The sequence below is a fragment of the Pseudophryne corroboree genome, chromosome 3 (genome assembly GCF_028390025.1).
Source record: "Pseudophryne corroboree isolate aPseCor3 chromosome 3, aPseCor3.hap2, whole genome shotgun sequence".
NCBI lineage: Eukaryota > Metazoa > Chordata > Amphibia > Anura > Myobatrachidae > Pseudophryne > Pseudophryne corroboree.
This window is the reverse complement of record NC_086446.1, coordinates 51,976,650-52,048,738: the sequence shown is the minus strand read 5'-3', so window position 1 is coordinate 52,048,738 and position 72,089 is coordinate 51,976,650. Positions and strand designations below refer to the sequence as shown.

Genomic DNA, 72,089 nt, shown 5'->3' with positions numbered 1-72,089 from the left:
TGTTCTTTGTATAATCCACGTCTTTGGCAAAACAAAAAAACGGAAACCCGACCACGCACTGAAAGGGGTCCCATGTTTTCACATGGGACCCCTTTCCCCGACTGCCAGGACCCCCCCTGACAACTGTCAAAGAGGGTCCCTTCTGCCAATCAGGGAGTGCCACGTCGTGGCACCCTCCTGATTGGCTGTGTGCTCCTGTAGTGTCTGTGAGGCAGCACACGGCAGAGATACAATGTAGCGCCTCTGCGCTCCATTGTATCCAATGGTGGGAACTTTGCGGTCAGCGGTTGACCGAAAGTAACCTCGTTGTATCTCTGCCGTGTGCTGCCTCACAGACACTACAGGAGCACACAGCCAATCAGGAGGGTGCCACGATGTGGCGCTCCCTTATTGGCTGAAGGGACCCTCTTTGACAGCAGTCAGGGGGGGTCCTGGCAGTCGGGGAAAGGGGTCCCATGTGAAAACATGGGACCCCTTTCAGTGCGTGGTCGGGTTTCCGTTTTTTTGTTTTGCCAAGTACGTGGATTATACAAAAAACAGAAGGTACTTGTCGTTCTCCAATTACCAGCTTGCGGGGGAGGCTTGCTGGGATTTGTAGTACTGCTACTTAAAACAATATTCATTTTTTTTTTCAAAAGGCTATCAGCCCCCCCATCCGCCACCCTTGGATGGGGAGGACAGCCTCGGGCTTCACCCCTGGCCCTTGGGTGGCTGGAGGGGGGGACCCCTTGATTTAAGGGGTTCCCACTCCTCCAGGGTACCCCGGCCAGGGGTGACTAGTTGGGTATGTAATGCCAGGGCCGCCGGGACCAGTATAAAAGTGTCCCCCGGCTGTGGCATTATGTACCTGACTAGTGGAGCCCGGTGCTGGTTTCAGAAATACGGGGGACCCCTACGCTTTTTGTCCCTCGTATTTTTGGAACCAGGACCAGGCGCAGAGCCCGGTGCTGGTTTATGAAATATGAGGGAACCCCTGTCATTTTTCCCCCCATATTTTGTCAACCAGGACCGGCTCAAAGAGCCCGAGGCTGGTTTAGCTTAGGGGGGGGGACCTCACGCATTTTTTTTTTTAGATTTGTAACAATGTTATTTTTTTTACGAAAGGTGCACAATGAAGCCCTGCACGGATCTCACAGATCCGGCCGAGATTCATTGTGTTAATGTCGGAAGTGTTTTACTATTCACTCCCGTAAAACACTGCCAAAAAATACGTATGACATCGACATCGGAAAACACGAAAATGCAGAATACGACAGCTTAGTATATTAGTCGTAATAAATTCAAAAAGTTGCAAATTTACACTTTCGATGTCATTCATGTTGGAACTTTAACCTCATTCTGAAAAATATGAATTTTAGTAAATATACCCCATTGTTCCTCATTTAATCCTGCTGGCGAGATAGACTTCAAACAATAAATCCAATAACATTCTCATTGAAATAGCAATTTGTTCCGATCTCCACCACGCCTCAGAGGTGGAACACAATCTACAGGCATACATCAAAAATCCCTTATAGAGTGTTTACAGAATGCAAAATGCCTAGCAACAGGAGGAGTGTTCATGTCAGTTTTGACTAAGGCTTTCTTAATAGATGAACGATGTAAGGCGATTCTTTCTCTGAGAGTGCTAATCGTCTTTCCCACATTAAACAAAGAGCATGGGCACTGTATTAAATAAATGACAAAGCGGCTGTCACAGGTTAGATGATGGCGGATATTGTATCTCTTATTTGTCTTGGGATCAAAAAAGGAGTCACCCAATAATAAAAACTGGCAGTTGACACACCCGTGGCATTTAAACACTCCATTTTTAGGTTGTAGCCAATTTCTGGCTCTGATTGGGCCTATGTCAGATTTAGCCACTATATATTTTACATTATTACTTCTCTTGAAGCAAAAAAGCGGTGTCTCCTTGCACAGATCCCCGATTATCTCATCTGTCTGTAATATGTGCCAGTGACATACAGTAACATCATCTTCTTTATATGTCTTGAGGCCACATAGTAAGTTGAAACAAAAACCAGCCGGTTGTCTTTCTTACTGTCCACCTTCGGACATAACAACTCCTCACGTTTGCGTTTCATGCAATCCAAGATTGCGTCATCAATCTCACGCTTATCATATCCTCTGCAGACAAATCTATTGCCCATTTCATCAAGTGCTCCTTGCAATTCGGTGGCGTCAGAAGTTATTCGGACAACTCTTAGCAATTGTGACAGAGGTAGTCCTCTCTTCAATGGTTTTGGGTGGAAGCTATCAGCCATTAATAAAGTGTTTTTGTCTGTCTCTTTTCTGTAAATTTTTGTATAAAGGATGTTCCCCTTATTCATAACACAAACATCAAGATAATTGATAATGGTTTCCCTATATGCAAGTGTAAATCTGCTCTTGGTATCGAGACAATTGAGAGCATCAACAAACTCAGTCAGAAGTCCCACCCCTCCAGTCCACACTAAAAATAAATCATCTATATAACGTACATAAAAATTAATAAATTCAGAAAGAATACAGGACAAAATATGTTGTGTTTCATACATATACATATACATACATAAATGTGCATATGCTGGGGCCATATTTGACCCCATAGTGGTTCCCCTAAGCTATAGAAAAAAAAGAATTTTTAAAAAGAAAATAATTTTTACGCAAAACAATATCAATAAGGAATAACAAAAATTCTACATTTGGACCCTTATAGTGTGGACTGTTGGTGATTAGACCCCTGACCGATTCAATACCTTCAACATGATCTATATTGGTATAGAGACTCGTTATATCAAGAGTCACAAGTAGACTACAATCTGGTAACGTACCCAATCCGACAATCTTATTCAAAAAATCAGTGGTATCGCGTAAATAACACTTAGTGTTCTGTACTACAGTTTGTAGCCAGAAATCAACATATTGGGACAATGGCTGGCAGAAAAACCCACAAGAAGAAATTATGGGCCTGCCGGGAGGCTTGACTAAAGTTTTGTGAACCTTCGGTAGCACATATATGATTGGTATCCTAGGGTGTGCTTGCATAAGAAATTCTGCTGTAGGTTCATCTATCCAATTATTCTTTAAACCTAAATCAATGACTGCATCAATTTCTTTTTTATACTTAGAGGTCGGATCATAGGTTAACATTTTATAACACTCAACATCAGATAATTGCCTAGAAATCACTGAGCTATAATCAGACTTATTAAGAAGTACAATTCCTCCCCCCTTATCAGAGGGACGGATAATGATTTCTGCATTGTTTTTCAATGTGTTAAGTGCAACATTCTCATCCTTACTTATATTGTGAAATGAGATCCTCTGATTGCCAATAAATGACATGGTATCCCATTTCCCAGGTTTAATAAATGTTTCAATCGAAGCATTAAGTCCTGGTGGTTCAAAAGTGCTTTTAGGTTTAAATCCCATTGGCTTGGACTCTTCAGTCAACACTGACATTTGGTTTTGTCTTGCAAAAAATTCCTTACGTTTGAGGGAACAATGAAATCGATACAGTTCTACCTCAAAATTAAATGTTTAAATGGTTTCACAAATGAAAGACCCTTAGATAAAAACAGGATTTTAATACATACCGGTAAATCCTTTTCTCATAGTCCATAGAGGATGCTGGGGTCCACTTCAGTACTATGGGGTATAGACGGTTCCGCAGGAGCCATGGGCACTTTAAGACTTTTCAAGGGTGTGAACTGGCTCCTCCCTCTATGCCCCTCCTCCAGACCTCAGTATAGGAACTGTGCCCAGGGGGACGGACATTTCGAGGAAAGGATTTACTTTAAATTTAACGGTGAGATTCATACCAGCTCACACCTCAACAATGCCGCACAACATGGCAATTAACATAACACATGCCAACGGGCATGAACGATTTGCAGCAACACGCTGAGAAAATAACCATAACACAACACTTGTGTAACTACAAACTAACAACTGCAGGTAAAGTACGCACTGGGTCGGGTGCCCAGCATCCTCTACAGACTAGGAGAAAAGGATTTACCGGTAGTTATTAAAATCCTGTTTTCTCATACGTCCTAGAGGATGCTGGGGTCCACTTCAGTACCATGGGGTTATACTAAAGCTCCAGTATGGGCGGGAGAGTGCGGATGACCCTGCAGCACCGATTGACCAAACTTGAGGTCCTCATCGGCCAAGGTGTCAAACTTGTAAAACTTTGCAAACATGTTTGCCCCTGACCAAGTAGCTGTTCTGCAAAGTTGTAATGCCGAGACCCCCCGGGCAGCTGCCCAGGATGAGCCCACCTTTCTACTAGAATGGGCATTTACCGACTTTGGTATCGGCAATCCTGCCGTGGAATGAGCGTGCTGAATCGTCCCTCTGATCCAGCACGCAATGGTCTGCTTAGAAGCAAGACACCCAATCTTGTTGGGAGCATACAGGACAAACAGAGCCTTTGTTTTCCGTATCTGAGCTGTTCTTGCGACATTACTTTTCAAAGCTCTAACCACATCAAGAAACTTTGAAGCAGCGAAGGTGTCAGTAGCCACGGGCACCACAATAGGTTGGTTTATATGGAAAGACGAAACCACCTTTGGAATAAATTGTTGGCTAGTTCTCAACGCTGCCCTATCTTCATGGAAGATCAGGTAAGGGTTCTTGTGAGACCATGCCCCCAATTCAGACACCCTCCTTGCGGATGCCAAGGCCAAGAGCATCACCACTTTCCAAGTGAGAAACTTCAATTCTATCTCCTGCAGAGGTTCAAACCAATCTGAATGAAGGAACTGCAACACCACATTAAGGTCCCAAGGTGCCACTGGAGGCACAAATGGAGGTTGGATGTGCAGCACCCCTTTCACGAACGTCTGAACTTCTGGAAGGGAGGCCAATTGTTTTTGAAAGCAATCTGACAAGGCCTAAATCTGGACCTTGATTGAACCGAATCTTAGTCCCGCATCCACAACAGCCTGCAGAAATTGGAGAAAACGTCCTAACTGAAACTCTTCCGTAGGAGCCTTCTTGGATTCACACCAAGACACATATTTTCTCCAAATACGGTGGTAATGTTTAGACGTTACTCCCAGTGCCAGATAAAGGTCAACGTGGGCCTGGAGCTGACAATTGTGAAAGGCCTATTGTGTGCTGCCGCAAGGGGTGTGACCAGAGCCATGGGGGTGTGACTAGTGATTTGGGAGGTTTGAACAGTGTTGTGAATGTGTGGTCTGCAGATGGGATATATTATTAGTGCAATGTGAGAGTATTTGAACAAAAGGAAAAACGCAGGGGTATAACTAGAACTTTGTCGGCCCCATAGTAAAATTTTGAAGATACTTCTAGGATTATACAGTATCTGCAGAGTTTATATTCTAAGGTTTCTCAATCTCCCCTCTGGATGACCCCCAGCAGTACCGGGGCAGTTTAAGATTGGAAGGGGGCACAGTAGGAGAGTAGACTCTGGTACTATGCCATGTGCAGGTCACTGGAAACATGGTGCCTGTGCCATGTTCCTGACGATTTCTCTACTGAGCATGTGCAAATCTTTCTCAAAAATGGCTACCATGTCATCTTCCTGGTGCCGGACAGTCCCGGACTGTGGTGAGGGTAGTATAATGCATGGGTACAGGGTGTGGGCCACTCTAGATTCAGGGGCGCATGTGCAGTGCACTAAGCTGCACCGAACCCATTATAGGTACGCCCTTGCAGCAGCACTGTAGGATGTAAAATGATGCAGCCTGTGTCTCATGACCTCAGACAAGACAGAAAGCGCTGGGCAGCATGACCAGAGTATGTGTGCCTCTATGACTTCCTCCATGAGTACTACACAGCGGCTGCCTGTGATAACATGGGGCACAGAGGAGCAGGATGCGCTATGCGGGACTGACACTGGTGGGGAGAGAAAGGGAAGGTGGAACAATCTTATGCAAGGATCCAATGCAACATAGTGTTCACTTTAGCAGTTTATGGAACAGCTGGTACACTAGTATATAAACTGTGACATTACTCAAGTCTACACAAATACTGCTATGAGCCACTAAATATTTTTAAAAGCAATTTAATCAAGACAATAGAATCCCTTTCTCTTCACCATAACTAAATGATTTGGAATTACAATCATTAGGAAAACAAAGTCAATAGTACTAGTCAAATGGAAATTCAATAATAGGCGGCATACTATGATATACCAAAAATAATAAAAAATAACTGGGAAACATTAAAAGTAACGCATAAAACATTCATATAAAATAGCCAAAATGGTATGCCATTATTAACAGACATTGGCGGTCATTCCGAGTTGATCGCTAACTGCATTCGTTCGCTGTGCAGCGATGAGGTAAAAAAACAGCACTTCTGCGCATGCGGCGCAATGCACACGCGCAACGTACTTTTACACAGGCCGATGTAGTTTTACACAGGGTCTAGCAAAGTTTTTCAGTCGCACTGCTGACCGCAAAGTGATTGACATGAAGAGGGCATTTCTGGGTGTATACTGACCGTTTTTAGAGAGTGATCGTAAAAACGCAGGCATGGCTGGGCGAACGCAGGGCGTGTTTGTGACGTCAAAGCAGAAACTGAACAGTAAAGTGATCGCAAGCGCTGAGTAGGTTTAGAGCTACTCAGAAACTGCACAAAAAAAATTGTAGCCGCTCTGCGATCCTTTCATTCGCACTTCTGCTAAGCTAAAATACACTCCCAGTGGGCGGCGGCATAGCGTTTGCACGGCTGCTAAAAACTGCTAGCGAGCGATCAACTCGGAATGACCACCACCACTGATAGATTTAAAAAGATAATGTTTTTTTTGTTGTTGTGATTTTGCCTTAACTTACTAATGGTGTAACAGCATTAATAATCACATGGCGTTCGTGTGTGTGTGTGTGTGTGTGTGTGTGTGTGTGTGTGTGTGTGTGTGTGTGTGTGACTATGGAGATATGCAAGCAAATATTGAATTCATCACATAGCTCTGCTGATCTTCCAGAAGCACAGATACAAATACAGTGCCACGTGCAGAGGTGGATTGGGAACTAAACCTGTCCCTGAAATTATTTTGGGAAGTGGCCTCATGTGAACAGCACCAAGAGAGAGTAATGGCCAGAGGCAATGGGTGATGCCAGGGAGAGGCAGAGGGTGACAGGGAGAAGGTGACAGGGAGAGTCAGTGGGTAACGGGGAGAGGGTGACAGGCAGTGGGTGACAGGGAAAGGCAGTGAGTGGCGTAAGGGAGAGGCTGTGGATGACAGAGAGAGAGCGTGATGAGGAGAGGCAGTGTAGACAGGGAAAGGGTGACAGGGAGAGGGTAACAGGCAGTGGGTGATGCAACGGAGAAGCAATGGGTGACAGGGAGAGGGTGAGGTAGAGGGTGATGGGGAGAAGCAGAGGGTGGTTGGGAGGGTATGGGGAGACACTGAGCTGGCTAGGTGGGAGACATTGGGATGTAAGTGAGTTGGTGGGAACAATGGGTTAGATGGGAAGGAGGAACAGTGAGTTAGGGGTGGGAGGGGGGAACACTAGGCAGGAGAAGGGGGTACACCAGGCTTATTAGGGGACACACTGTGATTGGACTGACTAGGGGGTTCTAGCAGTTAGATGGGGATAGTGGGCTGATTGGAGAGGAAGAGGGGAGACACTGGGCTGGCAGGGTGTAAGACACTGGGATGGAGGGGTCAGTAATGGTGGGGGGCACTGGCCTGGAGAAGAGGACACTGGGATGGGAGCACTGACCTGTGGTTGTGCTGGTGATCCTTTCCTGGTCTACAGACTTGTTGCAGCACCACACTCTCACACAGCAGTTTCCTGAGCAGACCCTCAGCTCTGGCTGATGCTGCTGCTGGGATCAGGCATTGTCGTCTTCATGGCTGCTGAGAGCGATGTCTACCTCACCCTGGCAATGCTGTGCAGCCTGTTCGGTGGGAGGAGAAGAGAATTGTTGTAACCAGCCCCGGCGTCCGTTTCATGCAGCCACCATCTATGAGAGGCTGAGCAATGAGGACAGGAGGTGGGGCCTCTCTGCAGCTCTGACTCTGTGATGAGGTCGGCGCCGGCTCCCGATAAGCGCTGTCTGTATTCCCATTTGTGACCCCCCACAACTGTACAGTGTGTGTGTTGGAGGGGTCACAGTGCTACAGTGCAGACACATGTGAGTGACAGGATGGGTGCTGGGCAGCACGGAGGAGCGCTGCATTGGGCTACTAGCATGGGGGGGTGGGAGGTAGACAGATCAGCCCTAGACTTATGGAAGGGACTAGTCTCTACCATAGACTTATCCAAGCAGTACAAATAATAAAGTGGGGAAGGAGGAACCAGTTATCCGGCAGTCGGGGTAGGGAGCTGCTAGAAGGAGGGGTGCTTTCAGTCACACTGTGTGGAGGCTCTGTCCGGGTACTCCTCACTGACAATGGCCTAGCGCAGGGAACTTTTGGCAACAGCAACGACAGTTGTTATATCCCTGTGCAGACCCAGTATAGTATACTCAGCGTATGAACACTAAGTGGGCGGCAGTGATGGGAGGAGTGGGAGTGTTTCAGTGGGCAGGAAATTTGTAATATGGACACTGCCAGGCTGCTTTTAAAGGGAAAAAAATTCTGTCTACAGAAGCGCAGCAGAGGCAGTGGGCCTATTTTGATGGAGGGACTGGAGCTGCAGCTCCATCCGCCCCATTGTTAATCCGGCCCTGGTTACTCCTTTCCTGGCCTGAATAAGAGTGGGAATTACTTCACTGGGAATACCCTTTCGGGTTACTAACCGGCGCTCAACAGCCATGCCGTCAAACGTAGCCGCGGTAAGTCTTGATACATGCACGGCCCCTGCTGCAGCAGGTCCTCGCGAGGGGGAAGAGGCTGAGGATCTTCTATGAGCAGCTCCTGAAGATCTGGATACAAAGCCCTCCTTGGCCAGTCTGGTGCAATCTTGGAAGCTTTTTCCCTGTGTGACTGCTCCCCAGCCTCGGAGACTTGCATCTGTGGTTACTAGGACCCAGTCCTGAATCCCGAACCTGCGTCCCTCTAACAGGTGAGAACTGTGCAGCCATCACAGGAGCAAAATCCTGGTTTTGGAGGACAGGATTATCTTCTGGTGCATGTGTAGGTAGAATCCGGACCACTTGTCCAACAGGTCCCACTGGAAAACTCTGGCATGGAATCGCCCAAACTGTATGGCCTCGTAGACCGCTACCATCTTTCCCAACAACCGAATGCATTGATGTATCGACACTCTTGTTGGTTTCAAAATTTGTTTGATCATTCTCTGGATTTCCAGAGTCTTTTCTACTGGAAGAAATACCCTCTGTACTTCTGTGTCCAGTATCATCCCCAGAAAGGACAATCTTGTTGTCGGTTCCAACTGCGACTTTGGAAAATTCATGATCCAACCGCGTTGTTGGAGTATGGACAGGGAGAGTGCAATGTTCTGCACCAACCGTTCCCTGGATCTCGCTTTTATCAGGAGATCGTCCAGGTAAAGGATTATATTGACTCCTTGCTGTCGAAGGAGGACCATCATCTCTGCTATAACCTTGGTGAATACCATCGGTGCCGTGGAGAGTCCGAACGGCAACGTCTGGAACTGGTAATGGCAATCATGTACTGCGAATCTCAGATAAGCTTGATGAGGAGGATAAATGGGGACATGTAAGTAGGCATCTTTTATGTCCACCGACGCCATGAAGTCCCCTTCCTCCAGACTGGAAATCACTGCCCTCAGAGATTCCTTCTTGAACTTGAACCTTTTCAGGTAGAGATCGAGAGATTTCAGGTTTAAAATTGGTCTGACCGAGCCGTCCGGCTTCGGAACTACGAAGAGGCTTGAATAAAAACCTTCTCTCTGTTGTGACAAGGGCACCAGGACAATGACCTGATCCTGACATCATTTTTGAATTGCAGCCTTTACTACTTCTCTGTCCGGGAGAGACGTTGGCAAGGTCGATTTGAAAAAATCGGCATGGGGGGACGTCTTGAAACTCCAGTTTGTATCCATGGGACACTATTTGCAAGACCCATGGGCAGTAGCGGATCTTGCCACGGGTAAGCAGGACTTTTGCCTGGGGCGCCACCTTCCGGAGGGCGCCGCACCATGGCAAGATACGCTGCTGCTGTGCCCCCTGCTGACGCTGCCCTCTGTGAAGGGAAACTAGATGCTACGCGTCTAGTTTCCCTTCGTGGGCTGCCCGCTGTGAAGCAAAACTAGACGCTACGCGTCTAGTTTCCCTTCGTGAAGAGGACCTTATCTGTAATGATGTGCGGTGCGCGTTGACGTCATCGCGCACCACACAGCAAAGGTCCTCTCCCCGAAGGGAACTAGACGCGTAGCATCTAGTTTTCCTTTGTGGAGAGGACCGTTGCTGTGCGGTGCGCGATGACGTCATCGCGCACCGTACATCATTTCAGCGGCGCTACTACTGTACAGGGAGTGTAACTGACCACGCCCCTATATGAAGCCACACCCCCTATGGCCGCCCGGGGCGCAAAAAGCCCCTGAACCTGCCCTGCCCATGGGTCCAGGCCAGATTGAACCCATATCTGACTGAAAAGTTTCAGACATGCTCCCATCCGAGTGGACTCCTACAAGGGAGCCCCAGCGTAATGCTGCAGACTTGGCAGAAGCCGGGGTTGATTTCTGCTCCTGTGATCCTGGGGATGCTGTGGACTTTTTTCCTCTTCCCCTCCCTCTTCCTGCAAAGAAAGTGGAACCTTTACCCTTTTTGTATCTGTTGGGTCGAAAGGACTGCATCTGAGAGTGATGTGTCTTTTTTGCTGGCGCAGGAGCACGAGGCAAGAATGTTGACTTACCAGCGGTAGCCGTAGAGACTAACGCATACAGCCCATCTCCAAACAAGGCCTCACCTTTATACGGGAGACCCACCATATTTATTTTGCAATCTGCGTCAGCATTCCATTGGTGAATCCACAATGCCCTCCGAGCTGAGACTGCCATGTGCAATTTATACCCCGTAAATAAGTAATCCAATACAGATGCGCATGATTTTTTTGCACCCAAGGCACTTTAAAGTCCGTGGTCACATTGGTCACTATGACAACATATAACAGGAAGTTCTCTTAAGAGTGGAGGAATCTAAAGTGCACACTATGTGGAACTAGAGATCTGGGCCGAAGGAGGTGGAAGATCGTGGGACGCATTTCTGGTGAGAGCGGAACTGACGTCACATATAGAGACGCTGTGGAGTGGCGCATAGGAAGATACGTAGGAGTATGCGTTACGCCACAGGCGGAAGTGGGGCGGTCGCCATTTTGGACCAGATGGAAGTGACCCAGCGGCCATATTGGGATGGGCATTGATCGGGCCTAGAACTGGGACTATGGATTGTTCAGAAGATCATATCCAATGGAGACTTATTATTATAGTTACACAGAGGGAGGGTTGGAATTGTCAATCATGCACATCTGTATTGGATTACTTATTTACGGGGTATAAATTGCACATGCTCCAGGTTACCCCATACACCTTGACAAAGATCCTTGAAGGATTGAAACGCGTTGGTGTGGGCACCTGTGTCAACAAGAGGGACTTTCCCTGGCAAGGAGAGGACTCTGGGATTGCTGAAACGGGGCCCCGTTTTCATGCACTTACCATCATATTCCTGGACATCTCTCCAACCCGGGTATGCCGTCTAAAGTTCTCTTTTTAAGAAAATTTTAATAAAGTGTTTTACATTATCCAAAACCGGTATATTCTCTCACTTTACATTGAGGATTTACCCTGGAAGCTGAGTGTGAATTTTAAAAGGAAATAAAGACCCACCTGCTTTGCATTTTATACAAGGCTCAGACTGAGAGTTTTTTGGTGAAGGGGTATCCCCTGCCTCTTATTTTCTCTTTGCAATGGAGTTATGAGGATGAAGTGTTTACCACGCCTTACACAAATTACCTTTTTGTGAGTTCTTTGTTGAAGGGGGCATCCCCTGAGATTTATGGTGACGGTGTTCCATCAATGAATGATTATCTATGCCCCTCCTTTTCCTCACAATTGTGAGTGGTTTGATTTAGGGGGTTAAGACCCCGATATAAATTTACATATCACTATTGGTGTGGTAATTTGTTAACCATCTTTGAATGTGCATTTATACCTAAACAATACTACACAAGGATTTCTGCATTCTCTCTTCCTTTTTGTTATAAACATCGTTCTTGAAGGAAAATGGAGTTGTGAAGAGGAGTGTTAAACCAGGGGAGTAAATCTCACTTTTATTAATCACCATTTGTTTTATTGGAGCGCACATATGAACTGGAGATAAGATAGTGTTTATATTGGTTGCTGGGATACTGGTTCCGTTGTGTCACTTCCTGTCTCTAGGAGGCGCAGATTGTGAGACCACTGTCGGGACGTTTTTATGTTGCTCCCGGACCCGGTGTTTCCGGACAGGGGATTCTTGACAGGTGAGATGAATCAGGTAATTACTGTGGGTATATAGTTGGCAAGTGCTTGTTTGGAAGGTTAATCCTGGACAAAGGCGCAATGGAGGCGCTGATCAGCTGTTGGATTCACTGCTGCTATGTAGCATGAGGTTGCTTTTGCGACCACTCTGGCATTTTAGGATGAGTATGAGCTTGAATCTATGATCCTCTGCTTTTCTAAGCTGTTTTGTACGAAAAAAAATTTGCACTCCATTGCACTGCCTCTGTGATGTTTTACTATAAACACATTTTTTGCATCAAATTGGAGGTGCTGGCTCTTTTGATATCTATCTATCTGCTTGTGTCTATGTTGCCTTCGTGCAACGGACCTGGACGTGACAAAACGAGAGGGCAGTACTAGGAGACAACTTCCGCCCTTACAGCTCCTAAATGTTTTCTTCATTCTCCGTTTGTTTGGGGTATTTTTTTTTCTTCTATGCAGCATTGGACCCTCGGGGGCTTGCTCCGCTCGCCACGCATCGGGCTCGGTGTCTCGCTCCGCTCGCCACACTTTTCTATTCCAAATAGATTGTGACATGGAATGTGAACTACCGAAGTAGGGATGGCGCTGACAGGTGTTGTGAATCCTCGAGCTGCTAAATAAGAAGGGCTAGTTACACCCTTGGTAAGGAACAATAGATAGAAAGTAATTCAGCGCTAATTACTAGTTAGATAAATAATTGAGAAATTTATTGATTATAAACATATGTAATAAGTTTCATATGTATCAGCATACATTTAACTGTTGCAACAGATAATAATAAAAATCGGTGGTACCACAGAACAAAAAAATTTAAAAAATTATTGGTTAAAAGTTCCAAAAAATAGGGCCTAGATCAACACTGCTTATTTGTTGAAGAATTCTTAAATTGCTGGGTATGTAGCAAGATGCCTTATCCTAGGGAAATGAATATACGGTGTTACCAGTTCGCTGTAGTGAGTCCTCCAATCGGTTAGCACTCCGTATTGATGGGGATTCTCTCACTTATTTGGTTGTCCCGTACTGGAATTAATGTGGGAAGTGGACCCTGGCAGGTCCTGGTGCAGTATCTTCCCTGAAGTTATTCCATATGGATCACCGTTCCCGGAGATGGATTGCCGGCAATTCTTGCAGTTTGAAGGTCCCAGACTTATCACCAACGCGTTTCACTGCTGGCGCAGCTTTCTCAAGGTGTACATGCAGTGTAACTAGAACCCTTATATAGCAGTGTTGATCATAATCGGCCACAGATGTGCAATTTACCAATCAATTAATAATTTCATCAAAATTAAAAACTAATCTAGTTAAATTAATGGATCGTTTGCCAGAGGACAGTCCTATTAAACAATAGCAAAAACGAAGTGTTTAAATACCTTAAAAAACACTTTTTGTTAAATTCAGGTTGGTCACATGATCGCTCATCCCGGAAGTAGGAAGTGGTCACAGCATGGATTCAAGCGTGTGTGTCAAGCCTCTGTTTCGCTACAGTGTAATAGAGGTTGTAAATCTGGTCTGGAACGGACACGTGACCGGACTCCCGATCACGTGACCCGTCAGTTGGTCTCATCGCTAAGCAACAGTATGCTGTATTGCGCTCTATTTTAGCATCGGACCCGTGACCGCAGTTCCGATCACGTGACCCACTAGTTTACTTTATCGCTTAGCAACAATACAAAACTTTATTTTACTCTATTTTGAGACCAAACAGAGAAAAACGGGGATATTGATATAGGTTAGTCCAATCACATGGCTTTCGTCGTGATTAGGCAATTAGCATGCATCCTGTTGCCCAGCAACGCCGGAAACCCGAGAAAATAGATCTTTTTTAAGGAGAAGTTATATAACAATTGATTAGCACAGAAAATGTCACTATAAAAGTGTCATCCGGCACATCCTTCTGACCATATCATTATCGTGACAGACACCTAATATCTTCCTCCCCTCCGGGATGGCACCATATATTTAATTTAAAAAAAATAAAAAAAATTTTTATTTTAAATATGCATGGAAATAAACAAACTGTAACATCATTACCTCCATAATAACATCATTTTTCTTCCAATTAAACAAATAATCGTAATGGAATTGAAAACAATTGTCTTGAATAAATCTTTAATATACTGTGGGTCATCTTCGTGACAGATCAGCTTCCCCACTTCTGATTGACACCTCCCTTTAGAGGAGTGCATTCAGCTCTAGGGCCTCATTAAGACCACTGGGATATAATGAATCGAGCTGGAATGTCCAGAAAATTTCTTGTTTACATAAACGGGTGTATCTGTCACCTCCTCTTTCGGTTTTCTTAATGTGTTCTAGACCTGTAATTGTCAGGGATGATGGATCTTTATTGTGGAATTTGAGGAAATGTCTTGGGACACTATGGTTGGTTACCCCATTCACAATATTTCTGCGATGCTCCATGAATCTGATTTTTATACTTCTTGTGGTCCTACCCACATAGTTCAATTTACAACTACATTGTAAGCGGGAGATGACCCAAGTGGTATTGCAATTAATAAAGCTAGTTATTTTAATGATTTTCTGATCCACAGGGGAAACTATTTCTTTAGTTTTATTGCACGTATGAAGGCAGGTTGTGCAACGGTTAGCCCCACATTTGTAGAAACCATTAGTTGGTGGAGGTAACCATGAGGTATCTTTGATATTCTTTGGATAAATGGTTTTTAGTTGACTGGGGGCTAGAATTGTTTTCAATGACTTATTTTTCTTGAATATAAACTCTGGATTGGGAGGGAGTAACTTAGATAGAAGGGGATCACTTTTTAACATGGGATAATTCTGTTTTATAATAGCTTTGATGCTTTTTGACTCATTGTTGAACTTTGAGATAAAAGCCAACTCTATTCTTTTTGTCTTGATTTACAGTTTTGGGTTTATGAACTAATAGTGACTGTCTGTCCATTGCTAATGTTTCTTTCAGAGCAATATCTAGAATGTATTGGGGATATTCTCTATCTCTGAATTTCTGTAGTAGTTGATCTGCTTGTGACAAGAAGGATTCTATTGTAGAACAGTTCCTACGAAGTCGCATCAGTTGGCCCCTTGGAATATTGTTTTTCCAGGGGTCATAGTGTGCGCTTTTGTAGTGCAGGTAACCATTGTTCCCAACTTCTTTCACAAAATTAGTGGTCAAGATACAGTTATCCTCAATACTCAGGGCTATGTCCAAGAAAGAAATATTGGTTTTACTGAAGTGAGAAGTGAACTGTAAATTATAAGTGTTGTTGTTGAGAGAACAAACAAACTGTGAAAAAGAATCCAAATCACCATCCCAAATAATAAAAAGGTCATCTATGTAACGGCCATAGAAGACCAGCTTGTCCCCGAACCCGCTTTGCCACACATATCGGTCCTCCAATTGGCCGACAAAGAGGTTAGCGTAGCTCGGGGCAAATCTGGTCCCCATGGCCGTACCCATAGTTTGAAGAAAAAAAGTGTCAGAAAAAAGAAAATAATTGTGTGAAAGAATGAAGGATATAGAGTCGACAAGAAATTGTTTGTGTCTCTCGGAGAGGTCATGGTCATGAGAAAGTGTCTCATGTATAACTTGAACCCCCAATTTATGAGGGATGTTCGTATAAAGTGCCGAGACATCTAGAGTCGCGAATGAATATGTCGGTTTCCACTTAACATTCTCCAGTAATTGGAGGAAGTGTGTGGTATCCGAAATAAATGACCTCAACCGAGAGACACGAGGTTGTATAAAGCTGTCGACATAGGGACCGGACCACATTGGTCTCGTTTGATTATCGTGGTTCTTATTTTTATAGGACCTCACGGACCCCTTAGTGTAATCGTCCAAATCTCTTTGGAATTACAAACCTTATTAGATGGAGCATATCAGGATGGGGTTATCTCCAGGGACGAACTCAGGTTTCTTCTACCTAATTTTCCCACCATTCCGGTCTACTACCATTTACCCAAGATTCACAAATCCCTCACATCACCCCCGGGGCGACCCATTATTTCTGGAATTAATTCCTTAACCTCATCCCTTTCAGCCTATGTCGACAGCTTTCTACAACCTCGTGTCTCTCGGTTGAGGTCATTTATTTCGGATACCACACACTTCCTCCAATTACTGGAGAATGTTAAGTGGAAACCGACATATTCATTCGCGACTCTAGATGTCTCGGCACTTTATACGAACATCCCTCATAAATTGGGGGTTCAAGTTATACATGAGACACTTTCTCATGACCATGACCTCTCCGAGAGACACAAACAATTTCTTGTCGACTCTATATCCTTCATTCTTTCACACAATTATTTTCTTTTTTCTGACACTTTTTTTCTTCAAACTATGGGTACGGCCATGGGGACCAGATTTGCCCCGAGCTACGCTAACCTCTTTGTCGGCCAATTGGAGGACCGATATGTGTGGCAAAGCGGGTTCGGGGACAAGCTGGTCTTCTATGGCCGTTACATAGATGACCTTTTTATTATTTGGGATGGTGATTTGGATTCTTTTTCACAGTTTGTTTGTTCTCTCAACAACAACACTTATAATTTACAGTTCACTTCTCACTTCAGTAAAACCAATATTTCTTTCTTGGACATAGCCCTGAGTATTGAGGATAACTGTATCTTGACCACTAATTTTGTGAAAGAAGTTGGGAACAATGGTTACCTGCACTACAAAAGCGCACACTATGACCCCTGGAAAAACAATATTCCAAGGGGCCAACTGATGCGACTTCGTAGGAACTGTTCTACAATAGAATCCTTCTTGTCACAAGCAGATCAACTACTACAGAAATTCAGAGATAGAGAATATCCCCAATACATTCTAGATATTGCTCTGAAAGAAACATTAGCAATGGACAGACAGTCACTATTAGTTCATAAACCCAAAACTGTAAATCAAGACAAAAAGAATAGAGTTGGCTTTTATCTCAAAGTTCAACAATGAGTCAAAAAGCATCAAAGCTATTATAAAACAGAATTATCCCATGTTAAAAAGTGATCCCCTTCTATCTAAGTTACTCCCTCCCAATCCAGAGTTTATATTCAAGAAAAATAAGTCATTGAAAACAATTCTAGCCCCCAGTCAACTAAAAACCATTTATCCAAAGAATATCAAAGATACCTCATGGTTACCTCCACCAACTAATGGTTTCTACAAATGTGGGGCTAACCGTTGCACAACCTGCCTTCATACGTGCAATAAAACTAAAGAAATAGTTTCCCCTGTGGATCAGAAAATCATTAAAATAACTAGCTTTATTAATTGCAATACCACTTAGGTCATCTACCGCTTACAATGTAGTTGTAAATTGAACTATGTGGGTAGGACCACAAGAAGTATAAAAATCAGATTCATGGAGCATTGCAGAAATATTGTGAATGGGGTAACCAACCATAGTGTCCCAAAACATTTCCTCAAATTCCACAATAAAGATCCATCATCCCTGACAATTACAGGTCTAGAACACATTAAGAAAACCGAAAGAGGAGGTGACAGATACACCCGTTTATGTAAACAAGAAATTTTCTGGACATTCCAGCTCGATTCACTATATCCCAGTGGTCTTAATGAGGCCCTAGAGCTGAATGCACTCCTCTAAAGGGAGGTGTCAATCAGAAGTGGGGAAGCTGATCTGTCACGAAGATGACCCACAGTATATTAAAGATTTATTCAAGACAATTGTTTTCAATTCCATTACGATTATTTGTTTAATTGGAAGAAAAATGATGTTATTATGGAGGTAATGATGTTACAGTTTGTTTATTTCCATGCATATTTAAAATAAAAAATTTTTTTTATTTTTTTTAAATTAAATATATGGTGCCATCCCGGAGGGGAGGAAGATGTTAGGTGTCTGTCACGATAATGATATGGTCAGAAGGATGTGCCGGATGACACTTTTATAGTGACATTTTCTGTGCTAATCAATTGTTATATAACTTCTCCTTAAAAAAGATCTATTTTCTCGGGTTTCCGGCGTTGCTGGGCAACAGGATGCATGCTAATTGCCTAATCACGACGAAAGCCATGTGATTGGACTAACCTATATCAATATCCCCGTTTTTCTCTGTTTGGTCTCAAAATAGAGTAAAATAAAGTTTTGTATTGTTGCTAAGCGATAAAGTAAACTAGTGGGTCACGTGATCGGAACTGCGGTCACGGGTCCGATGCTAAAATAGAGCGCAATACAGCATACTGTTGCTTAGCGATGAGACCAACTGACGGGTCACGTGATCGGGAGTCCGGTCACGTGTCCGTTCCAGACCAGATTTACAACCTCTATTACACTGTAGCGAAACAGAGGCTTGACACGCACGCTTGAATCCATGCTGTGACCACTTCCTACTTCCGGGATGAGCGATCATGTGACCAACCTGAATTTAACAAAAAGTGTTTTTTAAGGTATTTAAACACTTCGTTTTTGCTATTGTTTAATAGGACTGTCCTCTGGCAAACGATCCATTAATTTAACTAGATTAGTTTTTAATTTTGATGAAATTATTAATTGATTGGTAAATTGCACATCTGTGGCCGATTATGATCAACACTGCTATATAAGGGCTCTAGTTACACTGCATGTACACTTTGAGAAAGCTGCGCCAGCAGTGAAACGCGTTGGTGATAAGTCTGGGACCTTCAAACTGCAAGAATTGCCGGCAATCCATCTCCGGGAACGGTGATCCATATGGAATAACTTCAGGGAAGATACTGCACCAGGACCTGCCAGGGTCCACTTCCCACATTAATTCCAGTACGGGACAACCAAATAAGTGAGAGAATCCCCATCAATACGGAGTGCTAACCGATTGGAGGACTCACTACAGCGAACTGGTAACACCGTATATTCATTTCCCTAGGATAAGGCATCTTGCTACATACCCAGCAATTTAAGAATTCTTCAACAAATAAGCAGTGTTGATCTAGGCCCTATTTTTTGGAACTTTTAACCAATAATTTTTTTAATTTTTTTGTTCTGTGGTACCACCGATTTTTATTATTATCTGTTGCAACAGTTAAATGTATGCTGATACATATGAAACTTATTACAGATTGTGACATGGACCCAGGCGGTTATGGTAAAGATCCTCTGCAGGAATAGAAACTAGACGCTACGATCGATCGATCTATCCTCTGACAGAGCTTATAACAGGCGCAGCAGGGCCACTGCAGACTGCTCCACCTGCGCTGCAGGCAGCACATAACAGCAGGTGGCAGCCTCTATCACTGGCAGCTGCTGTCAGGCCGGCAGTAATGTCTCCTCTGCAGCATGAGATCAGCGCGCACACACAGACGCAGGGAAGATGGCGGCTCCCCTGTGCTCCTCAGGCGCTGTGTGACGCAGCAGAGTGACCCCTAGTGCCCGTACAGCGCGGTGCCGCCTATATGTAGCGGAGGGAGGAGGATTGTGAGCACTCAGCGGCTCAAGTGTGTTTGTGATTTGCGCTACGACAAAATGGCCGCCGCGTCCAGGTAATCGGCGCTTTCCCGCCCTCCATAGACCCATCAGAGAGCTGGCGCTCTGGTGCTGGTGACGTCACCCATTAGGTTATATAGCCGGCGGTGAGTGGGGCGGCTCCTTTCGCTCTCTTACCCGACAGCGGCGGCGGTAGCTCGGTCCCGGCCACTCAGTGAGGGAGACAGCGGGAGGGGAGGAGGCAGCAGGTGAGTGCTGGGGGCGGTCACTCTGATATTATGACCACCCTCCATGTGCCTCAGTGTCCCCTATGGTTTTCTATGTGCTGGCATTGGGAAGACTGACTATGATAAAGGTCCTTAATGTATATAACTAGTAATGCATTTCCATTGCTCCCTTTGCAAACTATAAAGAACCTACATAACTATATAAATTAATATTGAGCTATATATATATATTTTTATATATATATATATATATATATATATATATATGCATTTTTTTCTACAATACATGTGTATAGATATGCACCTTGTCTAGGTTTTGCTTTATAGTCCTCCCATTGCTGTGTACAGAGAGTTGCTTCATGCCAGCTTCCCTCATCAACCCTCTGTAGACATGTCAATCCTGATAGGATTTTATGGTGTACTGCATTAAAGGTTTGTCATTATTTATAGAGGCCACCTCTGGGCCATCATCTCCCACTAGTTCCAGAGCCTTTAACTCGGTGGCTGCGATGGAGGAAAAGAGGAGTTACATGGCTGAGAGGATGTTAAACATCACCCTGGAGATCATCTACCTGCTGACTGGGGAGGTGAGAGGATCTGGTAGTGTCACAGTGACATCACACTTATCTCTATTACTAACGCTGGGGCCTGACTGGGGAGGTGAGGAAGTCTGGGAGTGTCACAGTGATGCCACTCTTATCTCTATTGATAACACAGGGGCCTGACTGGGGAGGTAAGGGAGCCTGGAGTGTCAGTGACATCACTCTTATCTCTATTACTAACAGAGGGACCTGACTGGGGAGGCGAGGGGATCTTCCAGTGTCACTGACATCACTTATAGCTATAGTAATATTACAGGTATATGACTGGGAGGTGAGGGGATCTGGGAGTGTCGGTGACATCTCTTATATCTATAGTTTTAATACAGAGACATGACAGGGCAGTACGGATGGTGTAATGATTAGCATTACTGGCTCACAGCACTGAGGTCATGGGTTCGATTCCCACCATGGCCCCAACTGTGCAGAGTTTGCATATTCTCCCTGTACTTGCGTGGGTTTCCTCCAGGTACTCCAGTTTCATCCCACAATCCAAAAATATACTGGTGGGTTAATTGGCTCTCAACAAAAAATGAAACCTTAGCGTGAATGTGTGTGTACATGTGATGCGGAATATAGATTGTAAACTCCACTGGGGCAGGGACTGATGTGAATGGCCAAATATTCTCTGTACAGCACTGTGGAGTATGTGTGCGCTATATAAATAACTGGTAATACATAAATGACTGCGGAGGTGAGCGGATCTGGGAGTGTCACAGTGATATCACTCTTATTTCTATTACTAACACAGCGACCGGACTGGGGGTGTCAGTGACAGCACTTCTATCTGTAGTTATAATACAGGGACATGACTGGGGAGGTGAGGGAGTCTGGGGTTGTCTGTGACATCACATATCTATAGAAATATAACAGGACATGACTGGGGAGGTGGGAGGATCTGGGAGTGTCGGTGGCATCACTCTTATCGCTATTACTAAAACAGGGACCAGACTGGGGAGGTGAGGGAGTCTGGGTGTGTCAGTGACATCACTTATATCTATAGTAATTATACAGGGACATGACTGGGGAGGTGGGAGGATCTGGGAGTGTCGGTGACATCACTCTTATCTCTATTACTAAAACAGGGACCTGACTGGGGAGGTGAGGGAGTCTGGGTGTGTCAGTGACTCTGCTCCTTCCGACAAAACATTTCATCAGTAAATTATCTAACCAGTGCTCCTCGATCCATTTTATGCCTTCACAAATGTGTCTGCTGTATGAGCACTCATTCTGCTTCAGTGGGGGAGTCCCAATCATTTTTGTCTATAGTCTTTATTACTAACACAGGACATGTTTGGGTTGATAGTCTGGGATTATCAAATTTTATTTTCTAAACTCAAGGGCCTGTGAGATAGTGGAGATATTTTTTTTTTGTCTTGATAAGACCTATAAATGGAATATTGGGGAATTACTCTTATCTCAGCCATTGCACTGAGAATTTACAGTAATTCACATTTCTCTTGCGTCCTAGAGGATGCTGGAGGATGCTGGAGTCCACATTAGTACCATGGGGTATAAACGGGTCCACCAGGAGCCATTGGACCTTTAAGAGTTTGAGTGTGGGCTGGCTCCTCCCTCTATGCCCCTCCTACCAGACTCCGTTTAGAAAATGTGCCCGGAGGAGCCGGTCACAGCTAGGGGAGCTCTCCTATGCTTTTCTAGTAAAGTTTTATTTTAGAGTTTATTTTTTTACAGGAGGCTTTTGGCAACAGCTTGCCTGCAGTGTGGGACTAAGGGGGGGAGCAGTGTCCGCCCTGCGGGGCCTGAGCCACTGACTCCGCCAACTGGACACTGAGCTCCAGAGGGGTCTACTCGGTCTCCGCCACAGGGGAACCGCTCGCCCCAGCAGCATGCCGCCGACCACTTACAGAGCTGAAGAAGTGGTGAGTGAGACACCGACACCCCTAGCAAGCGGGGGGCCGGTGTGAAGATGGCGGCAATGGGGAGGGAGCGCGGTATTAACCGTGCTCCGGGAAGGTACCAGAGGCACATAGTGCGGCGCTGTGAGGGGCGCCCTGGGCCAGTGCTTACCCCCCACACTGGTCAGCAAGCCTGTCGGGGTCCAGGGATCTGAGCCAGCAACTTTCCTCAGGCCAGTATAATCACCTGAAGAGCGGGAAGACAGCGCCATTAAGGAGGCGGAGCTTCTCAGAGCAGTTCCAGCGCCAGTTTCCTGCCTGCAAGCGCTGAGAGGAAGATTCAGGTCCCTCCACAGCAACTCCAGCTTATTGTACACGTTACCAGAGGGTTGTAAAAGGGAGGGGCAGCTGTTAGTAGACTGTGCATCCTATTAAGAAGCAGTCAGCGCTGACAAGGGGTTTCTCCTTGCTAAAAAGCGCTGTGTGGGTTGGCTCCAATCTCTCTTGTCATTCTTTGGGGGGGGGGGGGGAGAGAGACTGTCTGCCCCCGCCTGTGTGTGTGTGTGTGTGTGTGTGTGGAGTGTTTGGTGGTCACCTTTAGCTATGTCCAGGGACACTGTCATATGCTGCAGAGGATTTATCCTCCCAGGATGATCCCATTTCATGTAATCAGATTAGCACTGGTTTAGCACAGAATCAGAGTGGTTTTCCTCTATCAAAACTTGGATTTCTCAGTTATCTGACAGGGTTGCTAGTACTGTATCTGCAACCCAGGTATTACACACATTATGGCAGTATGGCCTATGTCTGGTACCTCAGGACACCCCGCTATATACTCCCACAAACGTGTCGTCTTGTACATGTCACACAAGACGACACGGATACCGATTCTGACACTACAGATGGTGATGGGGATGTGTTGCGGGGGTCCGCATCTCTTGCAAGGGGGGTGCAATTGTTGATAGAGGTTATCAGGGATGTGTTAAATGTTAATGATACCACACCTGAGCAGGTTGAGGAGGCTTTTTTCACTGAAAATAAAAAAGCCTTGCTAACCTTCCCTGCGTCAAAGGAGCCGAATGCTATATTTGAAAAAGCATGGGTAAACCCTGAAAAGAAGTTTTAAATCCCTAAGAGGATTCTGGTGGCTTTTCCTTTCCCTGAGGATAGGAAAAGGTGGGAAAACCCGCTGATTGTTGACGCATCTGTGTCCAGACTCTCAAAAAAGGTGGTTTTACCGGGATCGATCGCCTTAAAGGAGCCAGCAGATAGGAAAATTGATAACACGCTTAAATCAATGCACACTGCTTCAGGGGCCATAGTGCGTCTCACTATTGCTAGTGCATGGATTGCAAAGGCTATAGTGAAGTGGTCGGCTACCTTAATTGAGGATTGGGATACAATGGATAGGGATGATGTTGCATTGTATTTACGCAACATTCATGATTCTGCAGGTTTTATGGTAGAATCCATGAAAGACCTGGGTTCCATGGCTGCGGGAATTTCTTCCTTGTCTGTTTCAGCTTGTCGGGGACTGTGGCTCCGCCAGTGGTTGTCCGACGCGGAATCCAGAAGAAGTGTGGAGTCGCTACCATATACAGGTCAGGCTGTCTTTGGGGAAGCTCTAGATGCGTGGATATCCACTGCTACAGCGGGTAAGTCTGTTTCTTCCCTTAGCAGCACCTGCTCCGAAGAAATCCTTCTCTGCTGCGCAGCAGGCCTTTCGTCCTAACAAGCCTAAAAAGGCCATATCATCCAGTACCACCTTTAGGGGAGGTAAGGTTAAGTCCAAGAAACCTGCCGCTGCAGGTTCCCAGGAACAAAAGCCTGCTTCAGGTACCCCAAAGTCCTCCGCATGACAGTGGACGGGACGGCCTGGACGTGGGGCATGTGGGAGCGAGACTCAGACAGTTCTGTCATGTCTGGGTATCGTCCGGCCTGAATCCCTGGGTAGTAGATATGGTCTTGGGGATACAGGCTGGAATTTCAAAGTCTCCCTTCTCATCATTTTTTCAAGTCTGGCTTGCCAACTCTGTTGGAGGACAGCACAGTACTACAGGAGGCTGTTCAACGGCTGGTAGAGGCACAGGTCATTGTGCCAGTACCGCCGCACATGATGGCGAAGGGTTACTATTCAAACCTTTTCGTGGTACCGAAACTGGATGGTTCGGTCAGGCCCATTCTGAACCTAAAATCGTTGAACCCCTTTCTAAAGGAGTTCAAGTTCAAGATGGAGTCTCTCAGGGCGGTGATATCAGGTCTGGAAGAGGGGGAGTACCTGGTATCACTGCATATCAAGGATGCGTACCTTCACATCCCGATCTGGCCGCCGCATCAGGCTTATCACCGCTTCGCATTGCTGGACTGTCATTTTCAGTTCCAGGCCCTACCATTCGGCCTCACCACAGCACCGAGGGTGTTTACCAAGGTGATGGCGGAAATGATGATGCTACACCGCAAGCAGGGTGTGAACATCATTGCTCATCTGGAGGATCTCCTGATAAAGGCATCGTCCAAGGAGAAGCTGCTGCAGTCCTTCGTTCTCACAACACGACTGCTCCAGTCACGGGTGGATTCTGAATTTTCAAAGTCCCATTTGGAACAAACCCAGACATTGTCATTTCTGGTAATGATCCTGGATGTGGAAGTTCAGCCGGTGTTTCTTCCGCTGGACAAGGTGTTGGTGATCCAATCCATGGTCAGGGATGTCTTGAAGCCACCCCGGGTGTCTGTTCATCAATACATTCGCCTATTGCGGAAAAATGGTGGCCTCCTACAAGGCTCTCCAGTAAGGGAGGTTCCATGCTCGGCACTTCCAACTGGATCTCCTGGACAAGTGGACAGGTTCTCACCTCCACATGCATCAGAGAATTCGTCTGTCACCAAGGGGAAGGATTTCTCTCCTCTGGTGGCTCCAATTGCCTCACCTCCTAGAAGGCCGCAGGTTCAGGATTCAGGACTGGGTCCTGCTAACAACGGATGCGAGCCTCCGGAGCTGGGGAGCAGTCACTCAAGGAGTAACCTTCCAAGGACGGTGGTCAAGCTTGGAAGCCGGCCTGTACCATCAACATCCTGGGACTAAGAGCCATGTACAGCGGTCTTCAGGCGGCCCCTCTTCTGAGAAATCGGGCCATCCAAGTGCAGTCTGACAACGTAACAGTGACTTACATAAACCAACAGGGCAGAACGAAGAGCAGAGCGGTAATGTCAGAGGTGACCAGAATACACCTCTGGACAGAAAAACGCGTGTTGGCGCTGTCAGCCATCTTCATTCCGGGAGTAGACAACTGGGAAGCAGACTACCTCAGCAGACACTATCTCCATCCAGGAGAGTGGGGACTCCATCTGGAGGTTTTTTAAGGAAATAACTGATCTTTGGGGATTGCCCCAAATAGACATGATGGCCTCTTTTCTCAACAAGAAGCTTCAGCGTTATTGTTCCAGGTCCAGGGACCCACAGGCAGTGGCAGTGGACGCCCTGGTGTCTCCGTGGGTGTTCCAGTCAGTGTACATGTTTCCACCACTCCCACTCATCCCAAGAATCCTAAAGCTCATAAGGAAAACAAGGGTTCAAGTGATCTCTATTGCCCCGGAGTGGCCAAGAAGGTCTTGGTACGCGGACCTTCTGAATCTCCTGCAAGATGAGCCGAGGCCTCTTCCTCTTCGGGAGGACCTGCTGCAGCAGGGGCCGTTCGCCTATCAAGACTTACCGCGGCTACGTTTGACAGCATGGAAGTTGAGCGCCTGATTCTTGCTCGGAAGGGTATTCCGAAGAAAGTTATTCCTACCCTCATACAGGCTAGGAAAGGGGTAACGTCAAAACATTTCCATCGTATTTTGAAGAAATGTTTCTTGGTGTGAGTTCAAGAAGTTTCCTGCGGTGGAATTTCAACTGGAACGTTTCCTCCTCTTCCTGCAAGCAGGAGTGGATATGGGTCTGAGGTTGGGATCTGGTGAAGGTCCAGATTTCAGCCCTATCTGTTGTCTTTCAAAAGCAATTGGCTGCCCTGCCTGAGGTTCAGACCCTTTTGAAAAGAGTTCTGCATATCCAACCTCCCTTTGTGCCGCCTACGGCGCCATGGGACCTTAACGTGGTGTTGCAGTTTCTCCAGTCATATTGGTTTGAGCCTCTACAGGAGGTGGTGCTCAAATTTTTTTTACATGGAAGGCGGTCACTTTGTTGGCCTTAGCTTCTGCTAGAAGTGTCTCCGAGCTGGGGGCTTTATCCTGTAAAAGCCCTTACTTGATCTTCCACGAAGATGGAGCTGAGCTCTGGACTCGTCAGCAGGTTTTTCCAAAGGTTGTGTCGGCATTTAATATCAACCAACCTATTGTGGTGCCAGTGGCGACTGACTCCTTGATTACTTCAAAGTCCTTGGATGTCGTGAGGGCTCTGAAGATATGTGAAGAGAACTTCTAGTCACAGTCTGACTCTGTTTGTCCTATATGATCCCAAGAAAATTGGGTGTGCTGATTCTAAGCAGACTATTTCTCGCTGGATCAGGTTCACTATCCAGCACGCTTATTCTATGGCAGGACTGCCGTGTCCAAACTCTGTAAGGCCCACTCCACTCATAAGGTGGGATCTTCCTGGGCGGCTACTTGGTCTGGGTCGAACACGTTTGCAAAGTTTTTTACTAGTTCGATAATTTGGCCTTTGATCTGAGGTTCAGTCAATCAGTTCTGCAGGAGCTTCCGCGCTCTCCCTCCCGTTCTGGGAGTTTTGGTACATCCCCATGGTACTAATGTGGACCCTAGCATCCTCTGACGTAAGAGAAAATAGGATTTTGGTACCTACCGGTAAATCCTTTTCTCGTAGTACGTAGAGGATGCTGGGCACGCGCCCAGTGTTTCGTTTTCCTGCAAATGTTATTTGGTTCAGTACGACTTTGTTTTAGTTGAGTACTGCATTGTTACTTGGTAAGTAATGTTTCAGCTGTTGCTGAGTAGTTCAAGCTAGTTGTCTTGATGTGAGCTGGTATGAATCTCGCCATTATCTGTGTTCAGTCCTACTCTCGAAGTATGTGGTCTCCTCTGGCACAGTTTCTAGACTGAGTCTGGTAGGAGGGTCATACAGAGGAGCCAGCCCACACTCTCAAACTATTAGTGCCTAACAATCTCCTGGTGGACCTGTCTATACCCCATGGTACTAATGTGGACCCCAGCATCCTCTACGGACTACAAGAAGGATTTACCGGTAGGTACCAAAATCCTATTTTAATACTTTTTTCAAAATACAGGACTTCACAATGGTGAAGACATCTGGTGAGTGTCAGACACCCAGCAACCATCCCCGTGTGTCTGAATGGATGAGCAGTAATGAGAGCCCCATCATGGTGCCTCCACCTCAGTCACTGATACATAAGAGGCACAATGACCAGAAGATCCTGGAACTCGCCAACAAGATCATTCAGCTGCTGACTGGAGAGGTGACTGCTGGGAATGGGACATTATACAGTAACACCAGGGAATGTCTGGATGATGACTGTATCATTGTGTGTGCCAGGTTCCTATAAGGTGTGAGGATGTCACTGTCTATTTCTCCATGGAGGAGTGGGAGTATATAGAGGAACACAGGAATCTGTACAAGGACATGATAGAGAATCACCAGCCCCCCACATCACGGAGTAAGGCAATATGTAGGTTTCTTTTGAAGAGTCCGCCTAAATATAGCATCTAATCACATCTAATGTATTCCGTCACTGTGTGTCTCCTACAGATGGGTCCAGTAGCACAAATACCCCAGAGAGATGTTCTCGTCTTCTATTCTCTTTGGATGCAGAGGAGAATTACAGTATCCCACTTCAAAAACAGGTAGGTGGGATCGAGGAGCTACCAAATAAGGTTCTATATCATATGTACGGATTTCCTTCTCTGTAATACTCCGGTCACTTACATGTTCCTTCTCTTATACTAACCCTATGTTATTAGATGGCAGTCTCTCAATGCCAGTGCTGCCTTAACGCGAGACTGGTCTTATTCATGTTATTACACAACCCCTATTTCTCTAACGTCCTAAGTGGATGCTGGGACTCCGTAAGGACCATGGGGAATAGCGGTTCCGCAGGAGACTGGGCACAACTAAAGAAAGCTTTAGGACTACCTGGTGTGCACTGGCTCCTCCCACTATGACCCTCCTCCAGACCTCAGTTAGAATTTTGTGCCCGGCTGAGCTGGATGCACACTAGGGGCTCTCCTGAGCTCCTAGAAAGAAAGTAATAGTTTAGGTTTTTTATTTTCAGTGAGATCTGCTGGCAACAGACTCACTGCTACGAGGGACTAAGGGGAGAAGAAGCGAACCTACCTGCTTGCAGCTAGCTTGGGCTTCTTAGGCTACTGGACACCTTTAGCTCCAGAGGGATCTAACACAGGCCCAGCCTTGGTCGTCCGGTCCTGGAGCCGCGCCGCCGTCCCCCCTTACAGAGCCAGAAGCACGAAGATGGTCCTGGAAATCGGCGGCAGAAGACTTCGGTCTTCATCAAGGTAGCGCACAGCACTGCAGCTGTGCGCCATTGCTCCCCATGCACACCTCACACTCCGGTCACTGATGGGTGCAGGGCGCTGGGGGGGGGGAGGCGGCGCCCTGGGCTGCAATAAGAGTACCTTGCTGGCAAATATACACAATATATAGTCCTAGAGGCTTATACCAATACCCCTGCCATATACATTTAAAAAGTGCGGGAAAAGTCAGCCGAAAAGGGGCGGGGCTATCTCCCTCAGCACACTTGCGCCATTTTCCCTCACAGCTCCGCTGGAAGGATCGCTCCCAGGCTCTCCCCTGCAGTTTCCAAACTACATAGGGTAAAAAAAGAGGGGGGGGGGCACTAAATTTAGGTGCAAATTGTATAATATAAGCAGTTATTAGGGGAAAAATCACTCATTTATAGTGTAATCCCTGTGTTATATAGCGCTTTGGTGTGTGCTGGCATACTCTGTCTCCCCAAAGGGCTTTTGTGGGGTCCTGTCCTCAGAGCATTCCCTGTGTGTGTGCGGTGTGTCGGTACGGCTGTGTCGACATGTTTGATGAGGAGGCTTATGTGGAGGCGGAGCAGGTGCCGATAAATGTGATGTCACCCCCTGCGGGGCCGACACCAGAATGGATGGTAATGTGGAAGGAATTACGTGATAGTGTCGACTCCCTACATAAAAGGTTTGACGACATAACAGATGTGGGACAGCCGGCTTCTCAGCTCGTGCCTGCCCAGGCGTCTCAAAAGCCATTTCTAAATTTCTAAAAAGTTACTAATGGCGTACCCCTTCCCGCCAGAGGACAGGTTACGCTGGGAGACGCCCCCTAAGGTTGATAAAGCGCTCACACGTCTATCAAAGAAGATGGCACTGCCGTCTCCGGACACGGCCGCCCTCAAGGAACCTGCTGATAGAAAGCAGGAGGCTATCCTGAAGTCTGTTTATACACACTCAGGCATTATACTGCGACCAGCTATTGCTTCAGCATGGATGTGCAGTGCTGCAGCTGCGTGGTCAGATTCCCTGTCAGAAAATATTGATACCTTAGACAGGGACTCTATATTGCTTACCATAGAGCATATAAAAGACGCAGTCTTATACATGAGAGATGCACAGAGGGATATTTGCCGGCTGGCATCTAGAGTTAAATGCACTGTCCATTTCTGCCAGGAGGAGTTGATGGACTCGGCAGAGGACAGGGGATGCAGACTCTAAAAGGCACATGGAAGTTTTGCCTTACAAGGGTGAGGAATTGTTCGGGGATGGTCTCTCGGACCTAGTTTCCACAGCGACAGCTGGGAAGTCAGCATTTTTAACCCATGTTCCCTCGCAGCCGAAGGAAGCACTGTATTATCAAGTACAGTCCTTTCGGCCCCAGAAGGGCAAGCGAGTTAGAGGCGCTTCCTTTCTGCCCAGAGGCAGAGGTAGAGGAAAAAAGCTGCAAAATACAGCCAGTTCTCAGGAACAGAAGTCCTCCCCCGCTTCCTCAAAGTCCACAGCATGACGCTGGGGCTTCACTGGCGGAGCCAGGTGCGGTGGGGGCCCGTCTCAAATATTTCAGCAATCAGTGGGCTTGCTCACAGGTGGATCCTTGGATTCTACAAGTGGTGTCTCAGGGTTACAAGCTGGAATTCGAGACGTCTCCCCCTCGCCGTTTCCTAAAATCTGCCTTGCCAACGACTCCCTTGGACAGGGAGGCAGTACTAGAGGCAATTCACAAGCTGTATTCGCAGCAGGTGATAGTCAAGGTGCCCCTCCTTCAACAAGGAAGGGGTACTATTCCACAATGTTTGTGGTACCGAAACCGGACGGTTCGGTCAGACCCATTTTAAATTTGAAAACCTTAAACACATATATAAAAAAAATACAAGTTCAAGATGGAATCGCTCAGGGCGGTTATCTCAAGCCTGGAGGAAGGGGATTACATGGTATCACTGGACATCAAGGCTGCTTACCTGCATGTCCCCATATACCCTCCTCACCAGGAGTACCTCAGATTTGTGGTACAGGAATGTCATTACCAATTCCAGACGTTGCCGTTTGGTCTGTCCACGGCACCGAGGGTATTTACCAAGGTAATGGCCGAAATGATACTCCTTCGCAAGAAGGGAGTTATAATTATCCCGTACTTGGACGATCTCCTTATAAAGGCGAGGTCCAGGGAACAGTTGATCGGAGTAGCACTAGCTCGGGAAGTGCTACAACAGCACGGCTGGATCCTGAATATTCCAAAGTCGCAGCTGGTTCCTGCAACGCGTCTATTGTTCCTGGGGATGGTTCTGGACACAGAACAGAAAAGTGTTTCTCCCAGAGGAGAAGGCCAAGGAGTTGTCATCGCTAGTCAGAGACCTCCTAAAACCAAAACAGGTGGCGGTGCACCACTGCACGCGAGTCCTGGGAAAAATGGTAGCTTCTTACGAAGCAATTCCATTTGGAAGGTTCCATGCAAGGATCTTTCAGTGGGATCTGTTGGACAAGTGGTCCGGATCGCATCTTCAGATGCATCGGATGATAACCCTGTCGGCAAGGACCAGTGTGTCTCTACTGTGGTGGCTGCAGAGTGCTCATCTTCTGGAGGGCCGCAGATTCGGCATACAGGACTGGGTCCTGGTGACCACGGATGCCAGCCTTCGAGGCTGGGGGGCAGTCACACAGGGAAGACTTTTCCAAGGACTATGGTCAAGCCAGGAGACTTCCCTACACATAAATATTCTGGAACTAAGGGCCATTTACAATGCCCTAAGTCAGGCAAGTCCCCTACTTCAAAGCAATCCGGTACTGATCCAGTCAGACAACATCACGGCGGTCGCCCATGTAAACCAACAGGGCGGCACCAGAAGCAGGATGGCAATGGCAGAAGCCACAAGGATTCTCCGATGGGCGGAAAATCACGTGTTAGCACTGTCAGCAGTGTTCATTCCGGGAGTGGACAACTGGGAAGCAGACTTCCTCAGCAGACACGACCTCCACCCGGGAGAGTGGGGACTTCATCCAGAAGTCTTCCGGCTGTTTACAAACCGGTGGGAAAGGCCACAGGTGGACAGGATGGCGTCCCGCCTCAACAAAAAGCTAGAAAGCTATTGCGCCAGGTCAAGAGACCCTCAGGCGATAGCGGTGGACGCTCTAGTGACACCGTGGGTGTACCAGTCGGTTTATGTGTTCCCTCCTCTTCCTCTCATACCAAGGGTGCTGAGGATAATAAGAAGGAGAAGAGTAAGAACTATTCTCATTGTTCCAGATTGGCCAAGAAGAGCTTGGTACCCAGAACTTCAAGAGGTGCTCTCAGAAGACCCATGGCCTCTACCGCTCAGACAAGACCTGCTGCAGCAGGGGCCCTGTCTGTTCCAAGACTTACTGCGGCTGCGTTTGCCGGCATGGCGGTTGAACACCGGATCCTAAAGGAAAAGGCCATTCCGGAGGAAGTCATTTCTACGCTGATCAAAGCCAGGAAGGATGTAACCGCAAAACATTACCACCGCATATGGCGAAAGTATGTTGCGTGGTGTGAGGCCAGGAAGGCCCCAACGGAGGAATTTCAGCTGGGTCGATTCCTGCACTTCCTACAGTCAGGGGTGACTATGGGCCTAAAATTGGGTTCCATTAAGGTCCAAATTTCGGCTATGTCGATTTTCTTCCAGAAGGAACTGGCTTCACTGCCTGAAGTCCAGACGTTTGTTAAAGGAGTGCTGCATATTCAGCCCCCTTTTGTGCCTCCAGTGGCACCTTGGGATCTCAACGTGGTGTTGGATTTCCTAAAGTCGCATTGTTTTGAGCCACTAAAAACCGTGGAGATAAAATATCTCACGTGGAAGGTGGTCATGCTGTTGGCCTTGGCTTTGGCCAAGCGTGTGTCAGAATTGGCGGCTTTGTCCTGTAAAAGCCCTTATCTGATTTTCCATATGGATAGGGCAGAATTGAGGACTCGTTCCCAATACCTGCCTAAGGTGGTATCAGCTTTTCTCTATCGTCCTAGTGGATGCTGGGGTTCCTGAAAGGACCATGGGGAATAGCGGCTCCGCAGGAGACAGGGCACAAAAAGTAAAGCTTTAGGATCAGGTGGTGTGCACTGGCTCCTCCCCCTATGACCCTCCTCCAAGCCTCAGTTAGATTTTTGTGCCCGGCCGAGAAGGGTGCAATCTAGGTGGCTCTCCTAAAGAGCTGCTTAGAAAAGTTTAGCTTAGGTTTTTTATTTTACAGTGAGTCCTGCTGGCAACAGGATCACTGCAACGAGGGACTTAGGGGAGAAGAAGTGAACTCACCTGCGTGCAGGATGGATTGGCTTCTTGGCTACTGGACATTAGCTCCAGAGGGACGATCACAGGTACAGCCTGGATGGTCACCGGAGCCTCGCCGCCGGCCCCCTTGCAGATGCTGAAACGAGAAGAGGTCCAGAATCGGCGGCAGAAGACTCCTCAGTCTTCTTAAGGTAGCGCACAGCACTGCAGCTGTGCGCCATTTTCCTCTCAGCACACTTCACACGGCAGTCACTGAGGGTGCAGGGCGCTGGGAGGGGGGCGCCCTGGGAGGCAAATGAAAACCTTTTTTGGCTAAAAATACCTCACATATAGCCTCCGGGGGCTATATGGAGATATTTAACCCCTGCCAGAATCCGTTAAGAGCGGGAGACGAGGCCGCCGAAAAAGGGGCGGGGCCTATCTCCTCAGCACACAGCGCCATTTTCCCTCACAGAAAGGCTGGAGGGAAGGCTCCCAGGCTCTCCCCTGCACTGCACTACAGAAACAGGGTTAAAACAGAGAGGGGGGGCACTAATTTGGCGTTAGAAATATATAAAAAAGATGCTATAAGGGAAAACACTTATATAAGGTTGTCCCTATATAATTATAGCGTTTTTGGTGTGTGCTGGCAAACTCTCCCTCTGTCTCCCCAAAGGGCTAGTGGGTCCTGTCCTCTATCAGAGCATTCCCTGTGTGTGTGCTGTGTGTCGGTACGTGTGTGTCGACATGTATGAGGACGATGTTGGTGAGGAGGCGGAGCAATTGCCTGTAATGGTGATGTCACTCTCTAGGGAGTCGACACCGGAATGGATGGCTTATTTAGGGAATTACGTGATAATGTCAACACGCGCCAAGGTCGGTTGACGAAATGAGACGGCCGACAAACTATTAGTACCGGTCCAGACGTCTCAAAAACACCGTCAGGGGTTTTTTTTAAAACGCCCGTTTACTTTAGTCGGTCGACACAGACACAGACAGGGACACTGAATCCAGTGTCGACGGTGAATAAACAAACGTATTCCTTATTAGGGCCACACGTTAAGGGCAATGAAGGAGGTGTTACATATTTCTGATACTACAAGTACCACAAAAGAGGGTATTATGTGGGATGTGAAAAAACTACCGTAGTTTTTCCTGAATCAGATAAATTAAATGAAGTGTGTGATGATGCGTGGGTTCCCCCCGATAGAAAATATGGGCGGTATACCCTTTCCCGCCAGAAGTTAGGGCGCGTTGGGAAACACCCCTTAGGGTGGATAAGGCGCTCACACGCTTATCAGAACAAGTGGCGGTACCGTCTATAGATAGGGCCGTCCTCAAGGAGCCAGCTGACAGGAGGCTGGAAAAATCATAAAAAGTATATACACACATACTGGTGTTATACTGCGACCAGCGATCGCCTCAGCCTGGATGTGCAGAGCTGGGGTGGCTTGGTCGGATTCCCTGACTAAAAATATTGATACCCTTGACAGGGACAGTATTTTATTGACTATAGAGCATTTAAAGGATGTATTTCTATATATGCGAGATGCACAGAGGGATATTTGCACTCTGGCATCAAGAGTAAGTGCGATGTCCATATCTGCCAGAAGATGTTTATGGACACGACAGTGGTCAGGTGATGCAGATTCCAAACGGCACAAAGGTGTATTGCCGTATAAAGGAAGAGGAGTTATTTGGGGTCGGTCCATCGGACCTGGTGGCCACGGCAACTGCTGGAAAATCCACCGTGTTTACCCTAAGTCACATCTCTGCAGAAAAAGACACCGTCTTTTCAGCTTCAGTCCTTTCGTCCCTATAAGAGTCATATCTGCCCAGGGATAGAGGAAAGGGAAGAAGACTGCAGCAGGCAGCCCATTCCCAGGAACAGAAGCGTTTCCACCGCTTCTGACAAGCTCTCAGCATGACGCTGAGACCGTACAGGACCCCTGGATCCTACAAGTAGTATCCCAGGGGTACAGTTTGGAATGTCGAGACGTTTCCCCTGCGCAGGCTCCTGAAGTCTGCTTTACCAAGGTCTCCCTCCGACAAGGAGGCAGTATGGGAAAAAATTCACGAGCTGTATTCCCAGCAGGTGATAATTAAATTACCCCTCCTACAACAAGAAAAGGGGTATTATTCCACACTATATTGTGGTACTGAAGCCAGAAGGCTAGGTGAGACTTATTCTAAATCTAAAAAAATTTGAACACTTACAAAGGTTCAAATCAAGATGGAGTCACTCAGAGCAGTGATAACGAACCGGGATCCATGTCCCAAATTTGCCCTTATCACTAAGGGTACCTCAGGTTCGTGGTACAGAACTGTCACTATCAGTTTCAGACGCTGCCGTTTGGATTGTCTACGGCACCCCGGGTCTTTACCAAGGTAATGGCCGAAATGATGGTTCTTCTTCGAAGAAAAGGCGTCTTAATTATCACTTACTTGGACGATCTCCTGATAAGGGCAAAGTCCAGGGAACAGTTGGAGGTCGGAGTAGCACTATCTCGGATACTGTTACAACAGCAGGGGTGGATTCTAAATATTCCAAAATCGCAGCTGATCCCGACAACAAGTCTCCTGTGCTTAGGGATGATTCTGGACACAGTCCAGAAAAAGGTGTTTCTCCCGGAAGAGAAAGCCAGGGAGTTATCCGAGCTAGTCAGGAACCTCCTAAAATCAGTGCATCATTGCACAAGGGCCATGGTAAAAAAAATGGTGACTTCCTTCGAAGCAATTCCAGTCGGCAGATTTCATGCAAGAACTTTTCAGTGGGATCTGCTGGACAAATGGTCCGGATCGCATCTTCAGATGCATCAGCGGATAACCCTATATCCAAGGACAAGGGTGTCTCTCCTGTGGTGGTTACAGAGTGCTCATCTTCTAGAGGGCCGCAGATTCGGCATTCAGTTTTGGATGTTGGTGACCACGGAGGCCAGCCCGAGAGGCTGGGGAGCAGTCACACAAGGAAAAAATTTCCAGGGAGTGTGATCAAGTCTGGAGATTTTTCTCCACATAAATATAGCTAAGGGTAAATTTATAATGCTCTAGGCTTAGCAAGACCTCTGCTTCAAGGTCAGCCGGTATTGATCCAGTGGGATAAAACATCACGGCAGTCGCCCACGTAAATAGACAGGGCGGCACAAGAAGCAGGAGGGCAGTGGCAAAAACTGCAAGGACTTTTCGCTGGGCGGAAAATCATGTGATAGCACTGTCAGCAGTGTTTCATTCCGGGAATGGAAACTGGGAAGCAGACTTCCTCAGTAGGCACGACCTCCACCCGGCAGAGTGGGAACTTCATGGGGAAGTTTTCCACATAATTGTAAACCGTTGGGAATTACCAAAGGTGGACATGATGGCATCCCGTCTGAACAAAAAACGGGACAGGTATTGCGCCAGGTTAAGAGACAGGCAATAGCTGTGGACGGTCTGGTAACACCGTGGGTGTACCAGTCGGTGTATGTGTTCCATCCTCTGCTTTTCATACCTAAGGTACTGAGAATTATAAGACGTAGAGGAGTAAGAACTATACTCATGGCTCCGGATTGGCCAAGAAGGACTTGGTACCCGGAACTTCAAGAGATGCTCACAGAGGACTTATGGCCTCTGCCGCTAAGAAGGGACTTGTTTCAGCAAGTACCATGTCTGTTCCAAGACTTACCGCAGCTGCGTTTGACGGCATGGCGGTGGAACGCCGGATCCTAAGGGAAAAGGCATTCAGGAAGAGGTCATTCCTACCCTGGTCAAAGCCAGAAAGGAGGTGACCGCACAACATTATCACCACATGTGGCGAAAATATGTTGCGTGGTGTGAGGCCAGGAAGGCCCCACGAAGAAATTTCAACTCGGTCGATTCCTGCATTTCTTGCAAACAGGAGTGTCTATGGGCCTCAAATTGGGGTCCATTAAGGTTCAAATTTCGGCCCTGTCGATTTTTCTTCCAGAAAGAATTGGCTTCAGTTCCTGAAGTCCAGAAGTTTGTCAAGGGAGTATTGCATATACAACCCCCTTTTGTGCCTCCAGTGGCACTGTGGGATCTCAACGTAGTTCTGGGATTCCTCAAAACACATTGGTTTAAAACCAGTCAAATCTGTGGATTTGAAGCATCTCACATGAAAAGTGAACATGCTCTTGGACCTGGCCTGGACCAGGCGAGTGTCAAATTGGTGGTTTTTTTCTCAAAAAAGCCCATATCTGTTTGTCCTTTCGGACAGGGCAGAGCTGCGGACTCGTCCCCAGTTCTCTCCCTAAGGTGGTGTCAGTGTTTCACCTGAACCAGCTTATTGTGGTGTCTTGCGCCTACTAGGGACTTGGAGGACTCCAAGTTGCTAGATGTGGTCAGGGCCCTGAAAATATAGGTTCCAGGACGGCTGGAGTCAGGAAAACTGACTTGCTGTTATCCTGTATGCACCCAACAAACTGGGTGCTCTTGCTTTTAAGCAGACTTTTGCGAGTTGGATGTGTAATACAATTCAGCTTGCACATTCTGTGGCAGGCCTGCCACAGCCAAAATATGTAAATGCCCATTCCACAAGGAAGGTGGGCTCATCTTGGGCGGCTGCCCGAGGGGTCTCGGCTTTACAACTTTGCCGAGCGGCTATTTAGTCAGGGGCAAACACGTTTGTAAAATCCTACAAATTTGATACCCTGGCTGGGGAGGACCTGGAGTTCTCTCATTCGGTGCTGCAGAGTCATCCGCACTCTCCCGCCCGTTTGGGAGCTTTGGTATAATCCCCATGGTCCTTTCAGGAACCCCAGCATCCACTAGGACGATAGAGAAAATAAGAATTTACTTACCGATAATTCTATTTCTCGGAGTCCGTAGTGGATGCTGGGCGCCCATCCCAAGTGCGGATTATCTGCATTACTTGTACATAGTTACAAAAATCGGGTTATTATTGTTGTGAGCCATCTTTTCAGAGGCTCCGCTGTTATCATACTGTTAACTGGGTTCAGATCACAGGTTGTACAGTGTGATTGGTGTGGCTGGTATGAGTCTTACCCGGGATTCACAAATCCTTCCTTATTGTGTACGCTCGTCCGGGCACAGTACCTAACTGAGGCTTGGAGGAGGGTCATAGGGGGAGGAGCCAGTGCACACCACCTGATCCTAAAGCTTTACTTTTTGTGCCCTGTCTCCTGCGGAGCCGCTATTCCCCATGGTCCTTTCAGGAACCCCAGCATCCACTACGGACTCCGAGAAATAGAATTATCGGTAAGTAAATTCTTATTTTCATGTGAACCAACCTATTGTGGTGCCTGTGGCTACTAGGGACTTGGAGGATTCCAAGTTGCTGGACGTAGTCAGGGCCCTGAAAATTTACGTTTCCAGGACAGCTAGAGTCGGGAAAACTGACTCGCTATTTATGCTGTATGCACCCAACAGGCTGGGTGCTCCTGCTTCTAAGCAGACGATTGCTCGCTGGATCTGTAGCACGATTCAGCTTGCACATTCTGCGGCTGGACTGCCGCATCCTAAATCTGTAAAAGCCCATTCCACAAGGAAGGTGGGCTCTTCTTGGGCGGCTGCCCGAGTGGTCTCGGCCTTGCAACTTTGCCGAGCAGCTACTTGGTCGGGGTCAAACACTTTTGCAAGGTTCTACAAGTTTGACACCCTGGCTGAGGAGGACCTAGAGTTTGCCCATTCGGTGCTGCAGAGTCATCCGCACTCTCCCGCCCGTTTGGGAGCTTTCTTATAATCCCCATGGTCCTTACGGAGTCCCCAGCATCCACTTAGGACGTTAGAGAAAATAAGATTTTACTCACCGGTAAATCTATATCTCGTAGTCCGTAGTGGATGCTGGGCGCCCATCCCAAGTGCGGATTGTCTGTAATACTTGTATATAGTTATTGTTTAACTAAAAGGGTTATTGTTGAGCCATCTGTTGAGAGGCTCAAATTGTATTCATACTGTTAACTGGGTTTAATATCACGAGTTGTACGGTGTGATTGGTGTGGCTGGTATGAGTCTTACCCGGGATTCCAAATCCTTTCCTTATTGTGTCAGCTCTTCCGGGCACAGTATCCTAACTGAGGTCTGGAGGAGGGTCATAGTGGGAGGAGCCAGTGTACACCAGATAGTCCTAAAGCTTTCTTTAGTTGTGCCCAGTCTCCTGCGGAGCCGCTATTCGCCATGGTCCTTACGGAGTTCCCAGCATCCACTACAGACTACGAGAAATAGATTTACCGGTGAGTAAAATCTTATTTTTTACTATATCATTGTCTTAGTGGCGTTACCATTAAAGGGGTAACTGGTGAAAGGGTGCATCGATTTACCAGGGGTAGTACTGTTTAAATCACTATGTTCAAACTGTTATTTATGTGTTATATAGATGGAAGGCATGCCAGTTATTAAAGTGGAAGATACAGAGGGAGAAGAGACATATGTGAGGGCTGCTCAGCAGTGTAAGGAAGAGGAAATCCCTACAGGTACCAGCACAGGTGAGTAAAAAAAAAAAACTTACTACAGAGCAGTCACATTTTCCTATCTCGGTTACTGCAGCTTTATCTTATCCTACACCCTCCACTGTCTGTACAAAGTAATGAGGGACATGTATCTGCCCAGTGGAGGAGTCAGGAGCCATCAGACACTATTATACTCCTGCTCTCCCCCTCACATCATGTCACTGTGTGTTACCAGTCCACAGATCTGACCAGTCTCCTCCCCACACTCTCTGGTGTATCTCATACATCAGGAGCGATCAGCCCCTATTATACTCCTGCTCTCCCCTCACATCATGTCACTGTGTGTTACCAGTCCACAGATCTGACCAGTCTCCTCCCCACACTCTCTGGTGTATCTCATACATCAGGAGCCATCAGCCCCTATTATACTTCTGCTCTCCCCCTCACATCATGTCACTGTGTGTTACCAGTCCACAGATCTGACCAGTCTCCTCCCCACACTCTCTGGTGTATCTCATACATCAGGAGCCATCAGCCCCTATTATACTTCTGCTCTCCCCCTCACATCATGTCACTGTGTGTTACCTGTCCACAGATCTGACCAGTCTCCTCCCTTCACTCTCTGGTGTATCTCATACGGGTGGTCTTCTGTATGCCGGCGGTCGGGCTCCCGGCGCTCAGTATACCGGCGCCGGGAGCCCGACAGCCGGCATACCGACACTTATTTTCCCTCGTGAGGGTCCACGACCCCTATAGAGGGAGAATAAAATAGTGTGGCGCGCGTAGCGCGGCGAGCCCGCAAGGGGCTCATTTGCACTCGCCACAGTGTCGGTAAGCCGGCGGTCGGGCTCCCGGCGCCGGTATGCTGGTCGCCGGGAGCCCACCGGCCGTAGTGAACCCTCTCATACATTAGGAGCCATCAGCTCCTATTATACTCCTGCTCTCCCCCTCACATCATGTCACTGAGTGTTACCAGCCCAGAGATCTGACCAGTCTCCTCCCCACACTCTGGTGTATCTCATACATCAGGGGCCATGAGCCCTTATTATACTCCTGCTCTTCTCACATAATGTCACTGTGTGTTACTAGCCCAAAGATTTAACCTTTGGGTGTAGTGTAGATTCAGTATTGGTCTAGCCTCACTAAGTATATGGATTTTGGGACCTTCCTCAGATAATGAGGAAGAGGTCCCATCGATTTACAGAACTTCTTTTCTCTGTCAGCAAGGCTTTTGGGACACTTAACCAAGGGATTGTAGGCTGATGATACAGTTGTTAGGTGCTAGGCTCTATCTTTAAAACTAGGCTCCTCCGCCCCATCAACCCCATAATGCCAGTTTCTCTGACGTCCTAGTGGATGCTGGGACTCCGCAAGGACCATGGGGAATAGCGGCTCCGCAGGAGACAGGGCACAAGAATAAAAGCTTTAGGATCAGGTGGTGTGCACTGGCTCCTCCCCCTATGACCCTCCTCCAAGCCTCAGTTAGATTTTTGTGCCCGAACGAGAAGGGTGCAGGTTAGGTGGCTCTCCTGAGCTGCTTAGAATAAAAGTGTATTTTAGGTTTTTTATTTTCAGTGAGTCCTGCTGGCAACAGGCTCACTGCATCGTGGGACTAAGGGGAGAAGAAACGGACTCACCTGCGTGCAGAGTGGATTGGGTTTCTTAGGCTACTGGACATTAGCTCCAGAGGGACGATCACAGGTTCAGCCTGGATGGGTCCCGGAGCCGCGCCGCCGGCCCCCTTACAGAGCCAGAAGAGCGAATAGGTCCGGTGAAATCGGCGGCAGAAGACGATCCTGTCTTCAGACTAAGGTAGCGCACAGCACCGCAGCTGTGCGCCATTGCTCTCAGCACACTTCACACTCCGGTCACTGAGGGTGCAGGGCGCTTGGGGGGAGCGCCCTGAGACGCAATATAACAGATAATACCTTAGGTTGGCAAAAGAATACATCACATATAGCTCTTGGGCTATATGGATGTATTTTAACCCCTGCCATTTTTACAGAAAAGAGCGGGAGATAAGGACGTCGTGAAGGGGCGGAGCCTATCTCCTCAGCACACAAGCGCCATTTTCCCTCACAGCTCCGCTGGAAGGACGGCTCCCTGACTCTCCCCTGCAGACTTGCTACAGAATCAGGGTAAAAAAGAGAAGGGGGAGCACTATTGGCAGCTAAAAATTATATAAAAAGCAGCTATAAGGGAATAACACTTATATAAGGTTATCCCTGTATATATATATATATATATATAGCGCTTGGTGTGTGCTGGCAGACTCTCCCTCTGTCTCTCCAAAGGGCTTGTGTGGTCCTGTCCTCTATCAGAGCATTCCCGGTGTGTGTGCTGTGTGTCGGTACGTGTGTGTCGACATGTATAAGGAGGAAAATGATGTGGAGGCGGAGCAATTGCCTGGGTTAGTGAGGTCACCCCCTAGGGAGTCGACACCTGACTGGATGATCGTATTTAAAGAATTAAGTGATAATGTCAGCACTTTGCAAAGAACGGTTGATGACATGAGACAGCCGGCAAATCAATTAGTGCCTGTCCAGGCGTCTCAGACACCGTCAGGGGCCCTAAAACGCCCGTTACCTCAGTGGGTCGACACAGACCCAGACACAGATACTGAGTCTAGTGTCGACGGTGAGGAGACAAAAGTAATGTCCAGTAGGGCCACACGTTACATGATCACGGCAATGAAGGAGGCATTGAATATTTCTGACACTACAAGTACCACAAAGAAGGGTATTATGTGGGGTGTGAAAAAACTACCAATAGTTTTCCCTGAGTCAGATGAGTTAAATGAGGTGTGTGATAAAGCGTGGGTTTCCCCCGACAAAAAACTGATAATTTCTAAAAAATTATTGGCACTATATCCTTTTCCGTCAGAGGTTAGGACGCGTTGGGAAACACCCCCTAGGGTAGATAAGGCGCTCACACGTTTATCTAAACAAGTAGCGTTACCGTCTCCTGATACGGCCACCCTCAAAGAACCAGCAGATAGAAGGCTGGAAAATATTCTTAAAAGTATATACACACATACTGGTGTTATACTGCGACCAGCAATCGCTTCAGCCTGGATGTGCAGTGCTGGAGTCGCGTGGTCGGATTCCCTGACTGAAAATATTGATACCCTGGATAGGGACAATATACTGTTAACTATAGAGCATTTGAAGGATGCATTACTATATATGCGTGATGCACAGAGGGATATTTGCACCCTGGCATCAAGAGTAAGTGCTATGTCCATTTCTGCCAGAAGAGCGTTATGGACGCGACAGTGGTCAGGCGATGCGGATTCCAAACGACATATGGAAGTATTGCCGTATAAAGGGGAGGAGTTATTTGGGGCTGGTCTATCGGACCTGGTGGCCACGGCAACGGCTGGAAAATCCACCTTTTTACCCCAGGTCACTTCACATCAGCAGAAAAAGACACCGTCTTTTCAAACTCAGTCCTTTCGTTCCCATAAGTACAAGCGAGCTAAAGGCCATTCCTTCCTGCCCCGGGGCAGAGGAAGGGGAAAAAGACTGCACCATGCAGCCGCTTCCTAGGAGCAGAAGCCCTCCCCTGCTTCTGCCAAGTCTTCAGCATGACGCTGGGGCTTTACAAGCAGACTCAGACATGGTGGGGGCCCGTCTCAAGAATTTCAACGCGCAGTGGGCTCACTCGCAAGTGGACCCCTGGATTCTACAGGTAGTATCGCAGGGGTACAAACTGGAATTCGAGGCGTTTCCCCCTCGCCGGTTCCTGAAGTCTGCTCTACCAAAGTCTCCCTACGACAGGGAGGCAGTTTTGGAAGCCATTCACAAGCTGTATTCCCAGCAGGTGATAATCAAGGTACCCCTCCTACAACAGGGAAAGGGGTATTATTCCACGCTGTTTGTGGTACCGAAGCCGGACGGCTCGGTGAGACCAATTTTAAATCTGAAATCCTTGAACACTTACATAAAGAGGTTCAAATTCAAGATGGAATCACTCAGAGCGGTGATAGCAAACCTGGAAGAAGGGGACTATATGGTGTCTCTGGACATCAAGGATGCTTATCTCCACGTCCCAATCTACCCGTCTCACCAAGGGTACCTCAGGTTTGTAGTACAAAACTGTCATTATCAGTTTCAGACGCTGCCGTTTGGGTTGTCCACGGCACTAAGGGTCTTTACCAAGGTAATGGCCGAAATGATGATTCTTCTTCGAAGAAAAGGCATCTTAATTATCCCTTACTTGGACGATCTCCTGATAAGGGCAAGGTCCAGGGAACAGTTAGAAGTCGGAGTAGCACTATCTCAGGTAGTGTTACGTCAGCACGGGTGGATCCTAAATATTCCAAAATCGCAGCTGATTCCAACGACACGTCTACTGTTCCTAGGAATGATTCTGGACACAGTCCAGAAAAAGGTGTTTCTCCCGGAGGAGAAGGCCAGGGAGTTATCCGAGCTAGTCAGGAACCTCCTAAAACCAGGCCAGGTGTCAGTGCATCAGTGCACGAGGGTCCTGGGAAAAATGGTGGCTTCTTACGAAGCGATTCCATTCGGAAGATTCCATGCAAGAACTTTTCAGTGGGATCTACTGGACAAATGGTCCGGATCGCATCTTCAGATGCATCAGCGGATAACCCTGTCGCCAAGGACAAGGGTGTCTCTTCTGTGGTGGCTGCAGAGTGCTCATCTACTAGAGGGCCGCAGATTTGGCATTCAGGATTGGATCCTGGTGACCACGGATGCAAGCCTGAGAGGCTGGGGAGCAGTCACACAGGGAAGAAATTTCCAGGGCTTGTGGTCAAGCATGGAAGCATCTCTTCATATAAACATTCTGGAACTAAGGGCCATTTACAATGCCCTAAGTCAAGCGAAACCCCTGCTTCAGGGTCAGGCGGTATTGATCCAATCGGACAACATCACGTCAGTCGCCCACGTAAACAGACAGGGCGGCACGAGAAGCAGGAGGGCAATGGCAGAAGCTGCAAGGATTCTTCGCTGGGCGGAAAATCATGTGATAGCACTGTCAGCAGTGTTCATTCCGGGAGTGGACAACTGGGAAGCAGACTTCCTCAGCAGACACGACCTCCACCCGGGAGAGTGGGGACTTCACCCAGAAGTCTTCCACCTGATAGTAAACCGTTGGGAAGAACCAAAGGTGGACATGATGGCGTCCCGTCTAAACAAAAAAACTAGACAGATATTGCGCCAGGTCAAGGGACCCTCAGGCAATAGCGGTGGACGCCCTGGTAACGCCGTGGGTGTACCAGTCAGTGTATGTGTTCCCTCCTCTGCCTCTCATACCAAAGGTACTGAGAATCATAAGAAGGAGAGGAGTAAGAACTATACTCGTGGTTCCGGATTGGCCAAGAAGGACTTGGTACCCGGAACTTCAAGAGATGCTCACGGACGAACCGTGGCCTCTACCTCTGAGAAAGGACCTGCTCCAGCAGGGGCCTTGTCTGTTCCAAGACTTACCGCGGCTGCGTTTGACGGCATGGCGGTTGAACGCCGGATCCTGAGGGAAAAAGGCATTCCAGATGAAGTCATCCCTACCCTGGTCAAGGCCAGGAAGGACGTAACCGCAAAACATTATCACCGCATTTGGCGAAAATGTTGCGTGGTGTGAGGCCAAGAAGGCCCCTACAGAGGAATTTCAACTGGGTCGTTTCCTCCATTTCCTGCAAACAGGACTATCTATGGGCCTAAAATTAGGGTCCATTAAGGTTCAAATTTCGGCCCTGTCGATTTTCTTCCTGAAAGAACTGGCTTCAATGCCTGAAGTTCAGACATTTGTAAAAGGGGTACTGCATATACAGCCTCCTTTTGTGCCTCCAGTGGCACCTTGGGATCTCAATGTTGTGTTGAGTTTTCTAAAGTCACATTGGTTTGAACCACTCACCACTGTGGACTTCAAATATCTCACATGGAAGGTGACGATGCTGTTAGCCCTGGCTTCAGCCAGGCGTGTGTCAGAATTGGCGGCTTTATCATATAAAAGTCCTTACTTAATTTTTCATTCTGACAGGGCAGAATTGAGGACTCGTCCTCAATTTCTACCTAAGGTGGTTTCTGCATTTCACATGAACCAACCTATTGTGGTACCTGCGGCTACTAGGGACTTGGAGGACTCCAAGTTGCTTGACGTTGTCAGGGCCCTGAAAATATATGTTTCCAGGACGGCTGGAGTCAGAAAATCTGACTCGCTGTTTATCCTGTATGCACCCAACAAGCTGGGTGCTCCTGCTTCTAAGCAGACGATTGCTCGTTGGATTTGTAGTACAATTCAGCTTGCACATTCTGTGGCAGGCCTGCCACAGCCAAAATCTGTAAAAGCCCATTCCACAAGAAAAGTGGGCTCATCTTGGGCGGCTGCCCGAGGGGTCTCGGCTTTACAACTTTGCCGAGCAGCTACTTGGTCAGGGGCAAACACGTTTGCAAAATTCTACAAATTTGATACCCTGGCTGAGGAGGACCTGGAGTTCTCTCATTCGGTGCTGCAGAGTCATCCGCACTCTCCCGCCCGTTTGGGAGCTTTGGTATAATCCCCATGGTCCTTGCGGAGTCCCAGCATCCACTAGGACGTCAGAGAAAATAAGATTTTACTTACCGATAAATCTATTTCTCGTAGTCCGTAGTGGATGCTGGGCGCCCATCCCAAGTGCGGATTGTCTGCAATACTTGTATATAGTTATTGTTACAAAAATTCGGGTTATTATTGTTGTGAGCCATCTTTTCAGAGGCTCCTTTTCGTTTTATCATACTGTTAACTGGGTTCAGATCACAAGTTGTACGGTGTGATTGGTGTGGCTGGTATGAGTCTTACCCGGGATTCAATATCCTTCCTTATTATGTACGCTCGTCCGGGCACAGTATCCTAACTGAGGCTTGGAGGAGGGTCATAGGGGGAGGAGCCAGTGCACACCACCTGATCCTAAAGCTTTTATTCTTGTGCCCTGTCTCCTGCGGAGCCGCTATTCCCCATGGTCCTTGCGGAGTCCCAGCATCCACTACGGACTACGAGAAATAGATTTATCGGTAAGTAAAATCTTATTTTTTCAGGGGCATGGTAGTAGGGCACGTAGTCGGGTTGCTGTGCAGACCTTTACATTTAGTTTACGGTTTCTTCTTATTTGTAACTTATTTTAACAGTTTTCCCCAGCAGGGTCGACAGGTTATCCCCAGGATAACATTGGGATATGATGAGGCGACAGCGGATTTGCACCAATCGGTCAAAGCTTTTTGGCCTCCCAGCATGCAACTGGCCCATCCATATATCCCTGGCTCAGGCAAATCAGTTTTTCATTTGGTGCAGTAGGAGCCGGACCATGGTCAGGGGGCTACTGGTTTTTAGCAGCCCTAACCTTTATTTCTCTAACGTCCTAAGTGGATGCTGGGGACTCCGTAAGGACCATGGGGAATAGCGGCTCCGCAGGAGACTGGGCACATCTAAAGAAAGCTTTAGGACTATCTGGTGTGCACTGGCTCCTCCCCCTATGACCCTCCTCCAAGCCTCAGTTAGATCTCTGTGCCCGAATGAGAAGGGTGCACACTAGGGGCTCTCCTGAGCTTCTTAGTGAAAGTTTTAGTTTAGGTTTTTTATTTTCAGTGAGACCTGCTGGCAACAGGCTCACTGCATCGAGGGACTAAGGGGAGAAGAAGCGAACTCACCTGCGTGCAGAGTGGATTGGGCTTCTTAGGCTACTGGACATTAGCTCCAGAGGGACGATCACAGGCCCAGCTTGGATGGGTCCCAGAGCCGCGCCGCCGGCCCCCTTACAGAGCCAGAAGGCAGAAGAGGTCCGGAAAATCGGCGGCAGAAGACGTCCTGTCTTCAACAAGGTAGCGCACAGCACTGCAGCTGTGCGCCATTGCTCTCAGCACACTTCACACTTCGGTCACTGAGGGTGCAGGGCGCTGGGGGGGGGGCGCCCTGAGACGCAATAAAAACACCTTGGATGGCAAAAAATGCATCACATATAGCTCCTGGGCTATATGGATGCATTTAACCCCTGCCAGAATCCATAAAAAAGCAGGAGAAAAGTCCGCGAAAAAGGGGCGGAGCCTATCTCAGCACACTGGCGCCATTTTCCCTCACAGCTCCGTTGGAGGGAAGCTCCCTGGCTCTCCCCTGCAGTCACTACACTACAGAAAGGGTTAAAAAAGAGAGGGGGGCACTAATTAGGCGCAGTATTAACTATACAGCAGCTATAAGGGGAAAAACACTTATATAAGGTTATCCCTGTATATATATAGCGCTCTGGTGTGTGCTGGCAAACTCTCCCTCTGTGTCCCCAAAGGGCTAGTGGGGTCCTGTCCTCTATCAGAGCATTCCCTGTGTGTGTGCTGTATGTCGGTACTTTTGTGTCGACATGTATGAGGAGAAAAATGATGTGGAGACGGAGCAGATTGCCTGTAATAGTGATGTCACCCCCTAGGGGGTCGACACCTGAGTGGATGAACTGTTGGAAGGAATTACGTGACAGTGTCAGCTCTGTATAAAAGACAGTGGTTGACATGAGACAGCCGGCTACTCAGCTTGTGCCTGTCCAGACGTCTCATAGGCCGTCAGGGGCTCTAAAGCGCCCGTTACCTCAGATGGCAGATATAGACGCCGACACGGATACTGACTCCAGTGTCGACGGTGAAGAGACGAATGTGACTTCCAGTAGGGCCACACGTTACATGATTGAGGCAATGAAAAATGTTTTACACATTTCTGATAATACGAGTACCACCAAAAAAGGGGTATTATGTTCGGTGAGGAAAAACTACCTGTAGTTTTCCTGAATCTGAGAAATTAAATGAGGTGTGTGATGATGCGTGGGTTTCCCCCGATAACAACGGATAATTTCTAAAATGTTATTGGCATTATATCCTTTCCCGCCAGAGGTTAGGGTGCGTTGGGAAACACCCCCTAGGGTGGATAAAGCGCTCACACGCTTGTAAGGGCTCTACCTTCGCCTGAGATGGCCGCCCTTAAGGATCCTGCTGATAGAAAGCAGGAGGGTATCCTAAAAGGTATTTACACACATACTGGTGTTATACTGCGACCAGCAATCGCCTCAGCCTGGATGTGCAGTGCTGGGTTGGCGTGGTCGGATTCCCTGACTGAAAATATTGATACCCTAGATAGGGACAGTATATTTTTGCCTATAGAGCATTTAAAAGATGCATTTCTATATATGCGTGATGCACAGCGGAATATTTGCCGACTGGCATCAAGTCTAAGCGCGTTGTCCATTTCTACCAGTAGAGGGTTATGGACACGTCAGTGGTCAGGTGATGCGTATTCCAAACGGCATTTGGAAGTATTGCTTTATTAAGGGAGGAGTTATTTGGGGTCGGTCTTTCAGACCTGGTGGCCACGGCAACAGCTGGGAATTCCACGTTTGTACCCCAGGTCGCCTCTCAACATGAGAAGACGCTGTATTATCAGGCGCAGTCTTTTCGTGGACAAGCGGGCAAAAGGTTCCTCATTTCTGCCCCGTGACAGAGGGAGAGGAAAAAGGCTGCAGAAATCAGCCAGTTCCCAGGAACAGAAACCCTCTCCCGCCTCTGCCAAGCCCTCAGTATACGCTGGGGCTTTACAAGCAGAATCAGGCACGGTGGGGGGCCCGTCTCAATGAATTTCAGCGCGCAGTGGGCTCACTCGCAAGTAGACCCCTGGATCCTTCAGGTGATATCTCAGGGGTACAAATTAGAATTCGAGACGTCTCCCCCTCGCCGTTTCCTAAAGTCGGCTTTACCGATGTCTCCTTCTGACAGGGAGACAGTTTTGGAAGCCATTCACAAGCTGTATTCCCAGCAGGTGATAATCAAGATACCCCTCCTGCAACAGGGAACGGGGTATTATTCCACACTGTTGTGGTACCGAAGCCGGACGGCTCGGTGAGACCGATTCTAAATCTAAAATCTTTGAACACTTTCATACAGAGGTTCAAATTCAAGATTGAGTCACTCAGAGCAGTGATTGCGAACCTGGAAGAAGGGGACTACATGATGTCTCGGGACATCAAGGATGCTTACCTTCATGTCAAAATTTACCCTTCTCACCAAGGGTACCTCAGGTTTATGGTACAGAACTGTCACTATCAGTTCAGATGCTGCCGTATGGATGGTCCACGGCACCCCGGGTCTTTACTAAGGTAATGGCCGAAATGATGATATTCCTTCGAAGGAAGGGAATTTTAGTTATCCCTTACTTGGACAATTCCCTGATAAGGGTAAGATCCAGGGAACAGTTGGAGGTCGGTGTAGCACTATCTCAGGTAGTGTTGCGGCAGCACGATTGGATTCTCAATATTCCAAAATCGCAGCTGGTTCCGACGACGTGTCTTCTGTTCCTAGGGATGATCCTGGACACAGTCCAGAAAAAGGTGTTTCTCCCGGAGGAGAAAGCCAGGGAGTTATCCGAGCTAGTCAGGAACCTCCTAAAACCGAGCCAAGTCTCAGTGCATCAATGCACAAGGGTTCTGGGTAAAATGGTGGCTTCCTACGAAGCAATCCCATTCGGCAGATTCCACGCAAGAACTTTCCAGTGGGACCTGCTGGACAAATGGTCCGGGTCGCATCTTCAGATGCATCAGCGGATAACCCTGTCACCAAGGACAAGGGTGTCCCTCCTGTGGTGGTTGCAGAGTGCTCATCTTCTAGAGGGCCGCAGATTAGGCATTCAGGACTGGGTCCTGGTGACCACGGATGCCAGCCTGCAAGGCTGGGGAGCAGTCACACAGGGAAGGAATATCCAGGGCTTATGGTCAAGCCTGGAGAGATCACTTCACATAAATATCCTGAAGCTAAGGGACATTTACAATGCTCTAAGCTTAGCAAGACCTCTGCTTCAAGGTCATCCGGTGTTGATCCAGTCGGACAACATCACGGCAGTCACCCACGTAAACAGACAGGGTGGCACAAGAAGCAGGAGGGCAATGGCAGAAGCTGCAAGGATTCTTCGCTGGGCGGAAAATCATGTGATAGCACTGTCAGCAGTATTCATTCCGGGAGTGGACAACTGGGAAGCAGACTTCCTCAGCACGACCTCCACCCGGGAGAGTGGGGACTTCACCCAGAAGTCTTCCACATGATTAAAAACTCGACAGGTATTGCGCCAGGTCCAGGGACCCTCAGGCAATAAGCTGTAGACGCTCTGGTAACACCGTGGGTGTACCAGTCAGGGTATGTGTTCCCTCCTCTGCCTCTCATACCCAAGGTACTGAGATTGATAAGATGGAGAGGAATAAGCACTATATTCGTGGTTCCGGATTGGCCAAGAAGGACTTGGTAACCGGAACTTCAAGAGATGCTCACGAAGGATCCGTGGCCTCTACCTCTAAGAAGGGACCTGCTCCAGCAAGGACCCTGTCTGTTCCAAGACTTACCGCGGCTGCGTTTGACGGCATGGCGGTTGAACGCCGGATCCTGAAGGAAAAAAGGCATTCCGGATGAAGTCATCCCTATCCTGATCAAAGCCAGGAAGGATGTAACCGCAAAAACATTATCACCGCAATTGGCGAAAATATGTTGCGTGGTGCGAGGCCAGTAAGGCCCGACGGAGGAAATTCAACTGGGTCGATTCCTACATTTCCTGCAAACAGGAGTGTCTATGGGCCTGAAATTGGGGTCCATTAAGGTTCAAATTTCGGCCCTGTCAATTTTCTTCCAAAAATAACTAGCTTCAGTCCCTGAAGTTCAGACGTTTGTAAAAAGGGTACTGCATATACAGCCTCTTTTTGTGCCTCCAGTGGCACTTTGGGATCTCAATGTAGTTTTGGGTTCCAAAAGTCACATTGGTTTGAACCACTTAAATCTGTGGAGTTAAAATATCTCACATGGAAAGTGGTCATGCTGTTGGCCCTGGCCTGGGCCAGGCGCGTGTCAGAATTGGCGGCTTTATCCTGAAAAAGCCCTTATCTGATTTTCCATTCGGACAGGGCGGAATTGAGGACTCGTCCTCAGTTTCTCCCCAAGGTGGTTTCAGCGTTTCACCTGAACCAACCTATTGGTGGTGCCTGCGGCTACTAGGGACTTGGAGGCCTCCAAGTTGCTAGACGTTGTCAGTGCCCTGAAAATATATGTTTCCAGGACGGCTGGAGTCAGGAAATCTGACTCGCTGTTTATCCTGTATGCACCCAACAAGCTGGGTGCTCCTGCTTCTAAGCAGACTATTGCTCGTTGGATTTGTAGTACAATTCAGCTTGCACATTCTGTGGCAGGCCTGCCACAGCCAAAAATCTGTAAATGCCCACTCCACAAGGAAGGTGGGCTCATCTTGGGCGGCTGCCCGAGGGGTCTCGGCTTTACAACTTTGCCGAGCAGCTACTTGGTCAGGAGCAAATACGTTTGTAAAATTCTACAAAATTGATATCCTGGCTGAGGAGGACCTGGAGTTCTCTCAATTGGTGCTGCAGAGTCATCCGCACTCTCCCGCCCGTTTGGGAGCTTTGGTATAATCCCCATGGTCCTTACGGAGTCCCCAGCATCCACTTAGGACGTTAGAGAAAATAAGAATTTACTTACCGATAATTCTATTTCTCATAGTCCGTAGTGGATGCTGGGCGCCCATCCCAAGTGCGGATTGTCTGCAATACTTGTACATAGTTATTGTTACAAAAATCAGGTTATTATTGTTGTGAGCCATCTTTCAGAGGCTCCTCTGTTATCATGCTGTTAACTGGGTTCAGATCACAGGTTATACAGTGTGATTGGTGTGGCTGGTATGAGTCTTACCCGGGATTCAAAATCCTTCCTTATTGTGTACGCTCGTCCGGGCACAGTATCCTAACTGAGGCTTGGAGGAGGGTCATAGGGGGAGGAGCCAGTGCACACCAGATAGTCCTAAAGCTTTCTTTAGATGTGCCCAGTCTCCTGCGGAGCCGCTATTCCCCATGGTCCTTACGGAGTCCCCAGCATCCACTACGGACTATGAGAAATAGAATTATCGGTAAGTAAATTCTTATTTTTATTCTTATAGTCTTTCTATTTTTAAAAGCGTGTTATACGTGCATTAGAAAGAGTCGCTCCAACATCTCTCCGCCGGGTCGTGACAGCACTTACCCACGAGTTCCGTGCTGTTTCAGTGGGCGTCTGTGTCTGATATACTAGCAGGTCCAGCAGACGTTACCAGGCTGTGGCCGGAGCACGGGGAAGAAGGTAAGGCATCTGTTCCGCTTAGAAGGGGAATACAGATAAAGTTGCTGACGCTGATGCCACCCCGGGTGCACCAGCGCTAGGCCTTTGGGATCATAGGCTCCAGGAATAGTATGATGCTGTGATCCCTAGGGTTGATGTCAGCAGTGGGGAGTAAGACTCTCTCCTGGTCGCCCCTCCCCCCAGTTCATGACCAGTTTCCTCCGAGTCTCCCGCCATGAACTGTTTTCCCGCTTCCGTCTCAGAGGTTGTATACAAAGGGGACCCAGTCACAGCATAGGTTGCTGTGGGACTGTTGCGTCTGTGTTCACTGTAGGTTCATGGAGCGGCAGTGTGCACTAGTAGCATCTGGATCCACTCAGCGTTCGCAAAAGTATTGATCGGTCCTGGAAGCGGGGTGAATCTCCCTTTATTCCACTCTACTGAGTACTGGTAATACAGCACTTAGTGTCTATCTACCTTTTGAGTACGAATAGTTAGATAAGTGCCTATTGCATGAGTCTGTATACTATTACGGTTTCTTTCGCTATGCATCTGAATACGGTAGATCTGTTTAAACGGGTGGTATTCATGTGACCGGCAGTTGGGAGACCGACAGTTACATGACCTCCTCCACCATCCTGACCCCTCACTATCCCGATGGTCGGCATGCCGACCAGCAGGGACTATTTCCACTCGTGTGTGTCCACGACACCCATAGAGCGGGAATAGAACCGATCTCCACCGAGCCCGCAAGGGGCTTGCTCCACTCGCCTCTACCTGCCGGGATCCCGTTGTTGGTATGCTGACCAGCAGCCATACTACACCCTTTTAAACATGATACTAATGTATAATATGTGACTGAATGCTTGTGTTACTGCTGACTTTACTATATATTGTCAGTTTTGTTTTATTCCGATCCTCAATGCTGGAGCATGGGTAGGGTCGGATTGTATGTCACTTTAAAAAACTTGGTGATTACAGTCGCAAATTGTGTAGTACACTGTGGAAGTGTTGATTATTTATCATGTCAAGAGTGGCAAAGGTGAGGAAGATACAGCAACGTCAACACTCATATGTTTGTCTTGCAAAGCTGTGTTAACCTCTCAGGATCTGGTTCAGGATGCTTTGTGTGCAAAATTTTTTCTTTCACCAGGGTCTCTTGAAAAATACAAGGCAGATTCAGGTGCAGGTTGATCCACCTTGGGCTAGGTTTGCACAGGTATTGGCCCTCATTCAGAGTTGTTCGCTCGTTATTTTTTTCTCGCAACGGAGTGATTAGTCGCTAATGCGCAGGCGCAATGTCCGCAGTGCGACTGCGCCAAGTAAATTTGCTATGCAGTTAGGTATTTTACTCACAGCATTACGAGGTTTTTTCTTCGTTCTGGTGATCGTAATGTGATTGACAGGAAGTGGGTGTTTCTGGGCAGAAACTGGCTGTTTTATGGGAGTGTGCGGAAAAAACGCTACAGTTTCTGGGAAAAACGCGGGAGTGGCCAGAGAAACGGAGGAGTGTCTGGGCGAACGCTGGGAGTGTTTGTGACGTCAAACCAGGAACGACAAGCACTGAACTGATCGCAGATGCCGAGTATGTGTGGAGCTACTCAGAAACTGCTAAGAAGTGTCTATTTGCAATTTTGAGAATCTTTCGTTCGCAATTTTGATAAGCTAAGATTCACTTCCAGTAGGCGGCGGCTTAGCGTGTTCCAAGCTGCTAAAAGCAGCTTGCGAGCGAACAACTCGGAATGAGGACCATTATCCAGTATAGCTGAATGGATAATTCCTCCAACTCCTGTACCAGGGATAGGTTACATGATAAACTGCAGGGGGGAAGCTGCATATAAGGGTTAATCACTTCCAGCAGCAGCCTCTCAAAAGAAACAGGCTGATAAGCCAGTGGTAAGTAAATCTTCATCCTCACAGGCTACACATGTTTCAGATGAGGATTCATTGGAGCATGAACGCTCTATAAATTCTACTTTGGCATACGAAGAGGAGGAGAAAGGTCTCAGCTCAGTGGATATAGCGGAGTTAATTAAAGCAATGAAAGCCATTCTATCTGTAAAGGATTCAGCAGAACCTGCGTTAAAAACCAAGGCACCTCTTTTTAAATGTCCCAAAACAGTTAAGACTGAGTTTCTGGGGTCAGATCAGCTGATGGAAATCAAGGAAGAGGCTTGGGCTACACCCAATAAGAAGTTTAGAATTCCTAAGAAATGGAATTCCAATTATCCTCTTCCAGCTGGGGATTGTTTAAAAAAAAAGTAGATACGCATGTGATTCGATTAGTGCGAAAATCTACGTTACCTTTGCCTTCAACATCATTAAATGATGTCACGGATAGGAGAGTGGATGGTTTTGAAAAAAAAAACAGTTTTGCCCTGTCTGGGGCAGTCATAAGGCCAACCATGGCTTCAGCTTGGATGGCAAAGGCAGTGGCTGTTTGGGCTGATGCATTGGAGGGGGATTTTTCATTAACATCTAGAGAGCAAAAATCCCATATAGCTCATTTAAAACAGGCTGCAATGTTCTTGGAAGAAGCAGCATTGGATATGGGTACTATTGTCTCCAGGGCATCAGCTTCAACAGTAGCCGCTCGCAGAGCAGTTTGGCTACGTACATGGAAAGCGGATTCAGAAGGGTTTGGAATCTTTGCCTTTCTCTGGAGATATTCTTTTTGGTAAAGAATTGACAGATATTCAGGAGTCAGAAGCAGACTCCAAGAAGGTAAAGTTTCCTTTCCCATACAATTTCAAACCTAAAGTTCTGGCTTTTCGGTCTCAAGGAAAAGCTAAAGGAAAAGTGATGGCAGGCAGTCCCAATACAACAAGTCTGGTAAGACTAAAGCATTGGGCTACCAGAGGACCGGTTGGTAAAACCGAAAATAAGCCATTAGCCTGATGGTGCGGGCCTCCACCTGGGATCCCAGGGGGATCTGGCAGCAGTCTACAAAAGATGCCTGGGTGCAGGAAGCGGTATCTCTAGGTTATGCTTTTGCCCACAAGAAGTACCCTCCTCGAAGGTTTTTTGTATCAGCCCGTCTCGGGTAGAGACGAAAACCAGGGCTTTGCAAGAGGCAGTTCAGAAATTGCTTCAGTCAGGAGTAGTCATTCCAGTTCCTCATGCACAAAGGACAGGGTTTTTACTTCAACCTGTTTCTAGTTCAGAAACCAAATGGGTCATTCCAGCCCATTCTCAATCTCAGTGCTGAACAAATACATTTGGGTACCTCGGTTTCATATGGAGACTTTACGTTCCATCATTTTGGCCTTGGAGCCAGGGCACTGTCCCATCAGTATTATCTCAGGTTTGCTATTCTCCCAACAGCATTTTCAGTTTCAGGCCCTACTTTTTGGGTTAGCCACAGCCTCCAGAGTATTAACCAAAATTATGGTGGTAATGGCAGCTTATTTCCGCCAGCAGGGGATAAGAATTTTTCCATACCTTGATAATCTTTTAATCCTGACACAGTTGCAGAAATCTCCTATGTCATCTGCAACAGACAATGTGTCTGCAAAGGCACGGGTGGCTCATAAATTGGCCAAAATCGTCTCTGGTTCCGTCACAGCGGATCAGCGGATGACTCACTTGGGGGCTGTACTTGGGTTCAAGCCTTCAGAGAGTAATTTTACCTCTGAACAAGGCATCCAAAGCTCAGTCAAGGATTCAGGAGTTGCTACACAGTCAAAAGGTATCCATTCACGCAGCAATGCGTGTGATAGGATTGATGTTCAACATTCAACATGGTGAAGTATGCACAGTTCCATTCGCGGGCTCTGCAGCATCTGATTCTTTCCAAATGGAATGGGTTGCATCAGACGAAAGCAGACTATGGGGTATATGCAATTCACGGCGAATCGCGGCAAATTATCGCCGTTTTTTAATTCGACACAATTCGACAGGTGAATTCCGGCAGGTGGCTGCCGGAATTCACCATATTCAATGAAAAACGGATTCGACAGTCCCGCGGGCGAAAAACGTCCGATTTGCCGGATTTTGCCGCGATTTTAAAAAACGGGAAAAAACTGGAAAAACCCGGAAAAAAATGGCGTGGGGTCCCCCCTCCAAAGCATAACCAGCCTTGGGCTCTTCGAGCTGGTCCTGGTTTTAAAAATCCAGGGTTAAAATTAACAGCGGATCCCCCGTATTTTTAAAACCAGCACCGGGCTCTGCACCTGGTGCTGGTGCCAAAAATACGGGGGACAAAAAGAGTAGGGGTCCCCCGTATTTTTAACACCAGCATCGGGCTCCACTAGCTGGACAGATAATGCCACAGCCGGGGGTCACTTTTATACAGTGCCCTGCGGCCGTGGCATTAAATATCCAACTAGTCACCCCTGGCCGGGGTACCCTGGGGGAGTGGGGACCCCTTCAATCAAGGGGTCCCCCCCCCAGCCACACAAGGGCCAGGGGTGAAGCCCGAGGCTGTCCCCCCCCCCCCCCCCCCCCCCCCCCCCCCCCCCCCATCCAAAGGCTGCGGATGGGAGGCTGATAGCCTGGAGTAAAATGTCAGAATATTGTTTTTTTCCAGAAGAACTACAAGTCCCAGCAAGCCTTCCCCGCAAGCTGGTACTTGGAGAACCACAAGTACCAGCATGCGGGAGAAAACCGGGCCCGCTGGTACCTGTAGTTCTACTGGGAAAAAAATACCCAAATAAAAACAGGACACACACACACACCGTGACAAGTAAAACTTTATTACACACTGCCGACACACATACTTACCTATGTTGACCCGCCGACTGCCACAGTCTCCGACGATCCGGGGTACCTGTGAAAAAAATTATACTCTCCTCAATCCAGTGTCCGGGAGATAATCCATGTACTTGTTAAAAAAAAAACGAACACCCGTACCATGCTGGACTGAAAGGGGTCCCACGCTTACACATCAGACCCCTTTCCCCGAATGCCGGGACACCACGTGACTCCTGTCACTGAGGTCCCTTCAGCCAATCAGGAAGCGCTACTTCCGTGGCGCTCACCTGATTGGCTGTGCGCTGTCTGAGCTGTCAGACAGCGCATCGCAAAGCCTCTCCATTACTTTCAATGGTGGGAACTTTGCTGTCAGCGGTGGGGTTACCCGCGGTCAGCCGCTGACCGGCGGGTGACCTCACCGCTAGCCGCAAAGTTCCCACCATTGAAAGTAATGGACGGAGCTGTGCGATGCGCTGTCTGAGTTCAGACAGCGCACAGCCAATCAGGTGAGCGCAACGAAGTTGCGCTTCCTGATTGGCTTTAGAGACCTTTCTGTGACAGCTGTCACTTGAGGTCTCTCTGCATTCGGGGTAAGGGGTCCCATGTGTCAACATGGGACCCCTTTCAGTCCGTTTGGTCGGGTGTCCGGTTTGTTTTTTTTAACAAGTACGTGGATTTATCTCTGGACCATGGCTGAGGTGAGTATATTGATCTTTTCTTTTCAGGTATCCGTGGATTCTACTTGGAGAAGAGGACCGATGTCGGCGTGTGAACATAGGTAAGTATGTGTGTGTCAACGTATGAAATAGTTTTACTGTCACGGTGTGTGTGTCCTGTTTTTATTTGGGTATTTTTTTCCCCAGTAGAACTACAGGTACCAGCGGGCCCGTTTTTCTCCCGCATGCTGGTACTTGTGGTTCTCCAAGTACCAGCTTGCGGGGAGGCTTGCTGGGACTTGTAGTTCTTCTGGAAAAAACAATATTCTTGACATTTTACCAAGTCTATCAGCCTCCCATCCGCAGCCCTTGGATGGGGGGGACAGCCTCGGGCTTCACCCCTGGCCCTTGGGTGGCTGGGGGGGGGGGGGGACACCCCTCGATTGAAGGGGTCCCCACTCCCCCAGGGTACCCCGGCCAGGGGTGACTAGTTGGATATTTAATGTCACGGCCGCAGGGCACTGTATAAAAGTGACCCCCGGCTGTGGCATTATCTGTCCAGCTAGTGGAGCCCGATGCTGGTGTGAAAAATACGGGGGACCCCTGCTCGTTTTGTCCCCCGTATTTTTTGCACCAGCACCGGGCGCAGAGCCCGGTGCTGGTTTTAAAAATACGGGGGATCCGCTGTCAAATTTTTCCCCGCATTTTTAGAACCAGGACCAGCTCGAAGAGCCCGAGGCTGGTTATGCTTTGGAGGGGGGGACCCCACGCCATTTTTTTCCGGGACTTTACCATTCCAGCTATTAAAAAATAAATAAAAATATATATTATTTTTAAAAATATATAAATAATACTTGTGCCTTCTAAAAAGACAAACCAAGTACCTAATCCCTTCTAATATAAATAGATATGCTATTCCCAAAAAAAAAACCACCAAAAAAAACATGTTTGAAATTTTTTTTATTGGTTTCACCCTCCAAAGTGTGGCGGATTGAAAATGACGAATTTACTGTCTAAAAGCACTGCTGTCGAATTTCCAAACTTGAATTGAATATGCTTTTGTCGAATTGCAGCACTTGTATCATTGCAGAAAAGTCGAATTTGCAAAAAGTCGAATTTCAAAAAGTCGAATTTTGAAAGTCCGTTTTTTGTCGGAAAGTACTGAATTGCATTGTCAAATATTTTTTTTGGGCGAAAAAGTGCAGTTTTTCGACAATTTCGGGAATTCGCCGCTAATTGCATATACCCCTATGGTTCTTACGATAGAAGTAAGAAGGTCATTAAGCCTGGTGGCTAGACGTCCCATCTAGACAAGGGGAGGTCCTTTTGGATATTAGATTGGGAAATTCTGACAATGGATGCCAGTCTCCAGGGCTGGGGAGCAGTGTCGGGAAGGTTGTGTTTCCAGGGGCAATGGACCAAGGAAGAAGGTTGCCTGCCAATAAATATATGAACTTCGGCCATATACATGGCACTGATTCAGGCAAAAGACATTCCTTGGACAATGCGACGGCAGTAGCGTATCTCAACCATCGGGGAGGTACTTGCTGCCGAAAGGCGATGAAGGAGGTAAGTCACATACTAAGGTGGGCAGAACTTCATCATCCAGCCTTGCCTGCTGTGTTGGTTCCGGGAGTCCTAAACTGGGAATCGGATTTTCTCAGTCGATACGCCATTCAGGCAAGCGAATGGACTCTACACACGGAGGTCTTCCAGACTCTACTAGATAAGTGAGGGTTGCCAGAGATAGATCTCATGGCGTCCCGTCTGAATAACAAAGTGCTCGCATAAGCGTCAAGAACAAAGGATCCCAGAGCGATCTTTGTGGATGCCCTGTCGGTGAGGTGGGATTTTCATCTGGCTTTGGCTTATGTGTTTTTTCCAATCACCCTATTACCCAGGGTGATGAGAAAGATAAAGCAAGGAAAAGGTGCCGTGATACTAAAAGCTCCAGCTTGGTCCAGAAGACGTTGGTACACAGATCTGCAGAGAATGTCAATGGATGCTCCACTCCTGCTCCCTCAACGGCCAGATCTACTGATGCAAGGTCCTTGTTATCACAGACATCTGGATCGACTGTCTTTGATGGCGTGGTTCTTGATACCTCCTATCCTGAAGTCAAGAGGATTCTCACAACAGGTAATTCAAACAATGCTCAGAGCAAGGAAACCTTCCTCAGCTCGCATTTATCACCGAATATGGCAAACCTAGATTCATTGGTCCAGTGAGCGGAAAATGGACCCCAAGTCTTTAAGAGTTTCCAAGGTCTTAGCATTCCTTCAGGCAGGAATGGATAAAGGTTTGAAGGTGGCTTCCTTGAGAGTGCAAGTGTCAGCATTGACTGTATGGATCCAAAAGAAAATTGCCAACTTACAGCATGTGCGTACTTCTTTCCAGGGAATACTGCACATTCAACCTCCTTTTGTTCCTCCTACAATGCCTTGGAACTTAAATTTAGTCCTAAAGGCTCTTCAGCTAAAGTTCTTTCTACTCGCCATGGTGTCAACTAGAAGATTGTTAGATTTAAGGGCATTGTCATGTCGTTCCCCATTTCTGTTTTTTTTTTTTTTTTTAATCCAGATAAAGCAGTTCTCAGGACTAGATCCGGGTATCTTCCTAAGGTGGTGTCTAAATTCCACCTTAACAATGAAATTGTAGTCCTGGCTCTCCAGGTACCGGGCCTTTCTGCAGGAGATTCATCGCTGGACGTGGTCCGTGCCTTAAGGATCTACGTGGATTGTACCAGTTCCATCAGAAAGACAGATTCTCTCTTCATTCTCTATGGATTTCACAAGAGGATGGCCTGCTGATGAGCAGACACTGGCAATGTGGCTTCGGATGACTATTTCAGAAGCATATTCTCAAGCTGATCTCCCTGTTTCAGCTAATGTCTCTGCTCACTCTACTAAGGTAGGTCCGTCATGGGCAGCACAATGTGGTGCTTCAGCAGAACAGATATGCAAGGCAGCCACATGGTCTTCCATTAACACATTCATTAGACATTATGCCATCTATACCTTTGCCTCTCAACGCTGAATTCAGGCGAAGGATTCTCCTGTTCAGTCAGGAGCGTCCCCACCACTAAATTGCTTTGGAAAATCCCAATGTTATCTTGTGGATAACCTGTGGACCCTACCGGCGAAATATACATTATGGTTGTTATGAGCCACGGCTGTGGCTCATTCCTGTTTTGCATTTCGGTTAGGTATTTTATGTTATAATTCTGTTTATGTTCCCCGTGGGTGTCATGGGGTGTTCGGAGCTCACCCTTAAGGAGAGGATATGGTTATGAACCACAGGTAGTGGTTCATTCCTATTTTATGTTTATTATTCTCTTGCAGGCCAGGATTTCCCATTGCTCTGGTTTAGAGGATTATTGTTTGCTGTCAGTGGTGAGTCTGTGCAATTGCAGCCTGGGTCCATGTGGTTGGCCTCACCTGTCGGCTAATTGCATCTTGTCAGTTTGGAGTCATGCAACAGGGCAGCTGCACGAGATAATTAATTAGGCCTCTATGTTATATGCTGGCTGACTGCAATTCACAGACGCTGGTGATATTTCTAGGTTTCCAGTCTCCCAGAGTGCTTGTGTTCTGAGCTTGTTCCTGCCAGTTCCTGAGCTCCTGTTTAGCAGTCAGTCTAGCTGCTTCCAGAGTGTCGATTCCTGTGTCTGGTCCTGTGTCCTGCCGTGAAGCGTTCCTGTCCCGAAGTCCTGTGGCTTTGCCTGTGCCTGGTCGAGTTTCTGGCTTCTTGGTGTCCACCGGTCTGTCGTTTGGGATTCTGCCTGTCCTCCAGTTCTGAGAGTCTGTGTCGGCAGCATTGGGGGTTCCTGTTCGTTTGCCAGTATTTGTACCGGTTACGTGAGTAGCGGCTTTGCCGCGTCTGTCGGTCACTGCGCTGTATTCCTTGGTTATATCTGTCACTGGTGTTTTGCAGAGGGTTCTGCTTATGCTGTCACCGCCGGTACACAAGTATTGTGTCGGCGTGTGGACAGCATTGTCTTTGTAGTTCTTTTCCCTGGCGGAAATCCGCGCATACTTTAGTTTCAAGTTTTAGTAGCCCCTGACCTTGTTGTTTAGTTAGAGGGCCCCTTGTTATCACCCTGTCTCTCATTAAGACCTGAGGGGGCATCGGAGTTGGGCAGACGTAATCCGCCCTTCAAACGCGGCTGCCATGGGCTCAAGCAACCATAGTCTCGCAAGAGTGTACTGACAGCACGGGCGACACAACGGAGGTAGGGTGCCAGGGGCTATTCCCGTTCCATTTCCACACCACATCTTGTCTCAGCGTCACGTTCTGGTGCTCAGGACTCACTACGCTACATCTCCCTTGTTCTGAGCACCAGGAACCTAACAATGGTAAGAACTTACCGTTGATAACGGCATTTCTCCTAAGTCCACAGGTGCGTCAGGGATCCCACCCTAACGCACCTGATTTGAGGATCCTTTTACTCACTAACCTCTTCCTCCTTGTACGGAAGTGTGTGTGGGGGGGTTCTCCCCCGATTAGGGCTATCTATGATGCTCCTGCCTTGAGCTTTGGGAATACAACTGAGCCAGGAGGCGGGGATATATGGACAGGCCCGTTGCATGCTGGGAGGCTGAAAAGCTTTGACCGATTGGTGCAAATCCGCTCTCGCTTCGTCATATCCCAATGTTATCCTGTGGACTTGGGGGAAATACCGTTATCAACGGTAAATTTGTACCATAACGTATATTTTATGGTCTCTGGCTGTTATTTGTTATGAAGACTTTAATTATTATTGCTCATTATTGTAATTGTAAAAGTCTAATTGTTTATTGTGGAACTTAAATGTGAATGCTGAAAATAATTGTTTAATTTTTATTGTATATTTCAGATAGACAGAACTTCGGCAATACGTTGGATGGACAAAGTCTTTTATCTCCAGATGGTGATTTACACGATGACTACATAACTAGTAATTCTATAGGAGAAATTCCTGTTACCCCAAATATATGTCCAGTACCCGACAATTCAGCTATATCACTAAATCACTCTGTGCATGTCAAATGTTTTCCCAATAACTCCAATATTGCTACTCATGACACAACTTACAGAGACGGTGAATTATTTGCTAATTTAAAAGATAAATGTTTTAGCCGTAATGCAAATCCTGTCGGCAATGGAATAGAGCACTCAGGTGAGAGGCCATTTACATGCTCTGAGTGTGGGAAATGTTTTACATCCAAATATGCTCTTACTGTACATCAGGGAACCCACAGAGGTGGGAAACAGTTTTCATGTTCTGTATGTGGCAAATGTTTCAGAAAGAAATCCCTACTTGGTGAGCACCAGAGAACTCACACAGGTGAGAAGCCATTTTCATGTTCTGATTGTGGGAAACGTTTTACAGGCAAATCGCCTCTTGTAGCCCATCTGCGAATTCACACAGGCGAGAAGCCATTTTCGTGTTCAGCGTGTGGCAAATGTTTCAGAAAGAAATCAATTCTTGTTGAACATCAGAGAACTCACTCCGGGGAGAAGGCTTTTTCATGTCCTCAGTGTGGGAAATGTTTTACCCAGAAGTCAACACTTTTTAATCATCAGAAAATCCACTCCGTCGAGAGGCCGTTTCCGTGCTCCGATTGTGGGAAATGTTTTACACATAAATCCAATCTTGTTAAACATCAGAGAACTCACCCAGGCAAGAGGCCATTCTCCTGTTTAGTGTGTGGAAATGGTTACACACAGAAATTGAGTCTTCTTGAACATCAGAGAACTCACACTGGTGAGAAACCATTTTTATGCTCCGATTGTGGAAAATGCTTTGCAAAGAAATTCCTCCTCCTTAGTCATCAAAAAGTCCACTCTGCGGAGAAGCTACTTCCAACATAAATGTAAATCACATCTTGGTGTGCATCAGGGAATACCCAAGACAAATTGTGGATTGTGTTGAATATGTTGGAAATGTTTTTCTTTTCAGATTTCAAAGAATCCATTCTATTGAAAAACCATTTCAAGGTACGAAGTATTTACACAGAGCTAGTCATGCAAAAGCCAAATCATATCATGTTCTGAAAGCTGGGAATGTTCTACATGTCAATCAAGTCTTCGTAATAAGTTTAAGTAAATGACGCAGGTGTTTTGCAGTTGGCTTCAACTCCAGTCAAGTACCCCAAACAGGTCATGTTTTTGAGGTTGGTCTATTACTGATCTAGTAAAAAAGGTTAAATCTCAGCTACTTAATTATTGGAATTCTGAAAACATGACCTGTTGGGGGTATTTCAGGACAGCAGTCGAAAATCTCTGGTCTGGAATGTTTTGTAAATTCGAAAGACTTATCCGCATCAACGCAAAATGACACCCCCCATCCCCTTCCCCACCCTGATATTAGCCAGTTTAAGGGTCTATTTACGAAGCCTTTAACTGAGATAAGGTGGTTGGAGATAAAGTACCAGCCAATCAGCTCCTAACTGCCATGTCACAGGCTGTGTTTGAAAAATGACAGGAGCTGGTTGGTTGGGATTTATCTCCGTCCAACTTTATCTCCGTCCAACTTTATCTCCGTCCAACTTTATCTCCGTCCAACGCTTAGTAAATAGACCCCTTAATCCCTGAGGTGAAACAGGCACTTTATTATGTCCTCTACTAATTATAGCTGCAGATGTGTTTTGAAGAAAGGTATCTGATCCATTTTTTAAAATGTCGTGGAATTTATCACCCCTTGATTGGTGCGACATTCCACCGCTAATGACGCTCTAGAACCCTGGATAAATGATAGTTACGGGAGTACATAGGGTTACATAGAGCGTGACCGAATTAAAGCATTGGAATGTGAAGATGTATGAAATCAACAGTGCGTGTAGTGAGATACTATCTGGTTACAATACTGACATAGACATAACGTTGATGAAGAAAATGGTGACCTTTACTTCAACGTACTCATAATGTCGATTTTTGTATTAAGCTAAATTATGCATAAAATTGCATCAACATGTTAAATGTCCACATTATGAACACATCAATATATTAATCATGTCGACACATTGCGTCGCGACCTAATGTGTCGACATTCTGTCTACTTTTCATACCGCACCCAATGACCCAATGAGCCTGCTGGAGTATAATGGATATCATTTAGACATAGGGTATGGTGTACTTACATTATATATCTACAAATGTTACATATGGCAGATCTTACTATGTGTATATACAGGTTGAGTATCCCATATCCAAATATTCCAAAACACAGAATTTTTTGAGTGAGACTGGGATAGTGAAACCTTTGTTTTCTGATGGCTCAATGTACACAAACTTTGGATAAATTGTTATTTAAAATATTGTATTAAATTACTTTCAGGCTGTGTATAAGGTGTATATGTATCATAAATGAATTGTGTGTATGTACACAAACTTTGGTTAATGCACAGTTATTAAAAATATTAGCTAAAATTACCATCAGGCTGTTGTGTATAAGGCAGAGGTTCCCAAACTTGGTCCTCAAGGCACCAGGGTCCAGGTTTTAAATGCATCCATGCTTGGCCACAGGTGACTTAATTAGCACCTAAGTCAATTTGATTTAACCATCTTTGCTGAGCCATGTATGTACCTACATCCTGAACTGTTGGGGTTCCTTGAGGACTGCGTTTGTAAACCTCTAGTATAAGGTGTATATGAAACATAACTGCATTCTGCGCTTAGACTTGGGTCCCATCGCCATGATATCTCATAGTATACAATTTTTCCAAAATACTTCTGGTGCCAAGCATTTTGGATAAGGGATACTTAACCTGTATTGGGACTCAGTGTCAGCTGGTTATTATAGATTTTACTTAATTTTCAACATTCAGGCCATGCAGTGCCTTTTGTATTGGGATAAGCATCCATTTTTTAGTTCCTTTGTTTGTGTTTGTAGTCTCCGCCCCTCCAGTTCCTTTAAGCCCCTTGGATCACAACAATAAGTAGTCCCTTATGGTTCCAGGTGTGGTGTGTTCTGGATTGGTTGGACAAACTGTTTGATCCTAGACCTTTTTTGATGTTCTCACATGTGTTTTCAAGGTTTTGATGGCTCTCTCAATGTATTGCTGTCCACACGGACTTTCTGCTAAATGCATGTTGCCTGTGCTGTTAGATGGAATGGATTCTTTAATATACAATATATTTTGTTGAGTTTGCTTGGTTATAAAGAATTCAATTTTCCGGTGTTCAAGGATCTAGCTACTCATGCCTGACCGTGTTCATTGTGTTCTCCTGTGTCGTGGGAGATGGTTTGAGATTAGATGACTTGTATCAGGCCTAGCCAACCTGTGGCTCTCCAGCTGCTGCCACAGTTCTAGCATTCCCTAATAGCAATACTGTTGTAGGGCATGCTGGGACTTGTAGTTTTACAGTAAGGGAGAGCCTGACTTTTATTGCAAATGCCGTTTTGGATTTAGTGGTCATATATCTGCCAGTCGTTTGTTTTTAAGAGTATGTGCCAATGTTTTTATTTTTTGAATTCTTAGTATTTTATAAATTCTAATGTCCTTAATCTCAAGGAACACAAAACAGTGTGATTTTGGCCAATTTAGCCACTTGGGTAAAGCAATCAGTGCCATAATGTACTCTGCTAATTATAGCTACAGATATTTCCATTTAAGAAAGCTATGTGAGCCATTAAAAAAACATGTGATTTTAACATTACCATATGATTGGTGCAGAATTCAACAGCTAATAACCACCATTTCCTAGGCTAACCGTGAATTTTTGTCTTCTACTTGTAAAGGTTCTAATTCTTCCAGTCTACATTGTACAGGTAGATGTATAGGGTTGGAAATGGTGGTGGGAGACTTCTTTTACCTAAAATCCCCTCTTTGGAGTTGACAGATTTCCTGCAACTCTGGTTACAGGGTGTATTATTTCCTCCCATCCATTAGATCTACTACATCCTGCTTCCAAAAGTCTGCTGTGACTGAAAAAGTCCCTAAAGGACTCTCTAGCCTCTTCCTCTTTGAAGCTGCAAACTCCATAAGTTCTGATCTTTATGTGGATTTCTGAAGTGCACAAAGTAATTCAGAAAAATGTGATCAGAGATCATTACCGGAGGCAAAGTTTTTGAGTACTCTACCAAAAATCTATCTGTTCCAGTTCTAGACCTATGACTACTTTTATAATAAGTGAAACCCGTGAGGTCTGGAAAATGGTAAACAAGTTCATCAACCAGACACCAGACCAATCCTCTCTAACCATCAGAACTAGAAAATTTGAATCATAGCCCAGGGGTTGCCTTTGGGCCTCCTCTATCTTTAAGCTTAAAATAACCAACAAAAACCGATCTGCGAGGCTGTAAAATGGAACGGTTTTATCTGTTCGAAAAGACCTTTCCAATCCCAACAAGATTTGAGTCCATAGTTGTTTTAGTCATAGGTCATGTCCCCTAAAATTGACATCCAAAATCATCCAGCTACCTACCTGAAGCTCTCTAAACCTGTGCATTTACCAAGTTGTTAAAAGTACCTCCAATCCACTGTTAAGTTTGGCCACAAGAGACCAGTAAGATGGACCTCGCCTCCACTCGTGTTTAACCTTGTGGAGAAAAGCCAACCTCTACCCACTCATGTCTTTCAAAAATAAAATTTCAACTGCAGCCATATTGAAGAAATCAAGGGCCAAATAACAAGCTTGATCAGACAGTATGGAAGCCACATTAATGTTGACAAACCTTATAGGCTAGGGTTCCATGTTTCTTATAGTATAGGAATAGGACCTTGCATACTACTTTTTTATTTTAGATTAATCACCCAAAGACCCGCATCATTTAATACTTAGGCCAGCTGCGATGGCTACATCCTCATCGATGGTAACTATGCCATCCTCTACCGGCCTTCTTGACTTATACTGTAGCTGTCTCTACTGAAGTAACACACATTTCAATGGGTTACGGTCATTAGGTTGACCACTATTTGTCGACATGGTTCGACAGGGTTGCTAGGTCGACATGGTCTATGTTGACTTTGAAAAAGGTTGACATGAGTCTTTCACAATTTTTCCCAACTTTTTCATACTTTATGATCCACGTGGACTACAACTGGGAACGGTAACCTGTGCTGAGCGCAGCGGTAGTGGAGCGAGGCACCTTGCCCGAAGCTGTGAGGGGACACGGTGCACTAATTGGTGTTTCCGGTCACACTACGAAGAAAACAACAAATAAATTAAAACTAATTTCAACCTTTTTTTCATGTCGACCTAGCAACCCTGTCGACTTACTGCAAGTCGACCAATAGTGGTCGACCCAACGACCCATACCCCATTTTAATTAACCTCAACACCTGGGCAGGATGTCAAAACACCAGGAATATTATCTACCAGAAATATTAACCTATCTCACATTAAGCATATCTGGGGAGTCCAGAATCAGGAGGTTTGGTAACAGGAGGGATTGAAGCTTAAAAAGAAAAAAAATGGTCAGAAGTGTCCGATATAGAAAGAGAAGGGCATGAGAGACTGGGCAATAAAGGAAGAGAGATTGAGTAGTGTACAAAAGATTTGGGGAATCCGATATATAAATATTTTTAGTTATGGAAATGAGTGTTCCTTATGTGTTTGTGCATGGTTCTTATTAAATCTTGGGCATACAAGTGTTTAAAAATGGATAAAATAATTTTGTGGGGTGTTTTGGAAAAAGGGCATATACATTGTTGTGGGGTAAATTTTGAAAAACGTGACATACTTTGTGTAAGTTGAGTGTGAAAAGGGAGTACTGTATGAACAGTTTTGCAGGGTCCGTGTTTTTCATACCTTGGTTCAATTATTGAACCAGGTCAACTTAGCTCCTTCCCCACCAAAAGCATGTTTAGAAGTTATGTAATTAAATAGTAGTTCTGTCCTTAAAAGCTTGAAACACAGTGGGGGTACTTTTTTTGGGGGAGGGGGGTGGGGTAGGTTTGATGAAGGTGACCTAATGTTAAATACTTTGCCAGAATGGTGAGTCTTGTGGAAGAACATGGTAGGGAGCTCAGGGTTACTTTGGCTTTGGGGATTGGTGGCTCCATTTTATAAAAAGTACATATTTCTTTGTGCTATTTTTGTTCATCAGCGTACCGTAATAGTTACAAATGAGGACACCCTTTTTGGTGGTTTTAAATTGTTTGGTGGCAACCACCTTTTTGAAACATGCATGGTGACAGAAAGACCCTGCCATTTCTGGGAGTCATTAAGGCCTTTGAAGCCTTCTGCATCCAATAGCCAACTACTGGGGGGGCTGCGGCTTCCAACTGTCCAATACATCCTTCATCACTTCCTGTTTCACCTCCAACACCGAGGCAAAGTAGGAAGGGACATCAACAAGATGTAACAACGTCTTTGTCTGCTGAAGCCCGCTCCCACCTCTGGTGGTGACCCCCCTGATCACACAGTGCATCAGCTCAGTGCTGATACGCTGTGTCTCCTGGCCGTCTGGCTCCTCTGCATGTGTGGGATCTCGCTACTCAAGCAAGATCCCCAGCGCAGACCGGAGCCAGCGGCTGCCACAGCCAGGGACAGCTCTGTCCCTTCTGTGGTCTATGGGCATCGCCACCTGTAGCTGTTGAAATCGACAGCTGCAGGTGTTGGAATGTGTCAGCTGCACATCTCTAGTATATATACGGTATCCGGACTCCAGGTCGACAGCAAAAAGGTCAACACACCTTAGGTCGACATGGAAAAAGGTCGACATGATTTTTTCATGATTTTTTTTTTTTAACCTTTTCATACTTTACCGTTCCACGTGGATCGTTAAGTGTGCCGAGCGAAGCGGTAGCGGAGCGAAGGCACCATGCCCGAAGCATGCCGAGCGAAGCGGTGCAGTAATTGGGGTTCCCGGTCACTCTGCGAAGAAAACGACACCAAAAAAACAAACTCACGTCGACCTTTTTTCCATGTCGACCTTTTTCCTGTCGAACTTTTGTCCATGTCAACCTAAGGTTTCGACCTTTTTGCTGTCGACCTTCAGTCCCAGACCCATATATACATATTATACATTGCCCAAGCATATTGGCCTCCTATCTTTTAGATAGCGCTGATACGGACAGGTGCGCATAGCGCCCCTGTCATTGTGCCCGCACCGCAGCCTTCTAACATGGGGGGAAAAGCGGTATAGCACACATAATATGCGTAGATACTGCTTCCCATATCGCAGGGTAATACATTTACCCCTCCAAAACGCCTGCAAACCGTCATTTGTCTTAATAATCATATTCAGGAGATCCTACAGGGTGAATGCATGCAAATAAGTCACTGGCCTTGCATCCAAGCTCAATTTCCTGACACAAATCCCCTCACCCACTTCAACTGCACTGCATTATGGCATTTGGTAGTTTGTCCATTAGCTTTGGGAGGCACATTCCTGTTTGTGCCATCCCTACCTATGCCACCCAACACTGCTACCTTGGCCCCAGGTGACTGTGACTGTTTGTGCTGGGAGGGGCTAATACCAGGCAACATGGTACAGGACCCTATAAGGGGAACCCATCCATGGCCTCCCCAGCCACCTTCCCAGCCAGCCCAGTGCCAGTCGTAGTGCACATCCATGGAGTAAATGTGCCCTGCAGGGGCTGGAACCACTCGACCCACATTCCCCCAGCCGCTGTGTGTCCTCCTGCGAGTGAAGGACAGAGTGAGAAAAAAGTTTTACAGCAATCCGGGGCAGCTGGCACTTTAGCCTACCAGGCTGAATCTTCCAGGTGGACTGCACAGACCCAACCCATTTACCTTTTTCAATGGTTTCACGCCCTCTTAAACGCTCTTCAAAGTTCTTTACAACTTTCCCTTATGGTATTAGTCCGCTCTTTGTCTCATTTAGCCTTAGATGGCGTTTACCACCAGCTTTGGGCTGCATTCCCAATCTGACTCCAGAAAGTCTGGGTCCCTCCATACTGGCGTGGGCTGGGCATCGATAAAAATGTGGTCCCGAGCAAAGCAGGCATAGGTCTGGTCACCCGACTGCATCATCTCCCTGCTGGGTGGGGATTTGGCACTTTACACTACCCTCTTCATGCACAGTTACTCTGATAATCTTGGTTAGTTTCTTTTTCTCCCATTTGTAATATGCTTAACTTCAGTTTGTCACCACACCTGATCTGAAGTCTCAGTCATGAGAAGCAGCTTTGACTGAAAGGGAGGCTGTCGAGAGGGTGGAAGAGCAATAGGAATGGGAAGGGGGAGAATGTGAATGGTACTCTGGCCTGAAGGACTGCTGTGGTGTGGTCACTGTGCATGCGGCAGGGCAGCCATGACAGGCTGTCACAGGAATCCTCTGTTCTGGTGTAAGTACGCATGTAGCCCCAGACATCTACGGGCATCACAGATCTGTTATTCAATCTTGTGCAACTGAATACCACTTGTCCTAAGAAGCTGAACTCCACCGGGGGTCATGTAGCTCGTTAGCATGCAATAGTCTGGGATATTCAGTCAAGAGGATTGGGGAAGCAGGGGCTGTGGGACAGGCCATAGCTTACCTCACGGTGGACCACCAGCTCTATCCTGAGATCCAACTATGCGCTTTTTCACTTGAGTAACTTTAATATTTGCTAATTGAGCTGGAAATATTGTTTATTTGAAGTATTGCAACCAATTTATATCACCCTACAGACATTGCACCCTGAATTTGAGTCTGTCTCTAAGTCCATTTAGGAAAGCTCCAATGATTCAAAGTCCAAAGGCTTGTAATCCTACAATCAAAGTAGGGCCATCACATTAGACTAACACAAAAAAAAAATATGGTCACAAATACAAGATCTTATTTACAATTTAGGTAAAAAAAGTATTGAGCAAGCTTTCTGGATCTCTGCAAAGCTATATTTTAAAAAATTAGGTTTTATCTGAAAATCGAAGTGTAGAAAAGTTAGCCAAAGCAAGAGTTGGTCCATATTTCAGCCACCCACTAAGAGGGTTTCAGGTGGTGCCAAAGCCTAGACCACTTAACAGTCTCCATACGCCTCTACAGATCTTTTATAACTCGTGCAAAATGTCACACACCAACACCTTCACAAGGGAGGACTTATTGCCAGGTCAAGGTCACCTTTTTTTCTATTTCTCTGACGTCCTAGTGGATGCTGGGAACTCCGTAAGGACCATGGGGAATAGCGGGCTCCGAAGGAGGCTGGGCACTCTAGAAAGATTTCAGACTACCTGGTGTGCACTGGCTCCTC

The 72,089-nt window shown here is 46.9% G+C and overlaps 1 protein-coding gene across 1 annotated transcript; it reads left to right on the top strand.

Moving 5' to 3' along the window:
- The first annotated feature begins 19,886 nt into the window (after window positions 1–19,886).
- LOC135054713 (zinc finger protein OZF-like) lies at window positions 19,887–65,379 on the top strand. The gene is made up of 7 exons (XM_063957996.1): window positions 19,887–19,992; window positions 20,422–20,558; window positions 27,670–27,858; window positions 27,936–28,056; window positions 28,149–28,243; window positions 39,443–39,551; window positions 62,822–65,379. Exons 2-7 carry the CDS (start codon window positions 20,481–20,483, stop codon window positions 63,817–63,819), a joined length of 1,590 nt encoding a protein of 529 aa, XP_063814066.1. The 5' UTR covers window positions 19,887–19,992; window positions 20,422–20,480; the 3' UTR covers window positions 63,820–65,379.
- The last annotated feature ends 6,710 nt before the right edge of the window (window positions 65,380–72,089 follow it).

Coding starts and splice junctions, on each gene's coding strand:
- LOC135054713 (XM_063957996.1), top strand. CDS start 20,481: ATGGAGGAAAAGAGGAGTTACATGGCTGAGAGGATGTTAAACATCACC. Junction 27,859..27,935: donor TTCAGCTGCTGACTGGAGAG/GTGACTGCTGGG, acceptor TGTGTGTGCCAG/GTTCCTATAAGGTGTGAGGA. Junction 39,552..62,821: donor CCCTACAGGTACCAGCACAG/GTGAGTAAAAAA, acceptor TGTATATTTCAG/ATAGACAGAACTTCGGCAAT.